Source organism: Camponotus vicinus, unplaced genomic scaffold, assembly GCF_025532165.1.
Source record: "Camponotus vicinus isolate PSW18456_S1 unplaced genomic scaffold, iyCamVici1.0 SCAF_12, whole genome shotgun sequence".
NCBI classification, from domain to species: domain Eukaryota; kingdom Metazoa; phylum Arthropoda; class Insecta; order Hymenoptera; family Formicidae; genus Camponotus; species Camponotus vicinus.
In genome coordinates, this window is record NW_028141948.1 from 7,189,933 (window position 1) to 7,262,021 (window position 72,089).

General features: G+C 39.6%; 5 protein-coding genes, 1 non-coding gene and 2 pseudogenes across 6 annotated transcripts; 2 read left to right on the forward strand and 6 right to left on the reverse strand.

The window, feature by feature from the left end:
• Window positions 1–14,622: 14,622 nt before the first annotated feature.
• On the reverse strand, window positions 14,623–15,820 carry LOC145962426 (uncharacterized). The gene is made up of 2 exons (XM_083083484.1): window positions 15,570–15,820; window positions 14,623–15,247 (listed from the first exon to the last, which is right to left on the reverse strand). The coding sequence occupies exons 1-2, from the start codon at window positions 15,818–15,820 to the stop codon at window positions 14,623–14,625; spliced, it is 876 nt and encodes a 291-aa protein (XP_082939610.1).
• Window positions 15,821–24,062: 8,242 nt separating this feature from the next.
• On the forward strand, window positions 24,063–24,749 carry LOC145962427 (uncharacterized). Its single transcript, XM_083083485.1, has one exon. It carries the CDS (start codon window positions 24,063–24,065, stop codon window positions 24,747–24,749), a length of 687 nt encoding a protein of 228 aa, XP_082939611.1.
• Window positions 24,750–30,471: 5,722 nt separating this feature from the next.
• LOC145962428 (uncharacterized) lies at window positions 30,472–32,296 on the reverse strand. Its single transcript, XM_083083486.1, has 3 exons — window positions 32,117–32,296; window positions 30,611–31,709; window positions 30,472–30,530 (listed from the first exon to the last, which is right to left on the reverse strand). The coding sequence occupies exons 1-3, from the start codon at window positions 32,294–32,296 to the stop codon at window positions 30,472–30,474; spliced, it is 1,338 nt and encodes a 445-aa protein (XP_082939612.1).
• Window positions 32,297–37,038: 4,742 nt separating this feature from the next.
• Trnaa-ggc (transfer RNA alanine (anticodon GGC)) lies at window positions 37,039–37,112 on the reverse strand. Its single transcript has one exon. It is a non-coding gene; the product is annotated as a tRNA-Ala (tRNA).
• Window positions 37,113–51,991: 14,879 nt separating this feature from the next.
• On the forward strand, window positions 51,992–57,931 carry LOC145962430 (uncharacterized). Its single transcript, XM_083083487.1, has 2 exons — window positions 51,992–52,052; window positions 56,730–57,931. Exons 1-2 carry the CDS (start codon window positions 51,992–51,994, stop codon window positions 57,929–57,931), a joined length of 1,263 nt encoding a protein of 420 aa, XP_082939613.1.
• A 2,704-nt stretch (window positions 57,932–60,635) lies between these two features.
• LOC145962431 (uncharacterized) lies at window positions 60,636–64,736 on the reverse strand (annotated as a pseudogene).
• Window positions 64,732–65,245, reverse strand: LOC145962936 (uncharacterized). The gene is made up of 3 exons (XM_083084453.1): window positions 65,198–65,245; window positions 64,952–65,125; window positions 64,732–64,862 (listed from the first exon to the last, which is right to left on the reverse strand). Exons 1-3 carry the CDS (start codon window positions 65,219–65,221, stop codon window positions 64,755–64,757), a joined length of 306 nt encoding a protein of 101 aa, XP_082940579.1. The 5' UTR covers window positions 65,222–65,245; the 3' UTR covers window positions 64,732–64,754.
• A 5,179-nt stretch (window positions 65,246–70,424) lies between these two features.
• On the reverse strand, window positions 70,425–71,910 carry LOC145963340 (uncharacterized; annotated as a pseudogene).
• Window positions 71,911–72,089: the final 179 nt, after the last annotated feature.

The following is a 72,089-nucleotide window of genomic DNA, read 5'->3' on the forward strand; positions in this document are numbered from 1 at the left end:
GAAGCTCCTTGCAAAAGAAGCTAATCTTTGCTAGAGGAGATGCGGCTATAATAATCCGCGCTCTTTGACTGATAAGCCGTGATTCGTGGGATTTGTGCCGCGGCCTTATATTACTATCTTAAATGAATTCCACTTCGTTTTCCTTTTAGCCACCTAGCGGCGAGGTCTGAAGCTCATGGAAGTATATGAATATTTCTATTGTTACATATAATACAATTAAAGAATAATGAAATTAAATCAATCAAGTCTTTGAAAATGCTTAATTTAATTGAAAATGTCTAATTTAATCGACTTTTCGTTTTGCTGAAAGGCGACTTTTAATTTTCCGAAAATGGTCAACTTTAAGTCTGTAACGATGCATCCCGATGCCTCGTTCCGATTCCCGGCAATGCCATCCGCCGGAAGCTGCCGCCCGGCAGAACACCCGCCGGGCAGAGGCAGGGGCGCGGTGCGCCCACCTTTTTAATCCGTTAATCGTTTAATTAACGGCCCAGAGCCGTTAAATCGGCCGAATACCGCCGATCATAGCCGACGGGGCCCGAACTGCCGACCGGCGAAAACCCGCGTTCGGCGCACAACCCGAACCCCTCCGAACGAGCCCGACCGCACCGTTTCCGAAAAACCGTTCGGAAGGGGTTATACCGCGCGCGTCGACGCGGGCAATTAGCCGGTATAAAAAGGGCTCATTTCGGCATCTAAGTACCATTCTCTTGATCCGCTCTTAGCTGTACGCTACAGAGAAAACCTGAGAATTCCTACCGAGCACCAAATACCACGGACGAAAGGTGGAGAGAACTCCGTCTTGGCCGAGTGATTTCGATTCTACGGTACAGGTGCATCCGCCTAATTCTGCAGCTGGGGCTATCACGGAAGGTGGAGCTCAGAGCCGCCCCGGATCGAGTGCTCTCGACCCAGCTGCAACGCGAATCCGATCCTTCGCGACGCGATCCTGTTACGCGCAGAAGAAACACCGCAAGCGCATCGCGCAATCCGCAATCACGGCCTCGACCGCCGTTGACAAAGCGCATCACGCAAATATTTACCGCGGCCCCCGCCGCCGCCGTACAAGCGCATTCCGTTGCCACGGCCTCCGTCGCCGTTAAAGCGCATTCTCTTATCGCGGCCTCCGTCGCCGCCGTTAACGCGCTCTTGATTATCGCGGCCTCCGCCGCCGTTGTTAAAGCACACCGATTGTAATCCACGAACACGGACTTTAAATTGTAGCGTCGGAAAATAAATAGTTCCGCGAAAGCGACCCGAGAACTCCCGAGAACTCCCGAGAAACTGAGGATTCCTGGAAACGCCGGGATTCCTCGCGGAAAAAGCGCAGCAAAAACACGCGCTGTCTCGCGCGTCGTAAACCCGCACAGCTGTTCGTAACCGAGACCGGATCTCGAACCAAATTGCATTCGGGATGATTTCCGATTACCGCGTGGAATATTATTGTTCAGCGAAATTAACACACACACACACACACACACACACCCACACACACACCCACACACACTCTGTACATTTTTACATCACATTTATACACGATTGCAAATACATACTTTCAGTCACACACACATCGCGTATTTTCTTATTACGAACCTTTCACCGGCGATCTATCCGCAGCACGAAAACGACCGAAAATACGACCGTTACAAGTCGACTCATAGTCGATAGGTAAAGTCGACAATAAACTGTACTAGAAATAGTTGACTAAACGTCGACTTAAAAAGACGACTTTAAGCTGACTAAAAAATGTCGACTATCAGTCGGTAAATAGCCATTCGTGCTGTGTGGGATGTGAAATTATTTACTTTATAAGCAAAGCTTCAGACAAAAATGTTATTTCTAATAGATGAATATAAAACGTTTAAAAAACGTCTATTAATGTTTAATAAATTTTCTTATTGAAATATTTATCGATAATTTATGTACAATTATCTAAGTACACGGCAATAGAAATACTTTTAATAAAATAATAGCAGTAAATGGACACACACTATTTCTCATTTTAATTTCAAATAATCTGTTTAATATTCTGAATCCCAACAAGGGATCCAGATTACTAAACAAATGAATTTAAATTAAATCAGTTTATCATAAATTAAACTGACTAAAAAGAAGAAAAGAAAAAACTGGAATTTATGTTAGTATCAGTCTTTTATATCCATTTCATGAAAAATTAAGTACGAGTTTGGTGGCGCGCGTAGCAGCAAATGAAGAAACGCATGCAATATTATAGAGCAGTGCTCGGAATTAGTTGCCCTTTTCAGGCCGATTTCTGAGGCGACGCCTATGATCCCCCCACTACCGTCTAAGGCTCGGCGGCTCAGCCGCCGAGCCTTAGACGGTAGTGGGGGGATCATAGGCGTCGCCTCAGAAATCGGCCTGAAAAGGGCAACTAATTCCGAGCATTATTATAGAGTATCCTAAAAATATACGAGAAATAATATATTACTAAGAGATATTCAAAGTATATCCTGAAGATATATGGAAAATAATATACAACAAGGATATTATGGGAATATTCTCAGTATATTACATCTGTAACGTATATTTACAACATGAGTATAGAATATTCGAATGATATGTGCTGTGTGGGAATAAACTTCCCAGGTAGCAAGCACACGTGATTCTGACGTTTCAAATTGGTCATTCACTGACTATTCTTGACGTCACGAGTTGACGTTTTTATGATGTAAAAGTGACGGTCTAATGTCACAGATTCTTGACGTCATGAGAGGTACCACATTTTGACGTCATAAAATGTACCATATTTTGACGTCTTTTTCTTAGCATAATAATGTATTAAATAACGTTGTTGAATAAAGCAGATTAACTGATTCGAGAGCATCATTAAACAATTACATCCATTCTATTCTTCAGAAGAATCTCGGATCGATTAAACTGCTTTATTCGAAAACATTGGAAAACGCAAATATGATAAGAAAATAGGTCAAGAGTTTTATATTTGTTATTATTTTATTTAAACATAAATAAAAACTTACATCTAATATCATATAAAACTTTAACAAATAATCTTAATATATCTTTCACTGCCTGCGTTTTATAAAAATATATTTTACTAATCAACTATATTATAAAAAAATATTTTTTGGCACTTTAATTATTCAATTGATATAGCTAATATTTTCACTGTGCACTAATTTAATGAACACTTGAGTGATTAAACAACATGAATCGTGTACAGATAAACGCATAAATCGAAAGAAAAATTGTTAAATCTGATCATGAAAGTCATGTTATATGAAAAATTTTAAAAGATTTTTTATGGGATCGCTGTACTAACTAATCACATTAATAATAAAATAATCGTCAGTTCATGATTAAAATATGACGTCAAAATAATGTTATATCAAAACGCGCGCGCGCGCGTCAATATAAAGTCATGTAACAAATCAGTCATTTTGACGACATATGACCAAAAATGACCAGTTTGAAACGTCAAAATGACGTGTGCTTGCTACCTGGGTTATTATACACAATAAAATAAATTTTAGGATGAAATTTATCAAAATAAGGAAAAGAAAGCCATCATTCAATAAACGTGCTCAACACGTGTTCACAATTTATTTGTATTAATATATATACAGGGTTTTCGAAAAGTCCGGAAACGGTCGAATATCTAAAAGATAAAGCATTTTAGAGAAAAATGTTTCAAATAGAAGTTGTTTGGTTTAAAGAGAGCTATAAAATGGTGGCAATGGTTTGACCTTGAATAGTCGCTGGAAGGTCACATGAAGGTCACCTTGAATTTTTCAAACGGAACACCCTATATATTTTTGCACATTCTTGTAGCTTATCTCGAGAGCTTTCCAAAACACTATAATTAAGTACCTTTTCGTTAAGTACTTTTTGAGTTATGAGGCTTGAAATAATTTCTTAATTTTACATAAACCGTAAAATATCTTGTAAAATATTCATTTTTCGATTATCTTACCTTAATACTTTTACGTACAAAATAATGAGAGGAATCAATTGGTGTAAAGAAAACACATAATTGTTTCGAAAAAAAAAAATGTAATTGTTAATTGCAAATTACATTTTTTTTCAAAACAATTATGTGTTTTCTTTACACCAATTGATTCCTTTCATTATTTTGTACATAAAAGTATTAAGGTAAGATAATCGAAAAATGAATATTTTACTAGATATTTTATGGTTTATGTAAAATTAAGAAATTATTTCAAGCCTCATAACTCGGAAAGTACTTAATGAAAACTAACTTAATTATAGTGTTTTGGAAAGCTCCCGAGATGAGCTACAAGAATGTGCAAAAATATATAGGGTGTTCCATTTGAAAAATTCAAGGTGATCTTCCAGCGACTATTCAAGGTCAAACCATTGCCACCATTTTATAGCTCTCTTTAAACCAAACAACTTTTATTTGGAACATTTTTCTCTAAAATGCTTTATTTTTTAGATATTCGACCGTTTCCGGACTTTTCGAAAACCTTATATATCTAAACACACACACACACATTTGTCTATAACAATTATACGATTTGATTTTTTACATGAAAAAAGATGAATATTTTCTTACAATTGGTAAATTTATAATATATATTTATCATTTATAAAAAATATATAGTATAAAAAGTTGTCAGCGAAAAATTATTTAACCCTCTCGCACGCATTGAAATATCGAAAAGCGAGCCGCGTGCCGCGTCGCTTCTTCGTTGCTAGCATGGTAAAAAGAGGACAGAAAGCTGTATTCTGTCGTTTTCTATTGTCCGAAGCGCCGAGCTCACACAGTGCGCGTCAACGATCCTATCCTACGCGGGGCAAGGGGAGGATAGAACTGGCCAATCAGCCACTGCCACGCTGCCGGCAGATTGCCCAGTTCTACGCTCCCCTTGCGCTCCCTAGGACAGGATCGTTGACGCGCACTATACACGATTTTCGTTCGTGTGCGTTATCTTCTCCATCTTCCCCTCTCTCGGTTGCCAGTTGCCAGCATATCCAATCTGGTATCACTACTAAAGTGACGGCTCCATAAAGTTGGCCGGTCAACATAAACTTTTCAAACTTTTTTTTTTGACGAATCGATTGTTGGTCGTTTGTTGGTGATTGTTGGCTTAATTACAGTGTTTGTTGATTAATATTTTTTTTGAGAATACGAAAATAAAATTTTACGTGTTAGCCGGAGAAATATAGATTCTTTATCATTTTCGTTTGAAAACCAGTTAAATCGATGCGCAATCGTTTGGTCACGGATAAATTAATCAAAACGTTTGTTGGTTATTATTTGCTTTGAAAAATGAAAATAAACTATTGCATTCTGATTGAGGGGTAGAGCAGTGTTCCGATTAGGGATTCCGTGCGCGCACATATGCGGCTCTGTGCATACGCGACTGTGAAATTACATTTGTCATTTTTCAGCATGCGACATCAGAAGACACAATGTAACACAGTGAATCATCCTTATTTACATTCAAGGATACCAACAAGGACGAAGTGATACACTGTGTCCTCTGTGTCGCTTGCTGAAAAACGCCCATTGTATTCTCGCGGTCGCGCATGCGCAGAGCCCTAATCGGAACACTGTTCTACCTCTCCATCGGAATGCATTAGTTTATTTTCAATTTTCAAAGCAAATAATAACCAACAAACGTTTTAATTAATTTATCCGTGACCAACAAACGATTACGCACCGATTTAACTAGTTTTCAAATGAAAATAATAAAGAATCTATATTTTTCCGGCTAACCATGCAAAACCTTATTTTCGTATTCTCAAAAAAATATTAACCAACAAAAGCTGTAATTAAGCCAACAATCACCAACAAACGACCACCAATCGATTCGTAAAAAAAAAAGTTTCAAAAGTTTATGTTGACCGGCCAACTTTATGGAGCCTAAAGTGACGGGCAAACTTCAACTTGATATTGGAAACCTCACGCGGTGACAATGCGAAACTCCGGTTTCAGGGTTGCTAAGGTGAGAAATAAGTTCTTGATCTCTATGTAAAAGTCATGGACATAGGAATAGGGGGGCGGAGCACAAACTTGAAGTGTAGACGAGAGGAGCGTAGCCGCTGCGCGGCAGGGGAGACCATGATCACATGGTACACTCCGCGACAACGATTCGTTCCGTGGCCCCTCTCGCGGGGCAAGGGGGACGTAGAGATATATCATGGCGCCATCAGCCGGCAGCGGCCAACTAGTCCTGATTTATCGACCTAATTACCGATCGCTACAAAATAATACTCTGGGTCGACAATGGACAGAGTTGGTAATACACGCGCGCGATTTAACTATACGAAATTAAATATATATCATTAATATAAGGAGGCAGGAAAGGAATGAATGATACGTTAAAATACAATGTTTCTTAAAAATTTTTAAATGAAATTTCCGCACGAATGTTCCAACGTAAAATAAATTGTGGCTCTGAAAAGAACCGTTCAGTTAGCTCTAAAAAGAACTGTTCAATAGTCAGTCCACCACCCATTTCGCGCAACAACTTGGTTTAGCCTCTTCTCGATGGATCCGCGTAGGTTTGTGAAAAGTTCAGGCTTTTGCCTGAGATTTTCCCACGCATTCTTCGCATGCATAACTAATCGTGCTTTAGTTCTTTCATTGCCAGGATCCCACGAATTTACAATTGCTGCCCAAATATTTTCAATTAAATTGAGATCCGGGGATTTCGCTGGCCAATCAAGGACTTCAATTTCTGGGTGTTGAGCAAACCATTCCTGTACTATGCCGGCGGTGTGCACTGGACTATTATCCTGAACTAGTCGAAATGTCGGCATATCGTCTTCGCTATAGATTCTACGAACACTTGGCAGCAAAATGTTCTCCAGAATATCTATATATTCGAAGGCGTTCATATGCGATGACACTTCGACTAGTTCTCTCGGACAATGAGAACTAATCCACCCCCACATAGCACAAGTAATGCGCCCACTCTTCCCATAAGGAAGCACATACTTTTCATCTAATCGATGACCTTCAGGTTTCCAGACAAACAGACGTCGATCAAAATACAGTCTGCCGAACAAAATACCTTCTCGTCAACCCAGATAGTTCGATCCCAATCTTCCGGTGACGCGGTGTTTAATTGATGCAGCGCAAAAGCGACACGATTATCACGATGTCGATTCGTCAATGGAATCTTACGTGCAGGATAACAGTGCACATTCGCTTCGTGCAAACGCCTTTGCGCTGTTCTACTGCATATCTGTAAATCTAATTCCTTTACAGAGTGCAAGACCGGAAGAAAAGGATTTTCATCTACCTGTCTGACTAAAGATGTCTTCTTCAACAGACGTAGATCGCCGTCCACGGTTGTTTTTACGTCTGTCTGTAAGATCACGACCCTCTTCCTGCCATCGATTGATTAATTTTCTCACTGTTCTCTCATTACACTCAATGCGATGTGCAATGTCATTCATACCTGCTTCCCACAAACCTACGATCCGATCACAAGTAAAATCGCTAAGTGCCATTGTTGCACGAGTAAAGAGGACTTGATAAAAAAAGTAACAATTGAACATCGGTCCTGGCGATTGTCTTTTCATAACGATGTTCGTTTGTTTTTATGTCATAGAATGAAGAGATGTAAAAGTTAATGTATAAGAAGATAGCCACCGTGTAATTAACATTATTCTTGCACAAAATAGTAGACTGAATGCTAGAACAGAATGGTAGACTGAATTTATTAAATAATTTTTTTCTAAATCATTGATTAAAACGGTTCTATTCAGAGCCAATTTATTTTACGTTGGAACATTCGTGCGGAAATTTCATTTAAAAATTTTTAAGAAACGTATTTTAACGTGTCATTCATTCCTTTCCTGCCTCCTTATATTAATGATATATATTTATTTTCATATAGTTAAATCGCGCGCGTGTATTACCAACTCTGCCCATTATCGATCCAGAGTATTATTTTGTAACGATCAGTAATTAGGTCGATAAATCAGGACTAGTTGGCCGCGCCGGCTGATGGCGCCATGATATATCTCTACGTCCCCCTTGCCCCGCGAGAGGGGCCACGGAACGAATCGTTGTCGCGGAGTGTACATTGGTGCCGCACAGACGATTGGTTATAAAGTAATTATAAAACGATGATTAGTTATACAGCAAAAATGCGCGAAATATGAAGGCGAGACATGTATTTTGTTAATAATTATACAGGGTGTTCCATTTTAACTTTGCCATCGAAATATCTTGTAAAGTTTAAAAAATACAAAAAAATGTTTTAGACAAAAGTTGTATGGTTTCGAGGGTGACATAAGATGGTGCTATTAGTTTGACCTTGAGTCACCTGAAGGTCACGTGAAGGTCACCTCCAATTTTTTAAATGGGTCATCCTATATGCTTTTACATATTCTTTAGCTCATCTCGAGAAATTTCCAAACCACTATAATTAAGTTAGTTTTAATTAAGTACTTTCCGAGTTATGAGGCTTGAAATTATTTCTTAATTTTACATAAACCGTAAAATATCTTGTAAAATATTCATTTTTCGATTATTTTACCTTAATACTTTTATGTACAAAATAATGAGAGGAACCAATTGGTGTAAAGAAAACACAATTGTTTCGAAAAAAAATGTAATTTGCAATTAACAATTACATTTTTTTTCAAAACAATTATGTGTTTTCTTTACACCAATTGATTCCTCTCATTATTTTGTACATAAAAGTATTAAGGTAAAATAATCGAAAAATAAATATTTTACAAGATATTTTACGGTTTATGTAAAATTAAGAAATGATTTCTCAAACCTCATAACTCGGAAAGTACTTAACCCCTTCACTGTCAGTGACCCCTATAGGGGCCGAAAAAATTCGTGTCACTTTTGCTTCACGACCTCTATAGGGGCATCTTGAAAACATGTTATTACTATTACGATTTGATTGTCCTTGGGTATTTTAAGGTTTCTGAGGTCGCTGAATTCGAATTTGAAATCAGAATTTCGAACTTCAAAATGGCGGATCAAAATTCAAAATAATTTTGGGTTTGAATAAAAATGGGTTTCTTATCGTTTTTGGGGTCGCCGAATTCGAATCTAATATCAGATTTTCCAAATTAAAAATTGCAAATTTAATATGGCGGACCGAACAAATAGTTGCCATACATAAAAGATGTACACTTTTTTCTTCAATTACTTGTAAATCCCGCTATCTGCCGAATCCATAGTCACGAATTATCAAATCAAGCTGTTTGCACAGAAGTGGAAACGTATACCAGTTTTCAAGAAATAAAAAAAATAAAAAAACGGAGTCAATAACCGCCACATCCTCGATTCGTGACTCTGGGTTCGACAGAGAGCGGGATTTAAAAATAATTGAAGAGAGAAATATACAACCTTTATGTATGTCAACTATTTGTTCGAACTCTGATCCGCTATATTGGATTTGCCATTTTCAATTTGGAAAATTTGATATTAGGTTTGGATTTTGCAACCCCAAAAATGATACACATTTTTATTGAAATCCAAAATTATTTTGAATTTTGATCCGCCATATTGGATTTACCATTTTGAATTTTGTAATTCTGGCTTCAAATTCGGATTCGGCGACCTCAATAATATTTATGCTGCCGTATTCATGCAATTTTAAAAACTTTTTTCTTCAACACACTTTTAGCACGGAAAGTTTCTTTTCGCTTGACAGTGAAGGGGTTAATGAAAACTGACTTAATTATAGTATTTGGAAAGCTCTCGAGATGAGCTACAAGAATATGCAAAAGCATATAGGGTGCACCATTTAAAAAGTTGGAGGTGACCTTCACGTGACCTTCAGGTCACTCTTCAAGGTCAAACTAATGGCACCATCTTATGTCCCCCTCGAAACCATACAACTTTTGTTTGAAACATTTTTTCGTATTTTCTAGACTTTACGAGATATTCGATGGCAAAGTTAAAATAGAACACCCTGTATATATGTAGTAAAATATTTTGAGTAAAAAAAAACAGAATATTTTATTTATAAATTGTTCGAGATTTAAAATTAACGGGTCTCTCCGTCGAACTTTCTGGACGCATTGAGTCATCAAAAAACCTCATCGTCATTATCAACTCACGTTTTTCAATCGCTACATACAAACAATCAAGCAAAACAATACCAACCGCTATTTTAACACTCGCGACGCTTGAGCATGCGCAACCGCGCGACGCAATCAGCTGATGGCGAATCAGCTGATTGCAAATTATCTCGCGCATGCCCATCACAAAAGGTAATACGTCAGACCTCAGCGGCCGCCTATCACGCGCAGTGCCCTGAGATCACCGCCAAACCTTTGAAACAATTGGCCCCTGGCGAAAAGGGGGCCCTCGATAAAAGGGGTCGTCGCCGGAACGACGAAGGCAGTCCGTAATTTTCTATTAGAGAAACCGCTTGCGCAACCGCAGTAGAAATTGTTGAAAAAACCGCTCTCAAAATCGTTGCGCCGTTTAATTCTTTTCTTGCAATTCCAGTTCGCTGGAAAATCGAACGTTGTATATAATTCGTATAATTGTGTCGTGCATTAAATAAAAGCAAAACCAAAAAAAATACGTGTGCTGCGAAGTCCATTCTTTTTTCTCTCTCAAAACCAGTTTCGTGACGTCGTGTGTCGTGCCATCCAAAATCCTGCGCTGTAGCGGTGATCCGCAATCTCTCCGCGAACATAAATCAACATATACCAAAATATTAATAGTGTCATATAAATGCCTACGTCGTTGAGATATTAAAAATAAATGTGACTACAATGTATAAAACTATTGAATATTTTTGTGTGTTTTAAATTTTATTATGTATATTTGTATACGTTTTAAAGTTTTACTTTTTGTGTATGTTTTAAACTATGCAATGCATTTAACAGGTTTTAAAATAGTACTATTTGAAGAGATTTATAAATTAAAATAAAATATAACTATTTAGAAATAACTGGAAGAGTATTTGTTATTTTTCTCTGCACGTAATTTTTTCCTGTTCTTTAATTTACTTCTTATACAGGGTTTAGCAAAAGTGTGGAAACCCCTTAATATTTTGAAAAATACGCATTTAAAAAAAAAATGTTTCATACAAAAGTTATAGGGTTTTATGTGGCGCATTACACAGCAACATTATTTTGACCCCGAATAGCGTTGTCGAGGTTATGTGAAGGTCACCTCCAACTTTTTAAATGGGACACCCTATATGCTTTTGCATATTCTTGTAGCTTATCTCGAGAGCTTTCCAAAACACTATAATTAAGTTAGTTTTCATTAAGTACTTTTTGAGTTATGAGGCTTCAAATCATTTCTTAATTTTACATAAACCATAAAATATCTTGTAAAATATTCATTTTTCGATTATCTTACCTTAATACTTTTATGTACAAAATAATGAGAGGAATCAATTAGTGTAAAGAAAACACATAGTTGTTTTTAAGAAAAAATATGTAATTGTTAATTGCAAATTCCATATTTTTTCTTAAAAACAACTATGTTTTTTCTTTACACCAATTGATTCCTCTCATTATTTTGTACATAAAAGTATTAAGGTAAGATAATCGAAAAATGAATATTTTACAAGATATTTTATGGTTTATGTAAAATTAAGAAATGATTTCAAGCCTCATAACTCGGAAAGTACTTAATGAAAACTAACTTAATTATAGTGTTTTGGAAAGCTCTCGAGATAAGCTACAAGAATATGTAAAAGCATATGGGGTGTCCCGTTTAAAAAGTTGGAGGTGACCTTCATATAACCTTGACAACGCTATTCGAGGTCATAGTAATGTTGCTGTGTAATGCGCCACATAAAACCCTATAACTTTTGTATGAAACATTTTTTTTTTAAATGCGTATTTTTCGAAATATTAAGGGGTTTCCACACTTTTGCTAAACCCTGTATAACTACGCATACAGGGTCTTCAAGAAGTCCCAGACCGCCAAATTATCTCGAAAACGATCAACTATAATGAAAAATATGTAAGGAACAAAGTTGTAGGACTAAATAAAATGTACCTAATGATGATAAGAATTTGATCTTAGATGAAGTACTCAAGGTCATACGAAAGTAGATATACAGGGTTTACCAAAAGTGTGGAAACCCCTTAATATTTCGAAAAATACGCATTTTAAAAAAAAATGTTTCATACAAAAGTTATAGGGTTTTATGTGGCGCATTACACAGCAACATTATTATGACCTCGAATAGCGTTGTCAAGGTTATGTGAAGGTCACCTCCAACTTTTTAAATGGGACACCCTATATGCTTTTGCATATTCTTGTAGCTTATCTCGAGAGCTTTCCAAAACACTATAATTAAGTTAGTTTTCATTAAGTACTTTCCGAGTTATGAGACTTGAAATAATTTCTTAATTTTACATAAACCATAAAATATCTAGTAAAATATTCATTTTTCGATTATCTTACCTTAATACTTTTATGTACAAAATAATGGGAGGAATCAATTGGTGTAAAGAAAAAACATAGTTGTTTTTAAGAAAAAATATGTAATTTGCAATTAACAAGGCCGGTTCTAACTCAGGTTCCTCTCAGGGGGGGGTGGGCGAGGCGCGAGGGGATCTCAGCGGCGCGGGGGAATGACGTCACGCGGGACGGAGGGGATTTCGTAGGCGCGGGGGCTGCGGGACGGGGCGGGGGACGCGTGTTGGATGTTTTTTATCGCAAGTGTAAACAATATTACTAAGCCGATTGATAAACGGTTGTATTTGAAGAGGATTGGGTCTTGGGGCCGAGACTAACGCGTTGTGACATGTTTTTCGCAAACAAAATAGCTCTCGCGGTACCCTCCCCCTCCTCCAATATAATAGGTGCGAGAAGGACGCAAAGGTAAGTGAGTGATAGCGCAAGACAACGCATGCGAGAGAGAACGATAATATCGCGTGCGAAAGGGAAAGAACGATAGCGAGACTTATAATTAGCGCGAGAGAGAGCGCAAAGGATGGGAATATACGTGCGAAGAAATTACGTCATGATTTAGACTTAAAACTCTTTATTCTTGTTTTACATATTTTTCTTACGTACTATGGACTATAAACTAAAGCTGCCAGCTCGCAATCGATGAGTTGATGCTTGTTGAAAGCGTCACTCGCACGTATTACATTTGATATTTCTTTTGGATTTATTACAGTGGACGCGATATTGGAGAATTGCATAAACTTGACATCAACTGTTTCGATGATTTTACCCAATCGATCAAAAGTTACATCTATGCATTGATCGAGATCGAACATACGATGTAACGTCGATTCAATCATCATTATGCATACGTTTGAAGATTCGAGACTTATGAGTTTGACGTCGTTAATCGTACGAACTCTCACTGTTAGCGGTCCAACGCTTATGAAATTGTAGTCATCTTTAGAGTTGTTCCAAAGTAAATTTTGAATATTGCGACGTTGCTCGTAGAGTCCCTTCCACGTTTCGAGAGATAATATCAGTTCCTTTCCTCGATGATCTCCTATGGCAATCTCCACGTAACTCGGTGGACCCACGTTGATATCAATTTCGAGGAATTTGAATTCCGTAGCTGTCAATGCGTATCGTCTACCTAGTACGAACCGCACGACGCTCCAACGAAATGCTACAGAAAAATTAATATTAAATAATAGTAATAATACAATTTGTAAAAATCGAAAAATAGAAAAATGTTAAACGAAACTTACTCGTCACATTTGTTCTCAAACGATGAAGTTTTATTACGACTCGGCACATAATTATTCACGCGTCTTCCGACGCCGCTGCCGTTGCTGCTTCTTTCGACGTAGTACATTTCTCTGGAGGTTATGAAAAGTGAACCACGAGCGGTTAACGCGAGACTGATCGTACAAGAATTAACCGAGTATACATGACGCTCAAAAGTATAATGTAGTGGGAGGGGGATCAATACTTCTAACGCTTTGAATTTTAGGAGAAGGGGAGATAACGCTCAGACAAAAAATTCTTAGAAACGCAAGGAAAGGTCTAGGGAGGGGAAATAAGAGATAAAACATTAATGTTTACATATTTTATTTTCTTGCAATTCTTTCTGGCGTTGCGACCACCAGTTAAATATTTTAAATACATTTTGTAATGCGCAATTCTTAACATGCTTTCCACATCGCATACTATTGGTAATATCTAATTTATTTAGAGAATCAATATCTTCATAGTCTGCATCCAAGGTTTCAATAATATAGCCGTTTCCCACATCGCCTAGTATATCGGTCAGCCATTTTCGCTTTTCAAGTTCTTTAACGTACACGACAGATGATTCTTCTTCTTCTTCTTCTTCTTCGTGTATCGTACCAACGACAGCTGTTGTAATTACACGCTGAGCCAAGTCATATGGGACGTTTCCGTCTTCCCATTGTAATCCATGATGATTTCTAATCACCCATGAAACTTGACGTTGGTCAAATTTTGTAAGCACGCTTCACGGTACAGGACTTGCGAAAAAATAATGTGAGAGAACATATCCCTTTCTCAGGATTGCAGCTTCCTTCACGAAGAATAGTTTGTCGATGATAAATCCTTGCAGATCCACGTTGGTACAGACATGACGAGATCTCTATCTTTCTCTCCGGTGCGTCAGTCGAGAGGAATGACAAACTCTAAAATCATCTCGCAACATTTTGATTTATATCCCGTTCCTCCTCCCCTCTCTCTTGTGTCGATGTTATCGCTTAGGTGATTTTGCATACAACGTTAGTCAATGGATTGTATTGGATCACGCGATCGTGTATGAGGAGACAGTACGCAGTGGTATTTATCGGCATGTTCTCCTTACACTCGAATTCCAATCTCACATCCACGGTTGCGCTCTTAACCGATTCGTTTTGTCGAGAACAATCGATAATCACGAACGGACCATTAAGTAGAAACGTCGAGACGGTGAGACTTAGTTCGAGATACTCGTATCCGTAATAGTTCTTGCAGAAGCGCGTGTACGTGTCGTACAGAATGGACCATCTGTTTTTATCGAAATCCAGATTCATATCGTCGTACGGATAACATTCCGAGTTCAGATAGAGTTTCACGTTGATCAATTTGCAGTCGTCGAATCGACTCGTATCCTCAGACATGATATTCTTCCGGCTTGTCTGCAGAACGAAGACAACGTATCGTGGTTTCTCCAACTGAGTCGCGGTCTTAATGGCCCACGAATGCTTGGTTGTACGCTGCAATAGGGGAAACTCGTACAGATCCCACGAGCGAAAACCCATGCTGAGATATCGTCCGCTTTCCAGAGCACGCAGCATCGACAGCTTTTCGATCTCGCTTAACAGCACGTGGCATTCGCCATTGTATCTTGAATATGTTGATCACAGGCTCCAGTGTCGAATCTCCAAACAGACAATTGTTGTCGTTGCGCGATCGTATTAAAATCAATTCGTGACGAGCGTTAATCACCACGCGTCTGTAATCCTAGCAAAATCCCAATAACATGTAGAGCGGTACGCAAAAATTGAAGTGTCCATTCGCATGGGTCGTCGGATCCCAGCCGGCGTTCCTCATAATCACATTTCTATCGGATGATACTGTTACATAGTGTTTGAGCGTAGTAGTTATTCCTACGTTTCTATTGCGATCAATCTCAACGCTATCGAGTTCGTATCAAATCTCATCAAACATGAATGCGATGCAATTATTTCCCAGTATCACATCACTTCCTTCAGCTGATTTGTTTTTCGCTAGTTCTCCCTCGATGTATAGGAAACTCTCATACGTCAACGTATATAGATCCTGTTGTTGTATGGGTATTCTTATCTCGTCACTGTGTCCGAATGTTGTATTGGCGAACGGGTTGTACGCGTGAGTCTCAATCTTGATGATACGATCGTCAAAGATCGGTTCGTCACCGATGTTGAGAATGTCGGTCATCGTTCAGCTGTTTCGCACCGCGAATCCCAAAGATCGTAAAAACGCAACGTTCGATGCACTGAGTTTCTTTTTCTTGGATGATTGGATATTAGCGAACGTCGACGTTGTTGTTGTTGTCGCTGGCCTCGTAAAGATTGTGTTATCTCTCACGTCCTTCGATCCGTTCAACACGAGCATCTTATACGTCACATACGTACGTTATCGTCGTAGCCGTCGTACGTGCAATCTTATGGTGATCTCTTCTCCTCGAAAATCGAGCAATCGTCCGTTCTGGTCGACAACGCGTAACGTTAAATCCGTAATGCTCCGCGCGATGATCGGCAGGTAAATGATCTGCGCAGGCGTTTCCGATATCTTATATCCCGGTGGTACTCTCGGTGAAAATTCATGTATCGTATGAACGAGTTTGCCGTTGTTGTACGCGCCCGCGGTCACGTTACACTCTATACGGATAATATTCACGTTGATAATGTTAATCGGCATGTTCGATTCGTACCATTTTCGCGGCTTGAGAATACGATTCGAGAATCCTAGCAGCGATCCAATGTTGTTGGGCTTGCTAAAGTTTATTCTGTAGGCGCATTTGATCTCGCTCCTCATCGTATTGTAATTAGCGCGGAGCGCTACGGATATTCTCCATCTTCATAGTCAATGTGTTTCTTATCACGACGTCTCCGTAAAATTGCATGTTTCAAAAATTCATGTATATTTTGCAACTCATACGATCCCTCGGGAATCGTAATTTCCGCGTCGTCTTTGCCAAAGTAAAATTTATTATTCGAGGAATTCACATTCGGTATCGTGTGATAAGTCTCAAAATCCGTTAGACCAAGCTCGTATTCGTCGTCGCTCAAATCTACGGCGGGAAAGAAGTTTGCCGTGAGAACGCTACTCTTCCCAGTCAACGTGAATGTCATAGACATGTCGACAAAACTGTTTAACGAATACTGAATTAAATAGCGCAATATCTGTCTTTAAATTCGCATGCATCGACCGTTCGAAGAAACTGCAAGCACAATTGTCCGCAGATGCTCTGATCGTAAGTTTGAACAGGTGTGTAATTATCTTCGTTACATTTCGTCCGAGATATCGCACCAATTCATTCGGTGGTCGAAGATTGTCGAAATATACAGGGTGATTCAGAACAAACGTTTGTCTTTAGAAAAATAAATTGTCGAGTCTATTCTAAGACGATTTTCTCTTTACCAAAATTGTCTACGAGGCTTAGTTTTTAAATTATTAAATAAAATAGTTTGCGAATTACGGAACGAGTACAAGGGGTAGACAGAGACGGCGCAACTCACCGTCCGATACAGGCGATCATGTGGGGCGCTCGACGCGATCAGCTGATTGCTGCACACGATGAGTTTAACAATCAGTGTGTGTGTGCGTGTGTGTGTGTGTGTGTGGTGTATTTATGCACGCGTATCCACACATGCACCGTACTCTCTCTCTTTCTCTCTCTCTCTCTCTCCCTCTTTCTCTCTCATTCTCTCACTCACTCACTCACTTATTCTTACCTTAATAATGAGATTCTTCATACTGCTGATAAATAGCAGTGCCCAGTGTGTTGCACGATAATAATCGTCGTCGACGAGACGTCGTTTCTTCAACACGCAGTCTGACACATCGTCAAATAAGCGAAGTTTTTTCTTTTATCACTTTCGACACTTTTACAAATTTACTCGCGCACTTAATCACTCACGATTGATAAAAGGAGGAATTTACCAATGGTTATAGGTTTATCAGCCGCTAGAGGCGCTAGTACTAACCTGACCTGCTTGTCGTCGGTCGTCGCGTCGCGCGCTTTGCATCGAGTATCGCGTTCTGTTAACGCGTTTCTTTAATCGAGTGTGTAATTAATAATTAAATGCGTTAACCGTTTATTAAATTCGTACCGTAACCGTTGGTAAATTGGAAGTTGGAAGTATCCGTTTCTTCGCCGTTCTCTTCTTCGTCTTCGTCGTCTTCAGACCCATACCGAGCTTCGTTTTGGCTTTCATCGCTGTCCAGACAGCTGTGGCGGCGGCTCTTTCACCGAAAGTCGAATCTCTCGCAACAATGCGATTTCGCGCTTTCTTGGCGAGTATCCTATCCGCCGCGTGTCTCTCGGTGAGATCGTTGCTCCGAGAGTATGCTATATCGTGTTCACGACACGCCGCGTCCAATGGGTTGATACCTCGATCGCCTCTGACTAATCGCTTCTCCAACCGTGTGCCTGGCCCGCAAAACTGATAGCCGGGAATATAGAATTCGATCGGAAGTGTGTTTATCGCGTGATTTAATAGGCCTCTACCTATTTTCGTTGACATTCGCTGCAATTCTTTATCAACGGTGCCGGACCGTCGATATGCGTTTCCTGCCACGGCTGATTGTAGTGTTCGTAACAGCGACGATACGTCTGAACCTCCGGATCCGCCTTTATGTGTTCCGGAAGTTTGTCCCACACGTAGTGAACGTGATCACCGCACATTCGCAACAGAACTGCTTTTGACACAAATTGTAGTTGTTCGACGCCCAAATCGCGAATGTCGGAAGGACTTGATAGCAGAACGAACATTTTTTCTCTACTGAGCGACTCGTGATTTCGCGCACCTATAAATAGGCAGGCGTTCCATCCAATCAGCAGTGTTGAAAAATGAGATTCGTACGACAACCTTTGACGATATGCGTGACAAATTGCGATGACAGATTAATGGGGGACAACGCGGAGATGCGCAGGCACGGTACGATGCTACCGACTACTATACGCGCGATCGTTTGCGGTAAAACGCCCCCTCGAATTGTGGTAAAACCAACGTTCTGATAAGTCTACTGGAAAGTCCGCACGGTGTACGTTTCGAGAACGTGTACGTGTACTCGAAGTCGCTGCAACAGCCGAAATATCGATATCTGGAGAATTTGTTGACATCGATCGATGAAATCGGCTACTTTACGTTCTCCAATAACAGTGACGTCATTCTACCGAGCGAGGTACGTCCAGACTTGATTTTCGTCTTCGATGACGTGGCGTGCGACAAGCAAAATACGATAAGAGAGTACTTCTCAATGGGTCGTCACTCGAACGTCGATTGCTTCTATCTCTGTCAGACGTACGCGAGAATACCAAAACATCTTATACGCGACAACGCGAACCTGCTGATCTTATTTAAACAGGACGGTACCAACTTAAAACATGTGTACAACGATCACGTGAATACCGACATGTCGTACGAGGATTTTAGTGAATTATGTCGTATTTGTTGGCAACAAAAGTATGGATTCCTAGTGATAGATAAGGACAGCTTATTTACGAACGGGCGATACAGAAAAGAATTTAACGTGTTCGCGATACCGCAAAACGATTAGTCGCTGCCGATACTCTGTCGACATGGCTGAAAGCGATAATATGCGCGAGCGTGAAAAGATTGCGAGGGAGATTGAGAAAACGAGCGAATCGATCCGCAAGAAACATCGCGCTTTGAAGACCGGTAAGATCGACGACGATATCGCGGTCAAGACCCATTTTAGGCCTATTATCGAGCCACTACAAAAAATCGTCGATAAGCTTAATCGCGGTGAAAAACAAACCGGAGAGTAACGCTGACGCTATAATTAAAACGTTACCCATCAAGCGGTACAAGGAGGAGGAGGAGGAGGAGGAGGAGGAGGATACGACACCGAAAAAGAGAACGATTGAAGGTGAATCGTTTATTGACACCGCGTACATCGGATGAACCGCTGATAACCTCTACACCGTCCGCGACAACGAGAACCGTACAATCCACGATACCCGAATCACTCGCAATCGAAAATGTTTTCGAAACCACGCACAATCCGCTTGAAACATCCGTTCGAAACAGGTTACAAACGTCGGAAGGTCAAGAAATGTTACGAGAGCACTTAGGACACCTGGGACAAAAGTACATGAGCACTCTCCTTAGTGGCGATGAAAAAAACGAGATCGTTCACGTGTACGGTGTCTATTTCAACAATAATGAAATGCAGCTCGGTAACAAACGATTCGACATTGATAGAAATGACTCTATAATCATAGACAAAGTGAGGCACATGGTACACCAGGATTATACGAGTTGATCTTCAAGAGAATTCCCGACGACGTCGTATACACTGAGGACGATATGCAAAAATATAAGAGCATATTAATGGCGACGAGTGCGCATAAATGCCAATATGATGCGCAAAGTCAATTAAAGAGCAATAGGGGATACAAGTATAAACAAATAATTGCACCGTTGATGTCGATTGAATCGAAAAAGAAAAAATGCGGTACGGGAGTATTCATGCCTCGCGCGATGACGCTAACCGACAATAAGATCGATTACGTGCACTGGGATGATCCCAACGAGCTAGTGGATCGTCTACGATTGCTCGACGCTTCGCGCCGAGCTGGCCACAACGCTCACGACAACGAGATCCTGTCGATCATCGATGAACTTCGCGAAGTTGGTCTTATTATAAATTAAACGGTGTTTCGACAAAACTGATCAGTCGATCGACGTCACTCGCATCGAGAAAAAAAATGCCCATCAACAAATTTGGATTATTCGAACGGAGAAATGAAGCAATTAGAACAAGCGATCATTGGGGTAAATCGGTGACAAGTTACTTGCGTCAAAACGCTCTGTGTCGCGTCGCTACGTACTATGACGCGAGGTCGCGCAAGATTCGCCGTGTAGCGCAACCTGAGGCTGATACCGATGCAGTCAACAAACTGTACGTGGAACAATGCGTTAAAACGTTGAAGAATCAGCAGAAAGAATCAGACGAGAAGCTGACTGCGTTCGAGAAGGACGTGCGAGCTTTGCAGACTGCGATAAACGAGCTTCAACGTGCGATTAACACTAATTCAGAAACAGCTACGAACGGCTAAGGAGCTATTGTACAATTATTGAACATCTACAAAGGCTTATCGAACGAAGGGTTATCGAACGGCTATCGAACTACAATGAGTGACAGTGATCGAAGAGGAAATGGCTGCGAACGAGGCTACGAACAATTCAAGAACAGCTGCGAACGAGACTATGAACACCTCAGGAACGGCTGCGAACAAGACTATGAACACGTCAGGAACTACGTCAGGCTACGAACGGGTCAGAAACGATTGCCAACGAGGCTACGAACGGGTCAGAAACGACTGTGAACGAGGCTACGGACTACTTAGAAGCGACTACCAACAGGGCCAATTACGGCAACAAACGGCTGCGAACAGCTATCGAACGGCTATCGAACGGGTCAGAAACGGCTACGAACGGCTAAGGAACAATAACGAACGGCTATCGAACGGCAACGAACGGGGCAGGAACGGCTATTGAACGGGGCAGGAACGGGCTAACGACACCGCGCACAGGGATGCACTAACGAGGTGCACTGCTCCCTGTGCGCGGAACTCAAACTCCCCACTAAGCATAAGGTGGGGAGCAAAGTCTGTCAGGCGGCGAAGAAGAGGAAGAGGGGAGCAAAGGTAGTAGAATTTACCCCCACCTCAAACCCCCATGCACCGGAAGGGGAGAAGGTCAAACCTCCACCACAGGAGCGGATGGAGGTAGAGGTTTTCCCGGCATTGGGGAAGGAGGAGATCCCTCCTCCTTAGAAGCAGATAGAGGCGGAGGTTGTCCCTCCTCGACCGACCTCCCCGATTGCCTCGACACCATGGGCGGCCTCCCCGGACGCCTCGACATCGTGGGCAGGCGAAGTGGGAACATCATGGGAGGATAAGAAGAAAGCGGACAGAACAAGGACTGCTAAAAAAAGCGGCAAGCCCGATGGGCCTGCAAGACCCAGATGTAGAGCCTGAGTTGGACAAGCCATCGTTAAAAAGACAGGCCATATGTTCCCAGTCCTCGGGACAGGATTCCGATGGAACGATAGAGGACGAGAAGGGAGTACAGGAGGAGTACTAACGTGCTTGCAGTATGGTTAAAATACTGCAAGCGAATCTCAACCACGCACGCCAGGCACAAGATCTCTTTGTGCACAACCTGGCGGAGCGTGGTTGCGGATTGGGAATCATCGCTGAGCCGTACGAGGTGCCAAGAAACCACGCAATGTGGATGGCATCCTCGTGTGGCAGAGCGGCGATCACATGGTGGGCCGCCACGGACTTTCCCCCCTGCACGCTAATAGAAGCAGGAGAGGGTTACGTGGCGGTACAATGGGGGCGCATCGCCGCATTCAGTGTTTACCTGAGCCCGGCCCTGGACGTTGCCCAATTTGCGAGGAGGCTGGACAGGATGGGGGAGTACGCAAACAGGCTCCTCCTCCTTCCAAGCCCGGTACTTATCGCGGGGAACTTCAATGCCAAATCGAGGCTTTGGGGTTCCCCGCGAACGGACGGGAAGGGCAACGTCCTGACAGAATGGGCAGCGGAACTCGGCCTGAGCATTCTTAACTCAGGTACGAGGAGCATCTGCGTGCGGCCACAGGGGCAGTCCATTGTGGACTTGACTTGGATCAGCCCCTTGGCCGCGCGCCTAATTGGAGACTGGACAGCCGGTGGCGGATGCCGAGTCTTTGTCAGATCACAGATACATAGAGATGGCGTCCGTCCCCCTCTCCAAAGAAGTACTCACGCGCCGCCGAGAGGCTAAGGGTGGAATGCGGCGATGGGCCCTAAAAAAGATGGAGGAAGACGCTCTCTACTCCTCGATTTTGGCGGCCATATGGGAAAGAGAAGGGAGAGGGGCAAAGGAACTATCCCTCGAAGAAGAGGTACAATGGATCCGGGGAACGATGCAAGATGCGTGTGATGCATCAATGCCCCGGATCCGCCCCTCTCCCAGGAAGGCAGCGTATTGGTGGACGGAGGAGATTGCCGAACTCAGGCGCTCCTCCGTCCGCCTACGTAGTTGTTACGACCGGGCAAGGAGAGCCCGAAATAGTTGTGGCAGGGCCGTTAGAATCGGGGAGGCGTTAGAGGCGTACAACGCCGTAAGGCAAGAGCTCAAGGCGGCTATCAAAGCCGTGAAGGCCAGGGCCTGGGAGGAGTTCATCCTCACCCTGGATCAGTATCCGTGGGGTTGCCCCTATAGCATAGTAATGCGAAAGCTAAAAGGAGGGGCACTCTCCACCACGGAGATCCTGGATCCCCAATTCCAGCGGATCGTGACCTTTATAATAAGTGTCTCAGAGAAGGTCGCTTCCCCGCAGAGTGGAAGAAGGCCAACCTGGTCCTCATCCCGAAGGGGGGCAAATCGGCGGACCAGCCCCCGGCGTATCGTCCCATTTGCTTGTTGGATGAGGCGGGAAAGATTCTGGAGAGAATCATCGCCAACCGCCTCGTCCGACACCTGTCTCGGACCGGTTCCGATCTCAGCCGGGACCAATACGGCTTCCGCAACGGGCGGTCCACAGTGGACGCGATTCTTCGCGTCCGGTCCGCAGTGGGGGCCGAGGTGGGGGATGGCGGAGTGCTGATAGCGGTGTCGCTGGATATAACCAATGCCTTCAACACCCTGCTATGGCGGTGGATACGGGGGGCGTTGGAACACCATGGTGTGCCCCAGTATCTCGCCGCCACGGTCCGGGACTATCTTAGAGATAGGGTTCTGGCCTTTACGGACCGGGACGGGACGGTGCGCGAGAGGAGGGTTGAGTGCGAAGTTCCACAGGGCTCGGTATTGGGCCCACTGTTGTGGAACCTCGCCTATGATCACGTCCTCCGGTCAGCTCTCCCCCCCCCCGGCAGCAGTATCGTTTGTTATGCCGATGACACGTTGGTGCTTGCCGGGGGATAGACCTGCCAGGGAAGCGACCATTAGGGCAAATATAGCCCTTGAAAGTGTGGTACGCTCTATAAGAACCCTGGGGTTGGAGGTGGCGGCTAGAAAAACCGAAGCCGTGATCTTCCGCGGTGCGGCAACGGTTTCGCCGCCTCCAACTTCATCCAGGTAGGTGAGGCTCGCGTCCAGACCGGGGAGAAGATAAAGTATCTTGAACTCCAGCTGGACGCGACCTGGTCCTTCGGCGAGCACTTTCGCTGTCTGGCCCCGAGAGTAGAGGGAGTGGCAATGGCCTTGGGCCGGCTGCTCCCGAACCTCGGACCGGGCGGAAGGATTCGCCGAGTATACGCAGCCGTGGTGGCATCGGTAGCCCTCTACGGGGCCCCTGTGTGGGCAGACGATGTTGCGGCCACCCGCCGTCTGAGAGATTTACTTTGTAGATTACAGCGGCGGGTGGCCATTAGCGGGCGGCAAGGGGCTACCGAACCGTCAGCCATGCGGCGGCTACGGCCCTGACCGGCATGGCTCCGTTGGATCTCGCGGCCCGCATGTACAACAATATGTACAAAAGAGTTCGCGGGATCCGTGAAAACGGAGTCGAGGTCACCGGCAGGGTCCGTAGAATGATAAGGGACCAGGCTCGACGGTCCATGGTCCTCGAGTGGCAAAGGTCACTCGGGGACCCGCACATCGCGGGGAAAAAGACCGTCGAGGCCATCAGACCCGTTTTACCAGAGTGGGTAGAAAGGGTCAAACGGGGGGGAATCACCTACCGGATGACGCAGGTGCTCACTGGTCACGGATGTTTCGGTGAGTACCTGTGCAAGATAGGAAAGGAGCGCACCACGAAGTGCCACCACTGCGGCCACCCGCACGACTCGGCGCAGCACACGCTGGAATTCTGTCCAGCGGCCGAACGTGCAATTCTGGTGGCCGCGGTGGGGGCGGACCTCTCCCTTCCGGCCGTAATAAACGCCATGGTCGGGAGTGGGGAGGCATGGCAGGCGATGTCCTCCTTCTGCGGCAAAGTCATGCTGCAGAAGGAGGACGCGGAAAGGCAGAGGCGCGGCGAAGGTCGTCGCCGAGGCGCCCCTCCCGATCCGCAGGGAGACGGGGGGATGCCTCCGTCGGATGGGGGTCCACCTCCAAGAAGGCGGAGGCATCACAGCCCCCATCGCCCTCCCCAGAACAATACTAAGGAAGGGTGACCTCGGCGGGGTGCGGGGGGCCGCTGAGGCGGCCTTCCCGCCCCCTGCCGAGGAGAAAGGGGGGTGCCGTCTCGGGGAGTCGTAGACCCCCCGCAGCGGCACCCAAAAAAAGAGACGGAGCCCTCCCGGGGCACTGCCGAATCCCACTCCCCAAGGGGATCTCGTTTAATTATAATTCTATAAAGAATAACCTCATGAATTTATCTAAAGCTGAATATATATAATAAATGACTAAATTTTTTTAGCAGTTCTAATAATTTTATAACTAAAACTAATGATTCTACTTTAGAAAATACAAATAAGATTAATATCTCAAAAAATTTAGAAAAAAATATTTGTATTTATTGTATTTTTTATCTATCTGTTTAAAACAGATAATTTTCGCTATAGAAATGATTTGCATTTTCGAAAGTAAAGTAATAAAGATTTTATAGATTATATTAGATGTCTCACTCTAAATTTTAAATGCCTTATATAGACATTTTCATAAGATTGAGAGAGAGCGCAAATATAGAGAAGAACAAAGACAGAAGATCTCTGCTCATGATTGGTTACACACCAAGTCCGCGTATGTGCAGTTCATTTTGACCCACGCTGAAATTATTAGAGTTGCGCTACTGTATATACTGTGGCCGAGGCCCGAGCGGGAGACTCGGACCCCGACCCCGCCCCCCCGGAAACCCCGAGGAGGGCGCGGCGTGGAGGTAATGCCCCTCTGCGCCGCAACTAGAAGAAGGCGCCGCCAACTAGGCGACATGTGCGGGTCCTGAAGCGTTACCTATGCTGAGGGGCCCGCACACGAGGTTAGGCCGGATGGGTGGGGGGAGGATGTCCGGAAGTAATGCCTCTGGCATCCCCGGTCCTCCCCCCAATCACCCGGGTAGGCATTCGGTAGAGTTTTAGCTGGTAGGCCCGTTAAATAGGGAAATTCCAGCATAACCCGCCCTCCCTCCCCGGGGAGTGCGGGTATCCATAAAGAATTTCTCTACCGTTATCAAAAAAAAAAAAAAAGGAACGGGCTAACGAACGGCTATCGAACGGTAACGAACGGCTATCGAACAGGTCAGAAACGGCTACGAACGGCTAAGGAACGGTAACGAACGGCTATCGAACGGCAACGAACGGCTAACGAACTGCAACGAACAGCTATCGAACGGGGCAGGAACGGCTATCGAACGGCTATTGAAAAACGACAAACGGTAGTGAACGGCTCAGAAACGTCTACGAACGGCTAAAGAGCGACAACGAATGATAAAACGCACGGTGATACTCGGGGCACACATCGTTTGATCGACGAATCGAAACAACGATGGATCGGCGATCGGGAATAACTGAGGAAGCGAAGAAACAACATAGTTTAGAGAAACGACAGTTGGTGAACGAATTGCACGCGTCGGCGAGAAAAAATTTTCCCCGAAGACATGTCATAGTGCGGGGATACGATGTGGCAAGCTGACATCGTCGAGATGCGTCCGTACTCTCGTTTCAACAGAGGTTACCACTACATACTCACTCTCATCGATGTGTTGAGCAAGCACGCGTGGGCCGTATACCACTCAAGAGTAAAGGCGGAAGCGAGACAGCTGACGCTATCGCCGAGATAATTCGAGATAGCAAAAGGTGTCCAAAAAACTTACAGACTGATATGGGGAAGGAATTGTATAACGCCGATGTGCAACGGCTCGCGGAAACACGACATTAATCACTATTCTACATATTCGGTATTGAAGGCATCGATCGTTGAGCGATTCAATCGCACGCTGAAAAACGACATGTGGAAGATGTTTACGCTGAACGGATCTTACAAGTGGATCAGCGCGTTACCGCGACTCGTATCGGATTACAACGCGCAAGCATCGAACGATCGGTATGCGACCCGTCGACGTTACCCCCGCGATCGCTGAAAGACTCTTGGCTACTGTGTACAACCGTGTAAATATCGCGGGTCCGGCGAAGTTCAAAGTAGGTGACTCGGTACGCGTTAGCAAGTTCAAGACAGTTTTCGAGAAGGGTTACATACCAAATTGGACAACCGAGGTGTTTAAAATTGTAAAAGTGCAGCATACTAATCCCGTAAGCTATCTACTTGAGGATTATCGCAAAATATCTATCGCTGGAGCGTTCTATGAACACGAGTTGCATCGCGCGAATTATCCGGACGTATATCTCATGGAGAATGTACTGCGCAGGAGGGGTGACGAGGTTTACGTGAAATGGTTGGGATTTGACAATTCGCACAATTCTTGGATACATAAAGACGATGTGATTTAATTCATACAGTGTTTATTTTTAATTTTCTGGAAAAATATATGTGTATAACATATATAATATTTGTACATGTATTTTTTTTAATATAAGATGTATGAGATATGTATTACATAAAAAAAATATATGAAATATAAACAAATACAAAAAATCTTTATTAATATTTCTTTTAATAGTATACTGTATCACACCCACCCACCCACCCACCCACCCACGCACGCACGCACGCACGCACGCACGCACGCACGCACGCACGCACGCACGCACGCACGCACGCACGCACGCACGCACGCACGCACGCACGCACGCACGCACGCACGCACGCACGCACGCACGCACGCACGCACGCACGCACGCACGCACGCACGCACGCACGCACGCACGCACGCACGCACGCACGCACGCACGCACGCACGCACGCACGCACGCACGCACGCACGCACGCACGCACGCACGCACGCACGCACGCACGCACGCACGCACGCACGCACGCACGCACGCACGCACGCACGCACGCACGCACGCACGCACGCACGCACGCACGCACGCACGCACGCACGCACGCACGCACGCACGCACGCACGCACGCACGCACGCACGCACGCACGCACGCACGCACGCACGCACGCACGCACGCACGCACGCACGCACGCACGCACGCACGCACGCACGCACGCACGCACGCACGCACGCACGCACGCACGCACGCACGCACGCACGCACGCACGCACGCACGCACGCACGCACGCACGCACGCACGCACGCACGCACGCACGCACGCACGCACGCACGCACGCACGCACGCACGCACGCACGCACGCACGCACGCACGCACGCACGCACGCACGCACGCACGCACGCACGCACGCACGCACGCACGCACGCACGCACGCACGCACGCACGCACGCACGCACGCACACATTTTACATTTTACATTTTACATTACATATTACAATGGTATCCTATAATGTCCCCATGGCAATGTATCGGTGGTTTCGGGTACGATATACCGCTTATCGTCGTACGGACTCAGAGCAATTTTCGTCTCGCGGATCGTGTATACTTGGTGCAGTTTAGATCGTATACACGACTGCTGGCGCGTCATTTCAATTTCTTCTTTCAAACACCGTGTGTAATCGTCAAACGTTATCGTTCTCGCGACAATGTTGCTCTTGACGCCTTTAACTTTCTTCGTATCCTTTTTCCCATCGACTCGTAACGCGTACATCTTTCCTCTGAGCCCGACAAATTCGGTCGTCATCATTATTTTCATCCTTCATTAGACCCGGTACCTTTTTATTTACAAGCGACATACCGTACGCATTGTCCGCGGCATAATCGCTCGTATCGAATCTAGCGATATCGCGCTTCATGTTATCATACACATCGACGCACTCGATGTGATAGATGAGACTATCTGTGTCGGTATACATGATCTTACATTTATCGCGATACAGGGGAGACATGTACTCGTGATGAAACTCGTATAAACATGTCTTGGATATGTCGAGTATACACATACCCACGTAAATTGGTTTGTTGAATTTTACCTCGAGTTTGCGCAATTCCACAGCGATTAAGTTTTCCGAAAAGACGTTTCTGCTGTGGAAATTTGGTTTTGCGATCATTGCCTCTGCACCGTATCGTCCGTCCCATTTTGTTAATAATTTTACATCAACATGATTACGCATATTTTCCATTGTTTTACCAAATACTGCATTGTTCATCAGTTTGTATAAATTTTTTTTGAAATCGTTTTTAGCCAATGTTCTAAAATGTGTATTTAGTTCTATATAATTTCGAAGCCAGGGAGATTGTGAAAACTGTAAAATTCGATGTATTTTTGTTATACGAAGACCGTGACGCGTACACTGCTGCAGGTTGCGGTAGTGTACCACGTAACGCTTCTTATCGTATAACGTTGCGAGCAGCTTGAGCTCTCGCTTGCCAGGTGGTTTGTCGCGTGTCGGGCAAAACGGTAGGTCAGTGTGCGCATCGTGAAGATGTTGCGGGTACTCGAGATCGACTTCGAGGATATAGCCTGTATGCGAATCTAGCGGGATCGATGATACGTCAAAATTGGACACGTCGTCGACCCATCGAAAATCTGTACAGGGCAACGGCTGACACATTGTCCATCCGTACAAGTTATTTACATCGAAATACATCAAATACGACGATGGTTTCGATGGATCGTACGACTCCATGTACTTGTTATTAGCACGAGCGTATCTGTTGGAACATTGACTTAGACCGCCGCGTATACCACGTTCGATAAACATAACCATGTCGATATCTGTAAGCAGCTCGAACGTAATTTTCGTATGTTTCAACATGGCGTCCCACGTGTATCCGGGGAGAGTATAGTAATACGTGGGATCGAGTCCATAACTTTCGATACATTTATCGAGAAAATTTTCAAAAATATCGGCTAATAACAAGACATCGATTTTAAGATATAAATCGCTATATTCGCCTAGCGTTCGAATGGAGAATCGCGTCCAGATGTTCTCGGCATGCGCGTAATCGCTCTCGGATATAGTTTCGCCGGTCAAGGAACTGTAAAATGATTCGCGCGATGGTAAACACGTATCATGCAACCTGTCCACAGAGTCGATGTATTCATACGGAAAGACACCTTTCCGTGTTAATAAATTGAAATTTTCGGCTGATAAATTTTGAAATTCTGATTTTAAAATTTTGAGCTTATCTTTATCTAAAAATGATGCTAATTCGTTGAGACTCGATGCAAGACATTTGAATGAATCGATAAAACGTAATTTTACTTGATTTTTCCAATTGTCTTCCTTAAGGTCAACATTTTTGGTAAACGATATATATTTTTCTTTCGTTATTGGAAGTAACTCGACTTTCCCTTCGAACGCCGTAGCTATATCCTCGATAATAAAATGTGCATCGTAACCGGATAAATTGTGAAAAACTATGGGAATACAAAAAGATTCTTTATAATTTAAATTACAATTTGAATGCGCGGGATCTCTATACCGCCCGGTCAGATGATAATGATCGCGTACGTGTATCGTCTTGCGCGAACGGTTTTTTGCATATATGACATTGCATATATGAGTAGATAAAATTTTTCCCATTCTTCGGACGTTAAATTTACCATTAGGGTACCATTCACCATAGGGACATTAGTGGTTAAAATATTTTTTACATGAATCGTTAAATTTTTAAGGCCTTCGACGAACCATGAAACGCAATCGACACTGCGATAAGAATAGTACGCGGATAACGATTCGTCGTACGAACAATGTACATAATACGCTATACTAAATATCCGATGGTGCTGGTACGCGTTATCTTCTTCCTCCATTTTAGTTAAAACGCATTCCAAGTCGGCGTATACGATGAATGGAAACCGCTCCTTTCGATTAAAGTTGTTGAACTCGAGCCACTTGTCCTTATCGCTCGGTAATCGGATAGCGCAGTCGTTCATCTTTTCACAATCGACAATATATGACTTGTCATCTGAATTAAAGTAATGTAAACATCTATAAAAAAAAATTTTTTTAAAGATTTAAACAATCCATATTATAATTATATAAATTATAATTATATAAATTATATCTACCGGTCACAGATATATTTCTTGTGATCTTTTTGCTCAGTTGCGAGCTCACGAGCCGGGACAGATTCTTTATCCAAACGAAATGTCCAACGTTGTTGCCGTCTTCCACGTACAACAAGTTAACGTGCTTATCCCGCTTCTGCTCTGTCAGTCGTAGTGGAACAATGTTCTCGCTTTCGATGCTGTAGACGTTGATCGAAATATCGTTGCTAAGTTCAAATTTCTTAATTTGATTTACAGTTACTGGAAACTCAATGTCCCGGAGATTCAGCACTGTCGCGTAATGCGGATACGAGGATTCCCGTTCCGCGTTCCTTTCGGCGGGGTATAAGGCGGCGACCACTGCCCACGCGAAACACGCATTGTCTTTTGATTTTATGTTTATTACCGCTCTTTTCATCATAATCTCCCGCGGCAATTTAATGTGACATCCCGTGCGCATAGGATTATACTTATTTATATTTACAGTCAAATTCTGTATTCGCGACAATGCCCACCCGCTATCGCGTTCCTGAAATTCTTCCAGCGATGCTAGAGTGGGCTCGATAACGCTGCGCTCGAACCACTCGTGTAAATCGGATGTGCGAAAGAGTTCACAGTTTCTCGTATTGATACTTTTATTTGCACGCTTATCACCCGACACAAATTCACCATTAAACACAGTATTCACTTTTACACAATTGTGTCTTCTTATAACGTCTTGCACTTGCTCGAGCACGATGTCTTTGGCATCCTCGAGAAATTGACGTTCGATATAGTTTGCGTTAATCATAGCACCGGTCAAAATACGGTTATCGAACGCGGTATCGATCTCTCGCCAAACGAGTCTTTCCGCATTATTGTCGCCGCTGTAATCACCACCACTGGGTATAAACCGTCTCTGCAATCGAGTTTTTGCACCTTCGAGTCGCGCGATTTTAGCTACCAGAGATTGTCTACTTCCGATCGAGAGTCGCGGACGCTTGGCACGACTGCGTTCTTCGAGCTCTTTAATAAATTCCTCGCAACGCTGCAGCCATGCAAAATACTCGCCCAAGGTGGCAATTTGGCGAGATTGCTCTACCAGATCGCGTTCAGTCTGCTCGATGTTTTCCATTTTTTCCTGTCTTTTTCACACTACGTCACAGTTTTCTACAGAGCACTTACACGTGATTTTTTTTATCCTCCAGAGCATCGACGACATCAAGTTTATAATCATCAAAATATTCAGAATCAAAATACTCAGCGTGCACAGTATAATTATAATTATAACCATAATTATAACAGAACATGCTGAAATTAATTTTTTTCTCACGTTGCTCGCACACTTTATACAGTCTTATTCAATGTTTTTTTTCACAGCGTGCAAATTGGGCACATGTTACACGGAAATGTTAGATATAACGGATCCTTACAATTTGAGCAAAATCGTCCATCCATTGCATCCAGTGTTTCAATTTTATTCTTTCGAACAGCATACATCATTTGGCTATCCACGCCTTGTAATGCAATCATGCACGTAGCACATACAGCTAAAGCACCACCCGTGGAATAATAACTGTATATGATACAAAATTTTGTACTACGTGCGTTTAGAGCATTAATTTCTGCAACAGACACTATTTTCTCTCTGAATTCCGTGGAGTTTTCACTGCAGTCACTAATGCAATCACTGTCAGCAGATAATGCTTGATCTTCATCTACGTCCATTTTTATACGTTAATCGTGCAAAAATTTTTCTAACAGAACACCGCTATACTCTCCTACAACCGACATGTCGATGCGTTCAAATCACAATGACTTGATGCGCTTCAATCCTCCTTATATATTTCGTATAAACCTTTCTTATCTTCATGTTCGATACATAATATTTTTTTGTAATCACTTTTTGGAAAACTTTGATCCTTTCTTATCTTTGTGTTTAATAAATAAGTATGATGTATCATAATAATCATTCATTTACATTTCAGAAAGAATTGGCGCGTATCACCTTTGCTTATATAAACGGGGGGGGGGGGAAGCAGCCGAATATCGGCGCTGATACGTTGCAATTCGTCCTAAGAAAAAAAGGAGATGATTCTGAGTCCCAAGATCCCATCCTCTTCAAATACCACTGTTCATATTGTTTATACCGAGCGTAGAGAAAGACCATGAAGAGATCACTAATGGTCAATATATACAGTGGGTGTAAAAAATATTCGTACACTAAGAATTTTCCCAAGATTTTGTTATTTAATTGTTTTGAAATATAAAATGTTATAATTTATGTTTTTTTTTCTTTTTTTAAAATGTTATTAAGAAAAGAAGAATTTATAATATAAACAAATAATTATTTATTGTTACACAGAAATAAACCATTTTTTGTGAAAATTCCTAGTGTACGAATACTTTTTACAACCATTGTATCTTTGTGCAAGCGCCGCACTAGTGTAACCCTTCCAGTTTTGAAACCTTTGTAATTCCTACAGCGGAGAGTAACATTCGATTTCGATCTGAGTCATGTATTGTCCGAGAGGAGAGTAACATTCGATTTCGATCTGAGTCGTGTATTGTCCAAGAGGAGAGCGAGTTTAACCGTGGTATTTCTTTTTCCGTGTGCGATTATTCCTTACGCTGCATAAAATGGATTGTATTATTAATTATTCGTTTTGGAAGAGGAGTTTCCAAATGGACCTCTTATTTTTTGTAATATTAAAAGTGGCATTCGTCTGGAAGGTAGGTAGTGTTTTTGTGAAAAAAAATTGTGCGTATGTGTATGTGTATTTTTAATATATTATTTTATAGTTCCCCAATGATGTCGAAATTCCTGGTTTTATGAATATCGAGCATCGACGCATGGTGCGGGCGGAGCGGTGGAACGTGCGACATGATCTCGCGGAGGAATGGGGCGACACCCCGGAGGGTCGCCAAGAAGACGAGATCAGTTGGAAATATTACGACATCTTTAACCTACGGCGACTCTTCGGAATGGAAGATCTATATGATGAAATACATGATATAATAAATGCGCAATACGAAGAAAGAAGAAGAATACGGGAGGAGGAGGAAAGAGTATGGTTAGAGGAACTGGGCTGGCCGCACTTAATAGCTCCAGGGGGCTGGCAGCACTTAGTTGCTCCAGAGGGCTAAGGTACAATTTTCTTTTATTATTAATTATTAAGATAAAATAAGTCTTTTTTCTGTTTCAGGAGCGGTCTCCTCTATCCCTGCGACCACCATATTATATTGGATATTTTTATATACTTTTATATTTTTTAAATTTTAAAAATATTAAACACACACAACAAATGTACATGCATATTTTAATAAACTTATATTTCAAAAAGAAAATTGTAATTATTTACACGCGTACCTCTCCTTGCGTTATTCTTCTCCCATCCTTTGCGCTCTCTCTCGCGCTAATTATAAGTCTCGCTATCGTTCTTTCTCTTTCGCACGCGATATTATCGTTCTCTCTCGCACGCGTTGTCTTGCGTTATCACTCACTTACCTTTGCGTCGTCCTTCTCGCACCTATTATATTGGGGGAGGGGGAGGGTACCGCGAGAGCTATTTTGTTTGCGAAAAACATGTCCCGACGCGTTAGTCTCGGCCCCAAGACCCAATCCTCTTCAAATACCACCGTTTATCAATCGGCTTATGTAATATTGTTTACACTTGCGATAAAAAAACATCCAACACAAGCGTCCCCCGCCCCGCCCCGCAGCCCCCGCGCCTACGAAATTTCCTCCGTCCCGCGTGACGTCATTCCCCCGCGCCGCTGAGATCCCCTCGCGCCTCACCCCCCTTGAGAGGACCTGAGTTAGAACCGGCCTTATATATCTACTTATGAAGATCAAGTTGATTTTTTTAAATGGAACTCCCCATTTTTATTGCATATTCTTATAGCTTATTTCAAAAGCTTTCCAAAACACTATAGTAAAATATATTTCCCTCAAGTACTTTTTGAATTATAAGGCTTGAAATCATTTCTTAATTTTACATAAACCGTAAAATATCTTGTAAAATATTCATTTTTCGATTATCTTACCTTAATACTTTTATGTACAAAATAATGAGAGGAATCAATTGGTGTAAAGAAAACACATAGTTATTTTTAAGAAAAAATATGTAATTGTTAATTGCAAATTACATATTTTTTCTTCGAAACAATTATGTGTTTTCTTATTATATGTGTGCCGCATACTTATAGAGGTATTAATTGCTTGTTGCGCAATAAAGTGCAACCTAATTTTAATATACTTTTGACATACTGAACGTATTAAGTGTACAATATGATTATCTAATGCACTTTGTTCAGAAGTATGGTTTTCTAAATTTTGAAATAGTTTTTGTCCAATAAAATTATTTAAAACTTTAATTGTCAAATATTGAACAGTATATTGCTTTTTCATGTATGTCGCGCCACTTTCACACAACGCATTTCTAATTATTTTTTCGCAAGTATGGCAAATTGTTAATACATTATTAGAGAGGTATGTTAATCTGCCTTTATCTTTATAAACAATTAAACTGTTGTACAAACTTTTATTTGATTTTAATGCATTTATATATTCATTACATAAAATAGTTTTTTGTAATTGCATGACAACATATCCAGCGATATATACTGTCACATCTCTTGCAAATTCTGATAAATGATTTACATCTGGTATATAATCATGATCGTAAACGTCATTATTCTTAATTGTATCATCTTCAAGACGATGTAATCCACTAGACCACCGAATAACGTCTTCCGAATTAACACTCGGATGAAAAGATGATACGTGTAAGATAGAAATGTTTTCCAAAGCAACGCAATTTCCGGTGGAAACGTTTCTAAGTTGACAATGTACCAATATCTTCTTCATTGCAGCTATAAATTGACGGGTAGTTGGATTATTATTTCCACCTCCCCTTGATCTAATACAACTAAATAAAAGCTCTAAATGATCGTGATTTAATTTATAAAATGAAATATATTTTAATACATCCTTGTCTTGGCATAAAGTTTTATATAAAATTTGTGCACTATTAATGCATATCAAAAATCCAAGAAATCCGGTTTTCCTGCGACCTTGATGTAGAAAATCTCCGTTAGTAGTTTTCAAAGATGTGATATATGTTTTGCAAGTTTCGAATTTATCTAAAAATTTTTTAATATTTTCCAAACATAATGCTTTTTTGAAAGCGGTTTGTTTCATACATTTCGAGTTTAGCATATCGAATAAATCATTAAACACATTTAGAAATTTAATTGTGGCTTCTGCATGTTGGAAATCATCTAATTTTAATTTATTGGTACAATATCGTAATGAATCTGCAACAGATCGGCTTAGTGTTTGTGCAGCTAAACGTACTTTCATTTTTTGCTTTTCATAATTAATATGTGCTACTCGCAACTTGTTTCCCAAATGCATTCCTTCTGCTGCTTGTAAATTATGCAGTTTCTCAACATATACCCATTTTATAAGTTTGTTATCTTTATCAATAAAAATTTTTAAATCCCCAAATGTATTTCGCACTAACTTCAACATGTAACATGGGTCTAGAAATATTGCTATTGGTTCTCTCGTTATTGGATGCTGAAATGTTGTCTGCAGAGAAGAAATATTATTAAAATTAAACTTACATCCTAATTGTTGCATCATAGCAAAGTTAGTAGCTGTGCCATCACAAGTAACACACACAATTTGCATGCCAACGTCGTGCAAAGAAGAAATGCATTGTAAAGTCAGATTTCTTTCTTCTTTTTTTTGTTCTGCAGTTACTTTGTCAACTAAGAAATAAGCCACAGAAACTTTCCATGCACCATTTATGCACACAACCATGAATACTAATGCCTCTCTTGCAAACGTATTGTTAGCACTGGTTTTGTTGTCACCCATATCAATGTATCCATGATATTTTTGACCATCATGTTCTACATGCTGACGGATAGCCATTTCATCAAACAATAATGATCCAGACAATTGATAACACTATTTGCTTGTTGCTTAATAGCATTTAAAGCTTCTGACATAATGCCAGGCTTTCCTTCAATACTTTGATACCATTTAGAAATTGTTTTACAGTGTGGTAAGCAATTATCAAATTCTTGACGTACATATTCATACGCTCTTGGTGAATAATAATAGAGTGTTAGAGCAAATGATTTTAGTTGATTATCAAATTGTTTAGGTACAAAGTTTCCTCTATTTTTATGCAGCTATCTGTCTAATATTTTAGAAGATAGACAGGCTCTAATTGTAAATATACAAATATTAAGATATCAAATACGACAAGAGCCAAACACGAGTGATCGTGCGACAGTTTCACAGAAAAATTATTTTTCTGTGAAACTGATATTTGTACACAGGGCACGGATTTATCTTGGTTAAACCAAGTAAAATTTATAATCTCAATTCGAGATTCTTATAATACCCCTCTTACCCCCCAAAGAAATTATAGGCGAGAAAATAACAGGCCGAAAGTCGCTGAATCGGGAATCGAACCCGAGTCTTTCGCTTGCCGGGCGACTGCTCTTACCACTGAGCTATTCAGACCCCACGACCTGACACCTCTCTCGCCCGAATATAAATATCTATTGCTAATTACACTTCTTTAACGCCGGTGTGAACAACAAATAGTTAAGAAGATAGACAGGCTCTAATTGTAAATATACAAATATTAAGATATCAAATCTTTCAAATATACAAATATTAAGATATCAAATAATTAGCAATAGATATTTATATTCGGGCAAGAGAGGTGTCAGGTCGTGGGGTCTGAATAGCTCAGTGATAAGAGCAGTCGCCCGGCAAGCGAAAGACTCGGGTTCGATTCCCGATTCAGTGACTTTCGGCCTGTTATTTTTCTCGCCTATAACTTCTTTGGGGAGTAAAAGAGGCATTATAAGAATCTCGAATTGAGATTATAAATTTTACTTGGTTTAACCAAGATAAATTTGTGCCCTGTGCACAAATATCAGTTTCACAGAAAAATAATTTTTCTGTGAAACTGTCGCACGATCACTCGCGTTTGGCTCTTGTCGCATTTGATATCTTAATATTTGTATAATAGTTTAGAATTTGACCCACCTATGTCTTGTAATATATCTATTTCTTCAGTCCCCGAAACGTTTTTTTCCTTGAGAGAATGTATAATTGCTTTTAGAGATATTATTTGTGATTCCTTTCGCCGAATCTTCTGTTACGTCCGGTGGACTCCACGATTCTTTTCTTTCTTCGAAACGATTTCGTGGAAGAAAGAAATCAAGGATCGACTTGCATTTGGAATGTAAATCGATTCTTCTCAGGAATAAAGATAACGCGTAGAAGAACGCAACCTAATCCGCGTGTATCGCCATTAAACCTAACAAATCTAATACTGAGAATGGCCAGTCGAGATAGAGTTAACGAAACTCTAAATAAATTCGTGAATTATAAGACGAAAAGTTGTTATAAGAAATTCTAACTGTCCCGTATCTATTGGTACGGCTTCATGTTCGAAGCTCTCTATCTAAAGAATTTTTAAAATAAAGATCTGGTTCTCGGGAAGATTGTCAAAATCTAAACATACAGCAATATTCTTGAAATTGATAGTGCACGTGCGCTCGTTCGACAGGCCACCCTCAAGCGTTCTCCGAATCGCCAAATCATCAAGCGATAAGATAATCAGCTCACTCCCACTCTCTATTGGATGAAGCTAAGTCTCAAGCCAAAGGGCTTAACCAATTAAAATCTTAAGAAACCCCTCTCCTCCTAAAAATCAAGCTCTTTGACCTTAGGAAGGGAGTAATAGAAATTATTTTATTCGCCTAAAAAGATTCCCCACCATCCAAAAGGGAGGAGGAGTAAAAACCTTAAAACTCGCGAGCCGAAGGCGCGGACACACAGTTCATCATTAAAAAATATTAAGCCAACTCTTCCGTGCAGTACAGAGTATTTTTCTAAATTCCGACGTCCAGTATCTATCAGTGAACGAACTCTGCTAAATTTCACGAATCATTTTCGATAAGCAAGTGAAGTGAGTGAGGTGAACACGTTGGACCAACTGAGCATTCCATTCATCATCAACCAGCAACCACCCACCTGCGCTTCCAGCTCCGGCCGGATTAAATTTTTTTCAACACCTTTCAATGCTCACTATAATTTGTAAGTCCACTTTCACTTTATCCTCTTCCCCCTCTCGTGTTAGCCAACTGTCATTGGGAATGATCCTTGACCGATTATTCTCTAATCGATAGAAAATAAATTTCGACAATTTAATAATCGTTTAATTACTTCTTGTCTCTTTCCTCTTCCTAATCATCTTCCTCATCTCTCCCTGTTCGTCTAGAATCTCCTCAAGGCGGTTCACGAACGATTTCTCGTTCGTCTATAATTTGTAAGTCCACTTTCACTTTATCCTCTTCCCCCTCTCGTGTTAGCCAACTGTCATTGGGAATGATCCTTGACCGATTATTCTCTAATCGATAGAAAATAAATTTCGACAATTTAATAATCGTTTAATTACTTCTTGTCTCTTTCCTCTTCCTAATCATCTTCCTCATCTCTCCCTGTTCGTCTAGAATCTCCACAAGGCGGTTCACGAACGATTTCTAATCCGGCTCAAATCTCCGAAGACTGACTCCCGATCGAACTCTCCTAAATTTGAAACTTTTCTTAAAAACCATTTGGAACTTACGTTATTTCCTTTCAATTTTTTTTGTTCTCCTCTCTTAACTATCCCTTCACTTATATTACTTCATCATCAGTAATCAACAATTAAGAACAGTTTAAATTTAAGGATATAAACGGGCTACTAACCCGTCTATGATTCAAGTATCTTTTCCCAATGAGAACGATAATATAGTTAACGGTAATTAGTTAGCAACACCTCTTAACGATATTTTAAGCTTCCTCATTCACCGTTGAATTATTATTAGTGCCGGGCCACGGTAAACGCAGAGCGCAGTTGCGGCGCCGGAATCGTTGGAATCGGGCGCTCAAAAAGAAATTGACCAAGAGAACCACACCCCTTGTTGCGAACCAAACCCCGAATAATAGTATAGAAACAGAAAACTTAACGGACTCCCCATCTACGCCACACAACAATAGTAATAATATTACCAATCATAGTAATAATAGTAGCGAAAGAAATAATATTACCAATCATAGTAATAATAGTAGCAATAGAAATAATATTACCAATCATAGTAATAATAGTAATAATAGTAACAATATTAGCGATATTAGCAACAATAGCGACAATAGTAATAATAGTAATAATAGTTTATGAAATCTCGACTTACTCGACACTCCCCCACCTCCTAGCTACTCTCCAGTCTCCTCTCCCGAACCCCCTCGTTTTCCCTCACCTCCTGTCGGGAGCGTACCCCTCCCATACCTGTCATCACCCTTGATTCAGACCCTCCTTCCCCTTCCATCTCCTCAGAGTTTTCTGAATTCGACGAGGCTCTGGAAGATTTTGCGAAAGATCTTCCCGACCTTGAAGAGGATTCCCACGACTTCGACTTCCCTCCCGATTCCCCGTCGGAACATCCTAACAGTCCCGAAACTCCCCCTCTTCACCCTTTAAGTTATTTCTTATCTCAGTTTCCCCTCCTCGACTTCCCCATTCCCGAAGGATCTTTCCGCGTGGGTCCCGGTCCTGTGGACCACGAGGAGTTCCTTCACTATCTAACTACTGCCCCTTCCAATGCTATAATTCCTTGGTATCTCCCTGGCTCCCACCTTCCACTAGGAGTTCCTATTCAAGCCCTGTGGAAGAAATTCCCTCCGTCCACTATCCAATTTGAAAATCCTTGACCCTTTGTCCCCCCTCCTTTTTTTTCTTCTCCACCTATAATACACATGTTTAGATAAAAAATTTTAAATTAAAAAGAAACAAATTTGTAATAATCCAGCCAGGATTAATTACTTAAGGTTAGATTTCCCACTTTTTATCCTGGCTGACGTCCTCCGAACCTATGTAACACCCGCGAAAATTCCCTCACATATACAATACAACACACAAAAAATTTTTCAATTATATTTTGTATTTTTAAAAGATTTTTATATAACCCTGTAAATATGTTTCATATCTCTCAAATAATTAATTGATGAATAAATTCTAATTTATGACAAAATCTTCATTTATTTTTCTACCCGTTCTCATTCCTTGAAGTCCGAAAATCGCACAGGGTCCCGTCCCGAGTAAAAGAGATTCGATTCTCTTACCGAAAAGGGACCGACGAGCGTAACGGCCTAGGACACTCACAGAGTTAAAGGGACCATTTTGGTCACTGACCTGTGCCAGGCCCCTGACAGTGCGCTCGACCCGATCTGTACACACGTCCGCAAAGTGTGTCACCGGGTAAGTAGGTTGCGTCCTTCCAGATGGCCCGACTTTTTAAGAGTCTGGACGTAACACTTCTGTTGCAAACATTTTATTTTTTTTTGATAAACATTGTTTGTCTCTTGCAGCTGTTTTCGCAGACGTTTCTTTTGCGGAGAATTACATATCTTATCCAGTGAAACACTTGTTGAACGATCCACAACTACAACAGTTTTGATATGTATAAAGAATTTTAATTGTATAAATTTAATGTACATAGTGTTACGCGCGCGCCCGAGTCGTTACGGCCCTGCCGTTGACAAGAAGATTGTTTATAAACAACGAGAGTCAGCTGAGTCGGAGAATAGTCATCAAGCTATACGGACGCGTTCTCGTTTACGAGCGATAATTGTGTTAATAATCATTGTGTTGATCTGTTATTAGTGTGTTCTGTGTTCATATTAAAGTCGTTCAAAGAACCGTGTTCTTATTCCCGATAGCGCGGGTGCGCGAGTGAGATCGTGTGCCCATAGTTGTGCCGCGCGCGCTTCGAGATATATCGCTCCGCGGGCGTAACCTATTAAATGAATATTATTATTACTAAATAATTATAAAATAAAGTTCAATATTCCTTACAGTCAACGCATTCAGGGACAGGAGACGTAGCTCTATCTATAGTAGTAATCGTATTACACACAGAGCTTGATGCGACATTTACTGATGCATCATGTAAGTCCTCATCAACTACATTATTAGCCACATCAGCAACTACACGTTCTGAACATAAGTAAACAAAAGACATATTTATAAAATACAATATAAAGTATTTTATAATGGTGATAGTATAAAAATAAAGTATTCCAATTATAATAAAACTTGATTGATACCTATAAGTGGCAGTGCATTTGGTCGAAGTCTTCTTGTCCCAGTTGAAACTTCAAAAACTTCTTTAGCAAAATGTGCTGAACAAATTCTTGCTCCAACTGGAACTGACTACTGTTAACAGCAGGATATCGCACCATATTTTTTTTAGTTCCTCGTTTTTTGGAAATCTGTAAATTAATTAATTAAACAAATAATTTTATATTATGCCATTAATTCTCATATTAATAATATAATATACAGGGTGATTCTAAATAACTTTATGCTTTTGCAAAAACATAATCTTGACCGAATTCTAAGACGATTTTTCCTTTGGCAAAATTTCATCCGAAGCTTAGTTTTTGAATTATTAAAGGAAGTAGTTAACGTATGACGGGTCGAATACAAGAGGCAGGCAAGGGTGGCGCGATTCACCGTCAGACGCGGGTGCTTACGCGGGGCGCCTGCTGCGATCAGCTGGTCGCTATACACATACAGACACACATGCGAACACATACATTCTCTCTCTGTCTGTCTGTCTGTCTGTCTGTCTCTCTCTCTCTCTCTCTCATTCGCTCACTCACCTGTAATTTTTTTTTTTTTTTTTTTTACGAGAGAGGGGAAAATGCATTTTATGCATACCCACCGGTCGATCCAGTGAGTTATGTGGGACTCGAGTACCAAGTCGAATTACCAACTCGGTACTCCCTACCCACTAAAAACCCCTCTCTTTTCACGAATTTCCTTTGACACACTGTCCCCCTGACTTTCCGAGATCTGTTTTCACATAACGTCAAAAAATAGTTATTATTACCTTGTTCGATGACTTTTGATGTATTGCTGTAATTGCTTGAAGGAGAAATGAATTTTCCGATAGATCGTACGTTCTCAAATTTAACGTAGATATCACGTTGCAAAAGACAAGAAAGACACTAAATTATTAACTGAAAGTTTTTCTCCTTTCATGAACTGTATTCTTTTATAAACTTTAACGTAATCACATTTATTTACTCACTCGATGAGACGAGAAATTTACTAATGACTCTCACTAATCACTATTAATCACTGTCGAATAATAACTGTTGGCGATTAAAAATCACTCGATGAAAGAAACACGCGCGGACACGTTACTACACGACGCGACAATGCGACGATAATTACTCGGCGACTGCAAGCAGTTTTTTGTCATGGTAGGTTGCGGTAGATTAAGGTACTACTGGCGCAATCGAACGCGATCATGTGTTCGATTGAAGAATGCGGTAAACATAATAAACATTTAACATATTAATATTATTATTATCATGAATGTGTGTGATATCCATACATCGTATGATATCTATTTAAAAATTAATTAGATTAAATAAGTGTTTTTAAAATATTTATTACTTTTACTATTATCTTAAATAAATATTTAATATTAATATTTTGTATGATAATAGTAAAAGTAATAAATATTTTAAAAACACTTATTTAATCTAATTAATTTTTAAATAGATATCATACGATGTATGGATATCACACACATTCATGATAATAATAATATTAATATGTTAAATGTTTATTATGTTTACCGCATTCTTCAATCGAACACATGATCGCGTTCGATTGCGCCAGTAGTACCTTAATCTACCGCAACCTACCATGACAAAAAACTGCTTGCAGTCGCCGAGTAATTATCGTCGCATTGTCGCGTCGTGTAGTAACGTGTCCGCGCGTGTTTCTTTCATCGAGTGATTTTTAATCGCCGACAGTTATTATTCGACAGTGATTAATAGTGATTAGTGAGAGTCATTAGTAAATTTCTCGTCTCATCGAGTGAGTAAATAAATGTGATTACGTTAAAGTTTATAAAAGAATACAGTTCATGAAAGGAGAAAAACTTTCAGTTAATAATTTAGTGTGGATTTCTTGTCTTTTGCAACGTGATATCTACGTTAAATTTGAGAACGTACGATCTATCGGAAAATTCATTTCTCCTTCAAGCAATTACAGCAATACATCAAAAGTCATCGAACAAGGTAATAATAACTATTTTTTGACGTTATGTGAAAACAGATCTCGGAAAGTCAGGGGGACAGTGTGTCAAAGGAAATTCGTGAAAAGAGAGGGGTTTTTAGTGGGTAGGGAGTACCGAGTTGGTAATTCGACTTGGTACTCGAGTCCCACATAACTCACTGGATCGACCGGTGGGTATGCATAAAATGCATTTTCCCCTCTCTCGTAAAAAAAAAAAAAAAAAATTACAGGTGAGTGAGCGAATGAGAGAGAGAGAGAGAGACAGACAGACAGACAGAGAGAGAATGTATGTGTTCGCATGTGTGTCTGTATGTGTATAGCGACCAGCTGATCGCAGCAGGCGCCCCGTGTAAGCACCCGCGTCTGACGGTGAATCGCGCCACCCTTGCCTGCCTCTTGTATTCGACCCGTCATACGTTAACTACTTCCTTTAATAATTCAAAAACTAAGCTTCGGATGAAATTTTGCCAAAGAAAAAATCGTCTTAGAATTCGGTCAAGATTATGTTTTTGCAAAAGCATAAAGTTATTTAGAATCACCCTGTATACTGTGTTTCTACACATACAAATAGAATATGATCTTTCTTACCGATGATATGATATATTATTATTTTTTTCCAGTCTTATTTCTCCCAATACTGGACGGTTAGCAGTACGATTTTTGCACTGCTTTACAATGCATTGCGGCATTATGTGTGCACAGAATTCTAATATCAAGAATTATAAATTTAATATATAAAATTATATATATTAATTTATAATATAAAATTAATATACAGGGTGATTCTGAACAAACATTTGTCTTTAAAATATCAAACTTTCGAATGAATTCTCGATTTTTCCTCTTGCAAAATTTTGCCCGGAGCTTAGTTTTTAAACTATAAAGGAAAATAGTTAACTAATTACGGAACGAGTACGAGAGGTAGGCAGGAACGGCGCGATATAGGCGATTACGTGGGGCGCTCGCCGCGATCAGTGTGTGTGTGTGTGCGTGCGTGCGTGTATGTGTGTACGTGCACATTCACACACACACACACACACACACACACACACACACACACACTGATTGCTACACTCATCGCGTATAGCAATCGGCTAATCGCGGTGAACGCCCCACGTAATCGCCTATATCGCGCCGTCCCTGCTTACCTCTCGTACTCGTTCCGTAATTAATTAACTATTTTCCTTTATAGTTTAAAAACTAAGCTCCGGGCAAAATTTTGCAAGAGGAAAAATCCTCTTAGAATTCATTCAAGAATTTGATATTTTAAAGACAAATGTTTGTTCAGAATCACCCTGCATATTTATATATAAATACGAGCACTTTTCTATACTGCAGAACAATGGGCACTCTAATCTTCAAATATCACAGCCAACGACCAATGCGGCACCAAAGTATCATGTGACCATGTGGTCTCCCTTGCCCCGCAGCGACTTTACTCCCCGTGGTGAATGCTCCGTCCCGTTATTCCTATGTCCATGGAAAAAATGTATGTCCGTATACGTACAAACACCATTGTATTGCTCGCGCGGACGCACCGCAAAAAAGAAAGACAGAAAAGGAGCGATAATCATGCTATCCTTATTCCTCTAGCATATCGTTTTACGACCGAGATATGGCCCGAAAATGCTTTCTGGCCTCTCGTGGCAGAAAGCAGTAATGCCACCTCTTTTGACGATACGTCACCTCACTTGTTCTTATTCGTTCTTGCTCTCGCTTTCAATGATATATCGGGAATTTTTTCATTACTTATAATAATTTACAATAATAATTTACTTATAATAATTTACTTTAAATATCCATAAAATAAAACCTAAAATTTTTATATTTTATATGATCTTTTTGAAAGTAATTAAAATAGATTAATGAAATTTTTACGTTTAAAATGACATCAAGCATGACATAATTCGGATAATTGTTTCTTATTATTAGATAAGTAAAAAAATTATATCTAATCGAAAATTATTCGAATGAGAAATATTGGGTTGTTTAATATGATTGATTTTTGGTCTTTAGCAAAAATCTCGTTAACTCTAAAATTATATTCAATAAGATAAACTATTAAGAAATTAAAAAAATTTAGTTTCTATATTCAATGTTATATTTATTTTTAAAAGAGTTATGTATGTTGCGTATCAAATGTAGCGTTCACGTGTAATATCTCCTGGAAATGGTCTATAATTGTTTTTTTTTCTAGGACCGTTTTAACAAATAAAATTCAATTTACTGATTTTATATAATTTATCTTTTCTATTTGTAACGATGCACCCCCTGCACGTTACTTTGTTCCCGGCATGCGATCCGCCGGAAGCTGCCGCCCGGCAGAACACCTGTCGGGCAAAGGCAGGGGCGCGGTGCGCCCACATTTTTAAGCGTTTGAAACGTACCGTATACGGCTTAAGCCGTTAGGCTAAATTAGCCGGAAACCACCGAGCGTCGCCGATGCGGCCCGAACCGCCGACCGGCGAAAACCCGCGTTCGGCGCACTTCCCGAACCCCTCCGAACGGGCCCGACCGTACCGTTTTCCCGAAACCCGTTCGGAAGGGGTAATACCGCCGCGCGCCGACGCGGGTAATTAGCCGGTATAAAAAGGCCGCATTCGGCGAATTAAGCACCTTTTTCCAATCCGCTCACGCAAGTGAAAAGACCCGAAAACCTAGACCGCTCCAAAAGAATTAGCCAACTTTCAAGATCCGGAGGTAGAGCGAACTCTTCCTCCATCGAGCACTCTCGATTCTTGACATAGGCTCCTTCCATCTGAGCATTCTTCCGACCGAGAGAAACCGAATCAGAGTGCACTCCGGTTCGATCGAAAGATCTCGATATCGGTCTAACATTCGACCGCCTAAACGCCCGGTGCATACACCTCGGGGTAGAGAGGAGAGCTACCTCGGACGAGACATTCTCGTCGGCACGGCGTTCCCGGAATTTCTTATCTCCGTTAGGAAATACTCGCGAATTTCCAAGAACCGTACGCTTATCATCTGCGTAAAAACGGGGCTAGACCGAAAGCCCAGACGAGCGACAAAAACGCGAGCCACGCTACGTCAAACGGTCATTGACCGCGCCGTTTGTAAACATAAGCGATATACGCGCATTCTAACATGCGAACCCGCGAAAGATATTAAAGCACGGGTTACTTGTGCATCTCGACCGTGCACCGCTGCATCGAACCGTCACACCATACACGCATACGTTCGAACAGTTATACATTTCTCTTCTGTACATATTTAATGAATAAAGAACATATTTAATGAAATTTAGTGAATAAAACCTCGCTTTTATTTTCTGACGAAAACCCCGAGCGTGATCTTTGAGTTTGCCTAACCGAAAACCGAATCCTGATCCCGGCTGCGATTATCCGCCGGCGAGCGCGGAGTTCGTCCGTGACATATTTTCTATCATGAAAATAACATCCTACACATGTACATTATACATAAACTTATTTCATTAACAGCATATATTGATGTTTATAATATATGCTTGAGAGAGAGAATGAAAAAGAGAAATCGCGCTAACGAAGTATATTAATTACATCTATATACGAGACGTATTTCTAATCTATAAATTATGGATGTAGCACGGACATGAACCAACCGACTATTTTATCATGGCACCGAAAAGTAAATGTGGTCATGTAGTTCTAGGCAAGGCTACCAGATTGCACACGCTGCGTCCAGCGGCGGCACGATTTGTATCCCCACCACTTTCGCACACTAAGGCATAAGCTCTCATCCGTGTACGCTCGACATTCGGTCATCTTCGGTTTACAGAGGAAGACGGATAGATTAGCTTATATCCCCTTCTCTCCTGAGAGGTCTAGTGTATCTTACCTATCTCTCTGAATACAATAGCTATGTGATCATCGAAATCTCGAGCTGGCGAGTTGGCGATGCAAGTTGCATCGTTGCAAGTATCGCAGCGATACTTATCACACATAATATTTTCCTATTGATTTTTTTTTATAAAAGTTTATATGTTGTTTAAAAAAGAGAATATAACATATACAAAAACAAATTTTACATATTTTTATCTAAATTTTTATCTAACATATTTTTATCTCAATTTTTATCTCAATTTTTCCACTCGGCCAATATGTACGCTTTTTTATTAAAAAAAATTTCTTTAAAAAAATAATTGTAATAAAATATTTAAATTTATTTTAATAGAATTGTATTTTTTATTATTATTTTGTATTAATGTATGACGTACATCTTGTTGCTCAACGGAAACCGCGAGAAGGTGATGGTCTCTTCCGTTAAAAAGGAAATGTAAAAAATTTAATAAATGAATAATAATAAAAATTAAATTAAAATTAAATAATAAAATAATGATAAATAATAAATAAAAATAAAAAATAAAATTATAATAAAATAATAAAATATAATCAATTTTCTAATTGATAAAAGGTCAAAATATTATTTCACATTTCCTTACATACATACATATATATATATATATATTTATATATATATATATATATATATATATATCTTTACACACTTATTTTTTAAGTGATATATATAAAAATTTATTTTAAAATTATTTATCGCAGGAAGGGCCTGCTACGTCAGCATCCGCATGGACTTTTAAATTGTTTTTATTAGCGGCATATAATTTATCCGCCGACATAAGAGATAAATGCTCTTCATTAATGAGCATATTTAAAGCTGTTTCTCCTCTAGTTTTTAATGCGGACTTAAACACACAAATAGCATTAACGGAAACCGTTGTAAAGCTATTACGTGTTTTCGTTTTTAAATTGTTCAAAAGAGAAAACATTCTCTCAGGATCGGCATTAGAATTCGGAAGCGTCCGAATAGTATTTATAATATTCGTTAAATTGGAATATTTAGAAACATTATTCGTGTGCCGATGTTGTAAAATTGCTTTCCACATATTGTCAAAATTTAATTTTGAAAAATTTTGTTTTTCTTCCACTGTCTGATGCTAATGCAATCCATTCTTTTTTTAAAACATCTTCATCAAAACCGCCGAGAGTTTTAGCTACGAAAGAAATATCATCAAATGATGTTTGTCTATTATTATCGAATAAACTTACAGATGGTTGAAAAACTTGTAACTTTAATAAAAATTCATTATTTATAGGTAACCTTTTACAAATTTCTTCTGCAGCAGTCACATAAAATGTTAAACAGTTCTCTCGAACAATTTTAACTATGTTTATGTGATCTTTCAACGTTAATTCGTTCAAATATTCCTCACATTCTGATCCCAAAATAATTTCATTAATAGGTTTTTGATTTTCTTTTAATGAGAATATAATATTTGAAGAAAATGGTTTTAAATATTCTTCTTTTATAAAATTTCCACAGATTTGGAAAAGAAAGTTTTTAGATTTTGGCTGCAATAAATGGATTCTCGTTTCTGACGCTTGAAAGAATGCATTAAATGCGTTAAGAAAATTTAAAACATATTTAAAAAAAAAAATACGTTTCAGAAAAAACGTTTGATACAAAAGTTTCTTATTTTTTCATGTACAATTCGAATCTGTAATAAAAAGTACCATGTACCTCTAAAAAAATTCGACTTCCGATGCGGATGGCGTATTTCCGGTCGGAATCAGAAGTTGAAAATATCACCATTTGATAGAGCGTACCCGATTTACTTAAAAATTGTTCGCGATTTTTGATAAAAGCCATTTATTTTCATTTTAAAAGGGATGTACGGGTGATCTGGGACACTCTGTATATCCAAATATATATTTAAAATATTATATGTGTTTGACATTGTTTTTTTCTCGACTCATGTCGACTGTTATCGACTAATTGTTGATTGTTGACTGTTGACTGTGCTTGTCTTGCGAATACGTTCGTGACCCAGTCAAAAGATAGTTCAAAGCAATCGACAAAAGATTGGTGATATTGTGCCGACGAGAAAATAAATTAAGTTAAGAATAGATAATCAAAATGTGTGATCAATTAACCAAAAAACGTAAGCGAAATTTTTTAGAAGCTTGGCTTAAGGCCATGGCACACAAAAAAACGTAAGCAATAAAACGTAGTCAGTAAGCAAATTGACCAATCATGATTGAGCAGTAAGGCAGCCATATTAAAACGTAAGGAAACGTAAGAATTCCGATTGGTCGATTTCCTTTCTGACTACGTTTTACTGCTTACGTATTTTTGTGTGCCAGGGCCCTTAGTGATGATCGATATAAATCTTGGATACGCAAAGTACCATCCGACGATAGTCTTTATTATTGTAGTATATGCAATAATAATTATTCGTGCAATTCAACACTATCAAGACATGCGGATTCTGCGTGTCACAAAAATAATATTAAGGTAAATACGCTAACTGATAATAATAATAATGTTGATTCGCCAATAAAAAAATTGCGTAAATCAAAATTTCAACAAAAATGGTTAGAAATTCAGCAATTTAAATGTTGGTTACGTGAAGTGCCACATGATGCAAGCTTATTTTTTTGTTCGATTTGTGATAAATCTATCGCTGGCGGTTTATGGCAAATCTATCGTCACGCAGAATCTAATGCTCATATAAATAAAGAAAAAAATTATATTGAAACAAGAGTTTCGAATGAGGATTCAAATATACAAATTAATGAATCACTTTTATCTTTTGATGAGCGTAAGAAATCAGCGGAAATCAGATATGCCGCATTAATTGCCGAGAAAAATATTCCTTATCAAACGGCAAAAGAAATTCTTAATTTTTTCCAACATATAGGAAAAGATCCTAATGTGTTGAATCGTATGAGTATGAGCCGAACAAAATGTACAAATATTATTACAAACGTTGTATGCCCGGTTGAGACTAATCGTGTTGTCAATATTATTCAAAACACAAAATTTTCGATATTTATCGATGAAACATCTGATCTCACTAATAATAAATGAATGACTTTTTTTGTCCGATACGTTGATCCGGAGACATTAGATGTTCGCTCGCAATTAGTTAAATTAATAAATATTGATGCCAAATATTCAAGCGCAGAAAAGTTATTCAATGCATTTAAAAGTGAAATTTGGAAATTACAGATACCATTTTTAAATATTGTTGCCCTATCATGCGACAATGCTTCCGTCATGACAGGGAAACATTTATCGTTTAAAAAAAAATTGGAAGAAATATGCCCACATGTTTTAACATTTTCATGCGCGTGCCATTCCTCCGCATTAGCAGCGCATGCTGCTTGTTCCAAAATGCCTGCATATTGCGATGAATTTTTAAAAAAAATTGCAAAATATTTAAATAGCAGTCCAAAACGAACAGCTATTTTTCGCGAATTTTGTGAATGTTTCCAAGAAACAAATCACAAAATATTAAAATTATGTAACGGACGCTGGCTTTCTCATTATTTATGCATCGAACGACTTCTTGAATCTTGGGATACAATTAAATATTTTCTTACTGAAATGGTTGCGAGTGAAAAAACAAATTCTGGAAAATATTTATTATCTATGATGAACAACATAGAGATAAAAGCTTATTTTCTTTTTTTAAAATATGTTTTAAATTTTTTTAACGCATTTAATGCATTCTTTCAAGCGTCAGAAACGAGAATCCATTTATTGCAGCCAAAATCTAAAAACTTTCTTTTCCAAATCTGTCGAAATTTTATAAAAGAAGAATATTTAAAACCATTTTCTTCAAATATTATATTTTCATTAAAAGAAAATCAAAATTAAAATGAATAATAAGAGGCAATAAGGAGCCAACGCGGTTGTAGGGCGTGAAAACAAATTTTTTCTCCAAACAGTCAATTGAAACGATCTTTCTTCTTTATTTCATACGTTTCGGCCTCATTTCGAGCCATCTTCAGTGATTCTAATACAATCAAAAAATGCCAATTAAGACAGTAAAAAGGATGCGGTGTCAGTAAAAAATACAAAAGAGAAAAAAAAAGGCATAATCACATACATACATAGTCTATAGGAGTGAACGCTATCTCATCCAAGTCGATCCACCCGAAAAAGACCGATGCAAGCAGCACTCTCAACGGTAAAAAGCGCGAGGAGCGATGCACTGACAAAGTAAACATAACAGAGTCATATATTTGCAATAAAAATTGATTGACAACAGTCAAGGGCTACTCACTCGGACAACGAGAAGACCGGCAGAGACGAAACGAACACCCAGCACGCAAACAATCAACTAAGTCGAAAATTCAAACAACAACGGAAAGCGATATCAAACTGTGGTCGAACAAAAACAATCCGTGTACATGGAGGGCAAACATCAGCCCATTAAATCTTAGATATGTTTTCAATAATCGACAGACACGATGTGTTCAACTTTAAAGTATCGCTTTGGAGGTTCAACGAATTCCTTTGGCGCTTGATATGAATCATTTCAGATATTAGTCTTTTACCTAAAAACATTTCCTCATCCAAAATGTCAACCTTATCAAAATCAAAAGTGTGATCAAGCGCTCTATGTTCCGCGATGACGGACGTAAGATTCCTTCTATGTTCTTTGATTCTCGTTTTCAACAAGCGTCCAGTTTGTCCCACGTAAGAAGCGTCGCAGTCCATGCAGTTAATTTTATACACTATATTACTGCGCGAATCTCTCTGCAAACCATCCTTACCGACCCTAATAAATCGGCGTAAGTTATTGATTCCCGTGTAAGAGAGCCTAACATTAAGATTCCTGACGCAATGTCGAAAACGCTCCGATATGTTCCTCACATATGGGACATTAAAATATGTAATTCTGCTTCCCCCATTAACATCATCTGTCCCGATCTCAAAGTCCGTCAGAATGTTATTACATTTGTCACTGAATCTGTGAAACAGAATATTAAGCCGGTCAGCAATAGTGTGAAAAATAAAAGAGAGCGGATATCCATTGTTCAAAAGAATGTTAATGACAAATTCAAAATTTTCTTTATGGAATCTTGGATGAGAAAGCCAGAAAACTTTATCCGTTAAGCCGATTATCGTACCCTTCTTCTGGCAAAGGGGGTGTCGCGACTCAAAGTGGAGGTATCTTCCGGAAAAAGTCGGTTTATGAAACCAATTAAATTCGATAAATCCATTTTCTAAAATGATTGTGATGTCAAGAAAATTCAAACGGTTGTCGACACTCTCCTCAATAGTAAACTGCAGCCTAGTGTGGAACGAATTGAACGTGTTCATAATAGTATTAAGCATCGAGGGGGGAGCCGCCAACACAATATCGTCAACGTATCTGAAATAAAATGGAAGATCCACATCAAGAGTCGCGATCGCCCTAGCTTCTAAATCTTGGAGCGTGATCTCCGCGATGATCGGGGAAAGAGGAGAGCCCATGGGCGTGCCAAATGTTTGTTGATAGCAAACATCGTTAAACATAAAAAATGTAGAGTTCAAAATGAGGCGAACTGCCATTAAGAACTCATCGCGAGATATCTGGCAATTCCCTACTATATAGTCCCATCTGACACAAAGACTGTCCAAGGCCATATCTAACGGTACGTTGGTGAATAGAGAGACGACATCCAGTGAAATCAATTTTACATCACCATCGATATATCTACCCTTGAGTCTATCGACAACTTGCGCGCTATTGATAATTTGGCTATCAGGTCTCGGAATAGATTTGTAAATAATGTCATGTAAAAATTTGGCGAGACCATAAAGAGGCGTGTTCTTAGATGAGACTATAATGCGTAACGGATTATTTTTCTTATGAATTTTCGGCAGTCCATAGGCCCTCGGTAAAACGCCATCCGTACAATTTAACGCTCTATATCTCGCAACAGAGATGTAATCACGAGCTCTCCATCTCACTAACAAATCATGCAAACTGCTAATCACCTTATTAATCGGGTTCTTATTTACTACTCTATACGTGTTTTTGTCTGCTAACAAAATAGACATATTAGAAAGATAGTCGTCCATATCCAACGCGACTGTTATATTGCCTTTATCGGCTCTCGTGAACAAAATGTCAGGATTCTCCTTTGTGAATTTTTTTACAGCATTCAAAGAACTCAAAATAATTTCGTCAACCGGAGACTTTTTTGAAAAGGAATTATAAAAGGTACTTATAATAGGGAAAGATCTGTTTCTCAACGTCGTACGTATCTCTGTGGGCTCAACGTGGGCCTGTTGATGTTATACTCCACATTCTTCAGTAATTCGACAGTCGTTCTTTCCTTGTCAACCACCGGTAAACAAAATTTCTCTCCAAGTTGTAGTAAAAGTTTCACATCATGGGGTATGGGCGCCGAAGATAAATTAACAAACCATTCGTCTCTTAATTCCAAGATCGGAGATACACGTGGCGAGAAAGATGAAGGATCAAGGTTGATACAAATAGACGAGGGGGAGGGTAGGGGATTGAAGGAAAAATTCACATTATTACATATTGCTGAAGATTGACTAACTGGATGCGTCACAACTGCAGATTTATAATTCGGATGCATGTAAAAATAACGAATCGGACGAATATCTTTCAGTGTCTCTTTCAGTTGTTTATTTAACAACCATTTAAACTTCTTGTCTAGTTTCGAACTTACATAGAGATAGAAAGCGCGCTGAGACCTACTCTGTTTAACAAAAAAATTATTACAGATAGATATCGGTAAATTGTTAGATATAAGTCGAACAACAACAAACATCTCGCGGCGCAATGCTCGAATGTGTCTGTACGAATCCTTAATTTCGTTCTTCAATATATCTGTAACGAACCTAGACCTTAAATTAACATGTCGCCTGCGTGACACGGAATGGTGTAATTCATTATGATAACGGTTACAAAAACTCAGATGTTGTGGTGTTACATTGTGACTAATGCACTTCCTCAAAAATATAATACGCAAATTTAATCTAGACAACCGCTTATTAATCCAGATCCATTTCTTTAAATAAGAAACAGTCCTAAAACCGAAATAAAAGCTAACAAATTGAAAAAAGGTTGAAAAACGCATATTTTCAGCCAGCGCAATATTAACATGAAATTACACAAAGCGCGAGGAGCGATGCACTGACAAAGTAAACATAACAGAGTCATATATTTGCAATAAAAATTGATTGACAACAGTCAAGGGCTACTCACTCGGACAACGAGAAGACCGGCAGAGACGAAACGAACACCCAGCACGCAAACAATCAACTAAGTCGAAAATTCAAACAACAACGCATCGCTCCTCGCGCTTTTTACCGTTGAGAGTGCTGCTTGCATCGGTCTTTTTCGGGTGGATCGACTTGGATGAGATAGCGTTCACTCCTATAGACTATGTATGTATGTGATTATGCCTTTTTTTTTCTCTTTTGTATTTTTTACTGACACCGCATCCTTTTTACTGTCTTAATTGGCATTTTTTGATTGTATTAGAATCACTGAAGATGGCTCGAAATGAGGCCGAAACGTATGAAATAAAGAAGAAAGATCGTTTCAATTGACTGTTTGGAGAAAAAATTTGTTTTCACGCCCTACAACCGCGTTGGCTCCTTATTGCCTCTTATTATTCATTTTAATTTGTTAATTTTGGGGAGCGTTTAACTTTGTGTAATTTCATGTTAATATTGCGCTGGCTGAAAATATGCGTTTTTCAACCTTTTTTCAATTTGTTAGCTTTTATTTCGGTTTTAGGACTGTATCTTATTTAAAGAAATGGATCTGGATTAATAAGCGGTTGTCTAGATTAAATTTGCGTATTATATTTTTGAGGAAGTGCATTAGTCACAATGTAACACCACAACATCTGAGTTTTTGTAACCGTTATCATAATGAATTACACCATTCCGTGTCACGCAGGCGACATGTTAATTTAAGGTCTAGGTTCGTTACAGATATATTGAAGAACGAAATTAAGGATTCGTACAGACACATTCGAGCATTGCGCCGCGAGATGTTTGTTGTTGTTCGACTTATATCTAACAATTTACCGATATCTATCTGTAATAATTTTTTTGTTAAACAGAGTAGGTCTCAGCGCGCTTTCTATCTCTATGTAAGTTCGAAACTAGACAAGAAGTTTAAATGGTTGTTAAATAAACAACTGAAAGAGACACTGAAAGATATTCGTCCGATTCGTTATTTTTACATGCATCCGAATTATAAATCTGCAGTTGTGACGCATCCAGTTAGTCAATCTTCAGCAATATGTAATAATGTGAATTTTTCCTTCAATCCCCTACCCTCCCCCTCGTCTATTTGTATCAACCTTGATCCTTCATCTTTCTCGCCACGTGTATCTCCGATCTTGGAATTAAGAGACGAATGGTTTGTTAATTTATCTTCGGCGCCCATACCCCATGATGTGAAACTTTTACTACAACTTGGAGAGAAATTTTGTTTACCGGTGGTTGACAAGGAAAGAACGACTGTCGAATTACTGAAGAATGTGGAGTATAACATCAACAGGCCCACGTTGAGCCCACAGAGATACGTACGACGTTGAGAAACAGATCTTTCCCTATTATAAGTACCTTTTATAATTCCTTTTCAAAAAAGTCTCCGGTTGACGAAATTATTTTGAGTTCTTTGAATGCTGTAAAAAAATTCACAAAGGAGAATCCTGACATTTTGTTCACGAGAGCCGATAAAGGCAATATAACAGTCGCGTTGGATATGGACGACTATCTTTCTAATATGTCTATTTTGTTAGCAGACAAAAATACGTATAGAGTAGTAAATAAGAACCCGATTAATAAGGTGATTAGCAGTTTGCATGATTTGTTAGTGAGATGGAGAGCTCGTGATTACATCTCTGTTGCGAGATATAGAGCGTTAAATTGTACGGATGGCGTTTTACCGAGGGCCTATGGACTGCCGAAAATTCATAAGAAAAATAATCCGTTACGCATTATAGTCTCATCTAAGAACACGCCTCTTTATGGTCTCGCCAAATTTTTACATGACATTATTTACAAATCTATTCCGAGACCTGATAGCCAAATTATCAATAGCGCGCAAGTTGTCGATAGACTCAAGGGTAGATATATCGATGGTGATGTAAAATTGATTTCACTGGATGTCGTCTCTCTATTCACCAACGTACCGTTAGATATGGCCTTGGACAGTCTTTGTGTCAGATGGGACTATATAGTAGGGAATTGCCAGATACCTCGCGATGAGTTCTTAATGGCAGTTCGCCTCATTTTGAACTCTACATTTTTTATGTTTAACGATGTTTGCTATCAACAAACATTTGGCACGCCCATGGGCTCTCCTCTTTCCCCGATCATCGCGGAGATCACGCTCCAAGATTTAGAAGCTAGGGCGATCGCGACTCTTGATGTGGATCTTCCATTTTATTTCAGATACGTTGACGATATTGTGTTGGCGGCTCCCCCCTCGATGCTTAATACTATTATGAACACGTTCAATTCGTTCCACACTAGGCTGCAGTTTACTATTGAGGAGAGTGTCGACAACCGTTTGAATTTTCTTGACATCACAATCATTTTAGAAAATGGATTTATCGAATTTAATTGGTTTCATAAACCGACTTTTTCCGGAAGATACCTCCACTTTGAGTCGCGACACCCCCTTTGCCAGAAGAAGGGTACGATAATCGGCTTAACGGATAAAGTTTTCTGGCTTTCTCATCCAAGATTCCATAAAGAAAATTTTGAATTTGTCATTAACATTCTTTTGAACAATGGATATCCGCTCTCTTTTATTTTTCACACTATTGCTGACCGGCTTAATATTCTGTTTCACAGATTCAGTGACAAATGTAATAACATTCTGACGGACTTTGAGATCGGGACAGATGATGTTAATGGGGGAAGCAGAATTACATATTTTAATGTCCCATATGTGAGGAACATATCGGAGCGTTTTCGACATTGCGTCAGGAATCTTAATGTTAGGCTCTCTTACACGGGAATCAATAACTTACGCCGATTTATTAGGGTCGGTAAGGATGGTTTGCAGAGAGATTCGCGCAGTAATATAGTGTATAAAATTAACTGCATGGACTGCGACGCTTCTTACGTGGGACAAACTGGACGCTTGTTGAAAACGAGAATCAAAGAACATAGAAGGAATCTTACGTCCGTCATCGCGGAACATAGAGCGCTTGATCACACTTTTGATTTTGATAAGGTTGACATTTTGGATGAGGAAATGTTTTTAGGTAAAAGACTAATATCTGAAATGATTCATATCAAGCGCCAAAGGAATTCGTTGAACCTCCAAAGCGATACTTTAAAGTTGAACACATCGTGTCTGTCGATTATTGAAAACATATCTAAGATTTAATGGGCTGATGTTTGCCCTCCATGTACACGGATTGTTTTTGTTCGACCACAGTTTGATATCGCTTTCCGTTGTTGTTTGAATTTTCGACTTAGTTGATTGTTTGCGTGCTGGGTGTTCGTTTCGTCTCTGCCGGTCTTCTCGTTGTCCGAGTGAGTAGCCCTTGACTGTTGTCAATCAATTTTTATTGCAAATATATGACTCTGTTATGTTTACTTTGTCAGTGCATCGCTCCTCGCGCTTTTTACCGTTGAGAGTGCTGCTTGCATCGGTCTTTTTCGGGTGGATCGACTTGGATGAGATAGCGTTCACTCCTATAGACTATGTATGTATGTGATTATGCCTTTTTTTTTCTCTTTTGTATTTTTTACTGACACCGCATCCTTTTTACTGTCTTAATTGGCATTTTTTGATTGTATTAGAATCACTGAAGATGGCTCGAAATGAGGCCGAAACGTATGAAATAAAGAAGAAAGATCGTTTCAATTGACTGTTTGGAGAAAAAATTTGTTTTCACGCCCTACAACCGCGTTGGCTCCTTATTGCCTCTTATTATTCATTTTAATTTGTTAATTTTGGGGAGCGTTTAACTTTGTGTAATTTTAAGAAAATCAAAAACCTATTAATAAAATTATTTTGGGATCAGAATGTGAGGAATATCTGAACGAATTAACGTTGAAAGATCACATAAACATAGTTAAAATTGTTCGAGAGAACTGTTTAACATTTTATGTGACTGCTGCAGAAGAAATTTGTAAAAGGTTACCTATAAATAATGAATTTTTATTAAAGTTACAAGTTTTTCAACCATCTGTAAGTTTATTCGATAATAATAGACAAACATCATTTGATGATGTTTCTCTCGTAGCTAAAACTCTCGGCGGTTTTGATGAAGATGCTTTAAAAAAAGAATGGATTGCATTAGCATCAGACCTTACAGTGGAAGAAAAACAAAATTTTTCTAAATTAAATTTTGACAATATGTGGAAAGCAATTTTACAACGTCGGCACACGAATAATGTTCCTAAATATTCCAATTTAACGAATATTATAAATACTATTCGAACGCTTCCGAATTCTAATGCCGATCCTGAGAGAATGTTTTCTCTTTTGAACAATTTAAAAACGAAAACACGTAATAGCTTTTCAACGGTTTCCGTTAATGCTATTTGTGTGTTTAAGTCTGCATTAAAAACTAGAGGAGAAACAGCTTTAAATATGCTCATTAATGAAGAGCATTTATCTCTTATGTCGGCGGATAAATTATATGCCGCTAATAAAAACAATTTAAATGTCCATGCGGATGCTGACGTAGCAGGCCCTTCCTGCGATAAATAATTTTAAAATAAATTTTTATATACACTTAAGAAATAAGTGTGTAAAGATACACACACACACACACACACACACACACACACACATATATGTATGTATGTATGTATGTAAGGAAATGTGAAATAATCTTTTGACCTTTTATCAATTAGAAAGTTGATTATATTTTATTATAATTTTATTTTTATTTATTATTTATCATTATTTTATTATTTTATTTTAATTTTATTTTTATTATTGTTCATTTGTTAAATTTTTTACATTTCCTTTTTAACGGAAGAGACCATCACCTTCTCGCGGTTTCCGTTGAGCAACAAGATGTACGTCATACATTAATACAAAATAATAATAAAAAATACAATTCTATTAAAATAAATTTAAATATTTTATTACAATTATTTTTTTAAAGAAATTCTGTTTTAATAAAAAAGCGTACATATTGGCCAAGAGTGGAGAAATTTAGATAAAAATTGAGATAAAAATATGTTAGATAAAAATTTAGATAAAAATATGTAAAATTTGTTTTTGTATATGTTATATTCTCTTTTTTAAACAACATATAAACTTTTATAAAAAAAAATCAATAGGAAAATATTATGTGTGATAAGTATCGCTGCGATACTTGCAACGATGCAACTTGCATCGCCAACTCGCCAGCTCGAGATTTCGAGGATCACATAGCTATTGTATTCAGAGAGATAGATAAGATACAATAGACCTCTCAGGAGAGAAGGGGACAAAAGCTAATCTATCCGTCTTCCTCTGTAAACCGAAGATGACCGAACGTCGAGCGTACACGGATGAGAGCTTATGCCTTAGTGGCGCGAAAGTGGTGGGGATACAAATCGTGCCGCCGCTGGACGCAGCGTGTGCAATCTGGTAGCCTTGGTTCTAGGTGGCGTAAAATGGATGCACGCGCCGCTAGTGTACGACGTAGTAAAAGCGTTCCACGAAAAACGGCACCGTGGCTCCTCTCAGGCTTCTCTCTGATATAGATATCTGTGGCAGTGATGCCAGATTCCGGCCTTTCCGTAGCATGCGGTAGCATGGAGAGGGTAATAGAAGGAGACAAAACATGATTCTCTCTCGCTCTTTTCTCGCAGAGAAGATGTTTTGTCTCCTTCTACTACCCCTTCCATGCTACCGCATGCTACCGAAAGGCCGGAATCTGGCATCACTGATCTGGCATCCGATTGACCACGTCGCCAATTGGCCAATTCAAAGTAGGACTCTCTGATTATTCAATCGTTGGTGGTTACACTAGACACAGGTCGATATAATTGGCTGTGGTCAATCGCAACGTGGTCAAACGGGACGCTCCCTTTCTGAAAAGGGTGCATTCGTTTACACAGTGACTACCGCAGATGTCGTTCGTTTATTCCGCCTGCGAAAGCGACTGCAGCGCAGTTTGTTGTTCGTTTACGCAGGAATGTATCCCATCTGCGCAGCTATCTCGGAGGTCCTGCTCTGGATGCTCTGCTCGCAGTACTGCGTAAATGAACGTAAACTGCGCAAAAATCTGCTTAGTATCCACGTTGAATCGTTGTGCTGGTTGCCTGAAGAGTTCAATTTGAACTATTTTATTAAAATTAGAAACGAAAAAGTTGAAGAACAACTCCTCCAAATCGATCTCTCCTCCAATCACTATCTCCCCATAAATCGGAATCTGATGAGCTACTATTTACGAGATCCATAGCACTATGGATAACATTTGGAAAAATTAAATCCATTGTGGTTTCTGAAAATTGAATTTTTTAAATAAAAAAATGTGCTTAAAATATAATTAAAAAACAATTAATTCTTAACCTTTAAACAAACTATAAAGCGATTAAATATCTTCAAAATATATATTGTTTCTATCAATAATGAACTCTTAAAATAATACTAATATATCAAAATATCTTTTTCCTATTTAAAAATTTTATTATATTGTTCGAATATTAATTCATGCTTATTTGAAATATTATATTTTCTTTACTTACACGATAAGCATTAAGAAATTTCAAAATTTCGATATAGTTTTCCCATTGGAAGATACAATCCGAGCAGCCATTCACGCAGGTGCCCGTTCGGCGAATTACCCCACACAACACAAACGGCTATTTGCCTGATAGTCGATATTTTTTAGTCAACTTGGTCATCTTTTTAAGTCGACGTTTAGTCAACTATTTCTAGTACGGTTTATTGTCGACTTTATCTATCGACTATGAGTCGACTTAAGGTCGACCATTTTCAGAAAATTAAAAGTCGCCTTTTGGCAAAGCGAAAAGTCGATTAAATTAGATTTTCAATTAAATTAGGCATTTTCAAAGACTTGGTTGATTTAATTTCATTATTCTTTAATTGTATTATATGTAACAATATTATTTAATTAAAGTATTTGCACCAGGGAGCCGATTTTCCTGAGCAATGCAGCAGTTTAAAAAAGAATTTGTTTTCTATTTTTCAAAGTCTATCTTCAGCATTCGTCATTTTGTAAAACATTTTTTGTAACTCAAATTTGTTTTTTTTTTAGTTTTTAAGAGGATTGTTTAATTTGAGCTTTATTATTTCATATTAATACAGTGATTTTTTTGCTGATTTGTTGCTATTGAAAGATGTTAAAAAATTTTGCTAAACTAGTGGCTCGTTTTTTTTTTGTGTGTGAGTGTATATTCACCAAGTAGCTACTCAAAGATATCCAATAGATAAATAGAAATATTCATATAGTTCCACGAGCTTCACGCCTCGCCGCTAGGTGGCGAAAAGGAAAACGCCTAACCCAAAAGTGGGATTCATCTAAAGCGGCGTCTACAATGAGATTTTAAGGCGTAAGACTTAAGAAATTGACCAATCACAGTCGAGTATTCTTTTAATACTTGACTGTGATTGGTCAATTTCTTAAGCCCATAATAAGAACAGAAATAGTATCTATTCTCTGCTCCTATTAGCAAATATTTTCTGTTCCGCGTATTTATTGGTGAATAGTTTCTATTTCTTATTTCTATTGCCTGTTGCCTAGCATTGTGCAAGGAGCTTTACGCCTTAAAATCTCATTGTAGACGCCGCTTATGACAGTGCTGGGATTTACTTGCAACTTTCGGCCAAATTTCTTAGCTTACGCCTACTGTTCCTCTTTTACCGCTCGCGCCCACGGTCTTGTATACAGGTCTGGAAACTCCGCTGGATAGAGAGGGTCGCTAAATGAAGGCATTTATTTTCTGTAGTGGCCGCTAGGGTCGCAACTATCTTTTCTAACACTGCGGCGAGATGCGGTGCGACGTCGGACGGGGATATCAGACAAAGATAGCACTAGTCTACCACAATACTATACATCTGTCTGTTTCTCACACACCAAACCTCCATGTACCAAAGTTTGTTATAATGAACTTTGGTAAAAAAAAATTTAGTGGCATGTAGCAAAGAAGAAGAATATATATATAACGAATACGAAATTTTATCCTCATATGCAAATTTTTTATTCATGTTAACATTTTTCATTTAATTTTTGCAAGTTGTATTTTATTCCTATTTAAAGTATAAAACCACCCTTTTATATTATATGTTTAGATGCTCTAAAATTATTTTGTTCTTTTCATTTTGATCAACTTTCTTCCTTATTTATACCCAAGGGAATATAAATGAAAATGAACTCACCTGATTTTCATTTCATCCATTTGATTTTTAAAAATTAATTTTTTGCAGGTAAGCGAGCGACAAAATATACATAAGTATGTAAATAAATCAACCCGAACAAACTTTTTTCTTTATCTTTTTATTATTATTTTTTTATAGGTCTTCCAGGTTTGAACATTAAGGTAAGTAATAATGCGAAATCAATTGAGTTTTTTGTATTTTACTTTAATATATTAATACCTTTACTAGCTATGTAGATGAAGGCGAAAGAGAAAAACGATATTTTTTTGTACCGTAAATACGCAATATTTTTTTGTACCGTACTGACAATTTACGCATTCGTCATCTTTGATAATTTTTTTTTAAAACGGTTTTTTCTCAATTTTTGATTTTCTTGATGTGCGTTTTGCCTCATTCTTAATCTAATATAATATACAATAGCATAAGAAAGAATTTCAGATGCATGTTGCTTGCATGGGAATGTGAAGGTGTATGTATCGAGGATATCATCGAGAGTTTGATCGAAAACGTCAACGCGAGAGGAGTATTTCGCAAATGAAGCTTCGACATGCCAAATTAAATTTAAAAAATGTAGATTTGCGTGTATCAAACCACCACGTGACTTTATATGCACCAATTGTGATACCGGAGATGAGCAGCTGGTCTTCATTTTCACGGCTTCTTCACACAACGAACACGAGGTATATTTTTTAAGAACCTGTTTGCACAGATAGCCTAAAACAAGTTCCAACAAACAATGAGTATTAAATAAATTATTGAACGTGAATTTCCTGGACCTAGACTAATATAAAATCGATTCTATGGCCGGTATTCATAGTCCGATCTTATATTTAAGATTGTCTTAAGTCTGGTCCGAGGTTGACTTAAGACCTCATTCAACCAATCAAATGGCTGCGTAGCATTTCAAGCTCGAACTTAAGACGATCTCAAATATAAGTTCGGACTATGAATACCGGCCTACGTCATATTATATAAAACATGCTGAATAAGCAATGATAAGCCCTAGCGGTCAATCGTCGTATTTTGGTTGCGAATTGGTTACTGGTTGTAATACAACGCAATTATTATAAGAAAATCGTTGGTTACTTTTTCGTCGCTTTTACGTCGTTACTAAAAATTGAATCCATTAAACAACCAAGTATAGTGTTCTTTTTTGGTCCTTTTTTGATTTGATAATGTTTCAAAGCAACCTGTTGCTTTTGCGTTACCTATGGTTGTATCGATCTGCTAGGGAGAAGCTATGCAATGGTTAGTACAGTACAAACCAACGTTTTTGTTAACAAATTCTATAGAGGGTAATAATGAAAAACCAAAACCTGTCACATAATAGATTATACAATCTAAAACAGGCGAGAAGGCATAATCATGCTGGGACATTGGCTGAATGATGTCATCCGCTTCCCAATTGTCGTATTGCAATATACTATCTAATTTCTGTTGAATCTTTTGCATGTATTGAGCAACTTTTCCCTGGCCACTATGCCCATAAATTGTTTTTAACTCGCTTATTGATATTAGCGTCGCTGGTTTTGAATCGGATGACACTACAGTTTCCGTATTTCGGAAGTTTGATCACGCTATATACAGATAAGAATTTGTACAATTGTAGAAAAGTAGGGCAATTCGGATGATCATTACATCCACCGCATTGGCGTATTGTGCCGAAAAATTTCTAAACAGACAAGCAATATGAAACAGGTTAATAGGTTAAATATTTTCGCTGCTCTATGACCAGCTAAGCAGAGTAAGCATGAATTGCCTCCAAGTTGTCCTGATTGACTTTTCCAGTCAATAGGTACTCGAAGTCGAATTTGTCGACTAAATATCGGCACATATCCATTGTCGAATGAAGTGACATCTACAATGCTCGTGATGTTTGTACAGTAAGAAATTCTTCTTCTGTAATATCTCCTTTCACGACAGCCGATTCCCATTTGTTGAGCCATTGTAACGAATCTTCTAGCACCTATAATGATTAAATAATACTATAAAAACTATGGAAGGCCTTACTCTTTCTTTTATTTGCAATTGCACGGCATTAGGTAATTTTTGTACCTTGAAATCAGCAGAATCCGGTTTGAGGTCTTCGTTTGGGCTTTTGCGGTTAAGCGCGTCAAACATAACATTGCATCGTCTACAGAACGCAATTGTTTCTTCGCATCCGGCAAATTCTTCGCACTTGTGTGCTAAATAAAACGCTAATTCGTCAGCAACGGAGTTGCTAAAGATCTGTAACACAATAAGAAATTTGTGATTAGTGAAGTACGCAAATCTTTTTATTTTTACTACATGCAAACGTACCTGAGTTGCCAGTCTAACTCGCATTTTCGAAGTATTGTCCAAAATCACGTGCCTACTAGTGATTTTTGGACAGACTCGAGCATTTGCTGGATGATTTTTGTCGAGGTTATACAACGTTTCAAAATACTTCCAACAAACGAAGTTGTCCGAAGAAGTCAATTGAGGAATAATATCAATATTTAATTTTTTCCAGGTGTTCATGGATTCTAAGGAAGGTATGTATCAATTTCATTATTTTTAATTGCCTTTTTATATTTTTCTAGGTAACGCAAAACGCAAAGGACGGTATGTATGAATTTTAAGGGATTTTAAAGGATAGAATCAGCTTTCTCAATTTGATATCTGGTCTCATGGAAAGGTATGTTTCTCTATAAGTGGATTATTTTATATTTTATTATTAATGTCAGTAACTTTATTATTTTTATTTTTTTATAACTTTTTTATATAAAAAATTTTTGAATAACTATATTTTTAGAAATTATATAAAAAAATATTTTTTATATAAGAATTATTTTTATAACACCCGTAGTATCTTCTTATTGTATAGCCGGTTTCGGATGTTCTTCATGACGTGGCAGATATCCGAAAAACCGAATACTTTTCGCTCGGTATCTAAGGGATGCGTAAACCAGATTTTGGTATTTTCTATCGATCCTTCAATATCCAAAAGAGACCACATTTTTGAGTTTGTAGCAGCACCATCAGTTATTACTCCATGGATCATTACTCCAGCTTGTTCGGTATATAAAATAGCTCGAACAACAATTTTCGCGAGCTCTTCTCCTTTAATGGAATTTTTTGATGCATACACTGCAATCGGTTGTGTATATATGTCAGCAAGCGGCTGAAACTTTAACACAAGACCATGCGTAGGACAATGGTTGCCATCTCGAAACATCAATATCATATATGAGAACACGTTACGTCTCCAGTATGTATCTGACTAAAACTCCATGGTTCCGGGACGAAGGACGAAAGCTCGGCACTCATATCCATGTTCCCATTCGAGGTCTCTGATTCAATAAAGTCATACATATTTATAAGGGTTAGCATTTTTAAGTTTCTCTATTAATTAATATTCATCGGCCTTTCTAAATATAACAGTACGTTATTTAAATGTCGTATTATTTCATCCCATTGTATATCGAATATGTTATGTTTTTCAATTTACGTTACAATAAAAATAAATTTGATATTGTCATATGTTTCTGAATCAAATATTTTATATTTTTCTAAAGCTTGCAGCTTCAATAGAGGTAAGTAAAAATTATATTAAACATCATATTTTTTCAGATACTGTATCGTCTACGATGGTGAAGATAAGTAACAGTTTAAATTTTATTATTTGCAGGCATTTAGGATTGAACGGTGGTATAAATATTTCATTCTTTAGATTCATACTTTTACCTTCTTCAAATTTGTTAATCAATATGTTTATCAACTTCACTGAGATTTTACACAAAAGATGGGAGTATATATTTTTAATTTTGCATTAATAATTGGTCATAGACATTTTATTTCCTTTTATGCTATTACGGACAATACAAGTATTGTGAACAAATTTTTTTAAATAAAATGTTTATTTCTCACCTTGACTGATTCGTTGCGATGAGGGTGTGCAAGGAGGTTCGCAGACTGATAACGAATCTGCTAACGAAGGGGATATATATATATATATATATATATATATATATATATATATCCATTTTCACATCTGGAATCTGAGAATCTGTAGATATGCTACTTATAATACGAAGACAAAATGTATGTATTGTTCTATTATTTATCATCATATTGTTTATCTGAAATGGAATACATACTTTTCATTTCAGGAACCTCAGGAACCGAAGCGCTGAAAATATTTGTGCATTTGCTGGTAATGTTCGGAGGAAAATTTTTGTTATTGACACGATACTCGTTCATTGGAATTTCCTTCGCGTGTACATCAACTGTTTCAATCTCCTCCGTTATGTTCCCTGACAATCCACAATCGAATTTTTGTGGGCACAGCACCATTTTTTAATCGTGGACGCTTGTACGGAACCTTCGGTGAAAAAAATACACGATGTGAGGATGAACCTGTTTCAAACTTTGTGTGAATTATTTTCAATACACTTACTCGTGCTATTATCTGGCCGTTTGCATCCTGCTTGCTCCATTCATGAACTATATCTTCATAAATAAAATGTTTATCGCATACAACATCCGTCGCTTTCAATTTGAGGATGTTCGGAATTGCATATTCCCACTTCTTCCACGTCTCTATGTCTTTCGGTACACGAAATAACGAGTGTTTTGATTGCTCACATCTGCTGCCCGTCTTACACGTTGGCACAACACACCACTTCGGCATCTTTTGCACTTTTTACAAAAAGTTAATGAAAATTATATATGCACTGTGAACAATCGTTGTTCACTGTAATCGTTCGCGTTTTTTTTGAAATATTTATCTCCCGATTTTGAGGTTATGTATTGTGACCGTTTAATTTTTTGATATTGGGCTGATAATTGTGGCCAGTGATTTTGGCCCACGGCACACCTTCGGCGCGATTTCTCTTCAAAACTTTAACTCTAAATTTGCATGGGCGCCAGGTGCGGGAATACGCACCGCTCTAATAAAGTCTTTGGACGATATACGATACTTAAAAGAAAGCGAAAGAATTTCAAAGCTATCGCGACGGACACTCGGCTAGCCCCGTATCGAGAATGGTAGAGGGGCGGTCCGTTTAATTTCCAATTTAATTAGGAAGGATCGAGAATGCAAGGTCGCTGAAAATAACACAAGCTATTAAGATAATAAAAGTTAAAATATATTTGGCGTAGATAATTATGAACATTAATATTGGATATCAAATCGACGCGGGCGGTTGGAGAAGAAAAATTATACAATCGATTTTAGTTATTTTATCATCGGCAGCAACGGGCCGGTGTGCGGGTACAAGCACCGCGGTATCACATGTCCAGCATTGACAAAAAGCGTTGAGAAAGTTTTTGGAATTCCGCGCTATGCGAGGCTTGTCGGAGCCTCGACAGCTAGGAATTTAGACAAATTTTTAATAATGATTACCGCACTACTCGCCCGGTTAATGTTATTTACCCTGCGTGAAAGAAAGAGAGCGAATTATAAGATTAGAATAAACAGCCGGACGCAAAATGAGTGAATTCTTTACACAATGAATTGGATTATCAATTACCGGTATGTTACACGTTAACGAAAAGAATTTAGACACGACTCGATTAATTAATAAAAGACACACTAGATCAAACGCGAACAATTACTCTCTATGATATAATACACGGAATGCGAGTCGACGCTGCAACGCAATTGCCAGCTATCGAATATCAAGATCGCCGTATGTGTGTGAGTTCGGTTACAATACTTTTAACGGGTAAAAATTTACAATCAACAGTAATAATTGTACAAATAAACATTTACAGTGACTGTCGGCGCGCAACTGGGAGAGAGGGCACTTAATTTTACGAAAGCTCGAACAAAGTCTTTCGGCCGGCCGTCGTACTCTAAGACGCAAATATCGAGAACGCAGAAAAAGAATTTCACAAGGAATTTAATGACGGCAGCTATACGGCACCGACATTGTTCGAGCTAATTCTACCTGAATGATTTAACAAAGACGGCCAGATGGGGTCGACGCTTGTCTCACCGGTGACTCCTTGCGGTTCTCCGTGCTCTCGGCATCCACTTGTCGGATCGATAATTTTGGGCCGTCGTTCCCTTCGCCGGTCCGCCGAACAGTGGCGAGCGGAAGGCCCGTCGGAATCACGCCGGCGAATTAATGCGTAACTAGGCCACCTGTGGCGCTTCCGCAACCCTCAGGATCGTCGTGTGGCCCATTTAATCCTGCGGCCTTCAGGGTCGTACATGTGCCTGTCGCACCCCGTTTTCTCTTAGATTTTTCATAATTCCTCTCGTTGAGGCCCGTCAGGAGGGATATTTTTGGCAGCCACTCGCCGTTATTTATAATGTTCTTCTTTAGCGCTGTTCCGGCCGAGGTGGCTCCGACTCGGGGTCCCAGTGTTAATTTATCCGTTGGTTGGCCTTCCCTGCAATTGTTCTCCGTACCTGCTGGGCATATGAATGTTCACAGGGGCGGCAGCGACAGTCTTACTGGACTTTACCATTGACGAAATTAGATAATAATAATACTTAGCTTGGCGTGTTCCTTTTACTCGGCGCCTCCGCCCGCCCGTTTCCTTGTGTCCTGTACTTCTTCCTCAAGTTTGAGCCACCGGATGAGATCCCGTCAGCGTCTCCCATCGTGCCCGCTCTTAAGCCTAATCTTAACGCTAACAAATAAATTTCTACGCATGGGAGGCGAGTATAATCTCGCCTCCAATAGCCGCTCTCTCCCTAAATTAGGGGAGAACGAGGGCCCAAATTCATTCTCGGTCGGATCTCGCGATCCTTGTGACGGACCGCCAAGTGTCACGTCACAGTATATCTAGGGATTAGATTGCAGCACCGCATGCATGGTGACAATTCTGGGCAAAATTTTTCTTCGATAAGCAACCTACCCCCACCATCCGAATTTGAGGTAATTTCCAAACCTGTATGTAAGACCATGCTCGCGCCTTAGCGACCGCGTCACCGGACGCTCGTAACTAAGGAGCGCTCAAGAACGTGCGCGTCACAAATGTAATATGGCAATCTATCTAAGTTCTCTTTATTGCTTATTAATAATAAAAATAATTATTCTATTATTAATTACGTATATGTTCGGTAACAATTTAAGGGGTTATGCCTACTTGGAATCGGGAAAATTACGTGATTTTCAAGAATTTTTTTTGCCGTTTTAATAAGTATTTATTAAAATTTACAAAACACTATCAAAAAGTACATATTTTGTGGTATATGTACAAATTTTTTTATAAAAAAATATTAAAAAATAAAGGAAATATGACTCTTCACCTAGAACGTCCGTTTTTTTACATCACTTGCGGTGACCAAGATATCTTCGGAACGGCTTATCTGAAATCAAAATAAAAGAATATTGCGTTAGTATATTGCGTTACGAAAGGCCTGAACGAAGGGTTTGGTAAAATTTTGATTTTTACAAAAATGACAACAATTTTACGAAAAAATCAATTTTTCGAGGTGAATTGATTTTGGTTTTTTTGCAATAAAAAAAATTTTTAATCGAAATAAAAAATCCTTCATCCAGGCCCTGCCTATTGTAATAACAAATAAGCACATAAAATTTGAGTTCGATCGGTGCAATAGTTTTTAAGAAACTTTGGTCACCGCAACCGTATTTTTAAAAAAACATAGTTTCGAGATAATCGCGTTTAAAGTTTCAAGTCTATGTTTTTCATAGTTAAAACTAATTTTTTTTAACTTACATAGAGTCATCTATTCCAGGGCCATAAAGGGTCCCTTCTGCATCTTCAGCCACCTCCAGAACGTCGATTTGATGTTGTCTACGAGCCATCCTTTGCTCTCTAGTGGCCGCATGCGCGCGCTGCTCGGCAATCGTAACACGGATCTCATCTTTTTTTGTAATATATTCGTGGGCATTTCGGCCACAGGGCACGCCTAATGCCTCAAAAATCTTCAGAAGGGCTATGTTACCCTCGTTAAAAATACAGGCAGATGTGTATGCTGCAATTTTAACAGGAAGTGCACCGCCCGGAAGACTCTTCGGGCTGATTTTCCAAATGAGTTGGTTATAACTTTCGTTATTGATCTGCGTGAATCCGCCAACACATCTATCAAGCAATTCTCTTTTTGAAAGATCCACGTAGATGGGCTTGATAGCTTCCAAAACATCTGGAGGAAGAGGCTCATACGTGTGCTCGAAATCTGCGATCTCGTTCTTTTTATCTTCGGGCAGCGCTGCGTAAGCTCTCTGCCACTAACACCACGAGTCACTTCCGGGCGGGCATTTTTCGTGATGCGGAGCCTCATCGGTAGAGCTGTAATGGTTATATGTTGCCCAAATCGCACTTTCCATTGCTTCGGCCGAATCTGCGTGACGACGAATCGCTAAGTCATAATACACTGCCAATTTATCAATCATTTTTCCGGTCAATTTTCCCTTGCCTCCGAGCCCCTTATTTTTCTTTTTACACTCGCGCAACCGAGTGCCCATTCGCTTTTGCACGTGTCCTACACTTTCTTTTTTTATTACACCGATTTCTCCGTAAGGCAATGCTTTGAGAATTGCACTAAAAGTTTTGGAATCGTCGTCTCCAATATAATTTATGTATTTGACTCCGTGCAAATTTTCGGAACGTTTGAACATTTCCGTAACGCCATCGACTTCCATTTTTCCTGATGAACCAATGTGATTGACTGTACATGAAGGTTCATGATCTTTCTTCCATTCTTCATACTCAGCTGTATCTAATTTTTTTGACCACAGTTCACACATTTTGCAGTATGCACTTTTTACTTCAATATCTAAAATCTTGCCAATATAATATCCAATCAAGGAAGAAACTCCGAACAGTGAAGTAAATCCGCGTTTCTTCCATGTGCCATCACCAGATACTGTTAAATGATTTTTATGCGGCCCATCAGTTTTCTCTATTTCTTGCTTCGCAGCTAATTTTATGAAAGAGTCGAAAACAGTTTTGACAGTAGTACATATGTGACCTATGATTTTATCATATGTACTGTGATGTAAAAACGATGGCATATCCATAAGTCCACAAAATTTAGCACAACCCGCTTGTCCTAAGCCGAGCATTCTCATTGTAAAAATAAATCTTCTATTTATTTCGTATGAATGGTTGATATACGTGCACGAAGAAATGTTTCGCTGCTCACACTTATCACACATTACCACAATTTTGAAGCCTAGTCCTCGTGTATCTGTTGGTGCAAATTTAATATCACCATCACATGTTTTGCACTTTACAAACTGTGAAAGAG

Coding starts and splice junctions, on each gene's coding strand:
- LOC145962426 (XM_083083484.1), bottom strand. CDS start 15,820: ATGACCGACATTCTCAACATCGGTGACGAACCGATCTTTGACGATCGT. Junction 15,248..15,569: donor AATAATTGCATCGCATTCAT/GTTTGATGAGAT, acceptor AACATATTCAAG/ATACAATGGCGAATGCCACG.
- LOC145962427 (XM_083083485.1), top strand. CDS start 24,063: ATGGCTCCGTTGGATCTCGCGGCCCGCATGTACAACAATATGTACAAA.
- LOC145962428 (XM_083083486.1), bottom strand. CDS start 32,296: ATGGACGTAGATGAAGATCAAGCATTATCTGCTGACAGTGATTGCATT. Junction 31,710..32,116: donor CCACGGGTGGTGCTTTAGCT/GTATGTGCTACG, acceptor TGAAAAAGACAG/GAAAAAATGGAAAACATCGA. Junction 30,531..30,610: donor AAGAAATATATCTGTGACCG/GTAGATATAATT, acceptor TTTTTTTTATAG/ATGTTTACATTACTTTAATT.
- LOC145962430 (XM_083083487.1), top strand. CDS start 51,992: ATGTTTTCAATAATCGACAGACACGATGTGTTCAACTTTAAAGTATCG. Junction 52,053..56,729: donor AGTATCGCTTTGGAGGTTCA/ACGAATTCCTTT, acceptor ACGTACCGTTAG/ATATGGCCTTGGACAGTCTT.
- LOC145962936 (XM_083084453.1), bottom strand. CDS start 65,221: ATGCGAGTTAGACTGGCAACTCAG. Junction 65,126..65,197: donor GAGTTAGACTGGCAACTCAG/GTACGTTTGCAT, acceptor ATTGTGTTACAG/ATCTTTAGCAACTCCGTTGC. Junction 64,863..64,951: donor CGGATTCTGCTGATTTCAAG/GTACAAAAATTA, acceptor TAATCATTATAG/GTGCTAGAAGATTCGTTACA.